We start from the raw sequence: 72,089 nt of genomic DNA on the forward strand, positions 1-72,089 counted from the left end.
TTAAGAAAATGTAGTCATACCTCAATACAATTGTGTAAACAGAAAAATACCTTCTGCTTTCTCTTGGGCTCTAATAGCAAGATATGCACAACAATGCCTCTTTAGTAGCCTGAGTTGCCACAATGAAAGCATCCTTCGACCTTTTCATGCCCTTTCTGCACTTCATGAACTTTGACTTACTTAACAAAATCTTCTACTACTTGGGGCTATTGGAGTAGCTCAGCATTTGTAATATGGTATTTATATGAGTATCATATTCATCTCTAACCCAAGGAGTTCCAATTCCTAAATGTAGCCAATCATCTTGACCACTTGTTTAGTGACAAAAGTGCCTCTGACAACTTTGTGTTTATCAACATCCTAAGGGTCTCAAGGACTGCAAAACTTTGCAATCCACCAAACATGTCCTAAACATTGAATATTATGTCAAAAGCAATCTTGATCTTCTAATTTTGTGACATGAGAATGTCTAACAAGCTTGCTGGAGTAATAGCCCTTGCCATTTTATTGGCATTATCCTAGCTCTTAAGTGCTTTGCTTTGTTAGCTTGTTAGGTCAGCACCATTAGGATATATTGGTATACCCTCTATCAATACTCAATTCAGGTTCTCCGCAACTAACACTAAATCCAACTTACTTCTCTAGGTGATATAGTTAAAACTAATCAAATTGTCTTCTCTTAGGATTTTCATCCAAAAATTAAAACTATTTGATCTCATTTCTATACCAAGAAATAGCATTAATAGGCCAGATGCATGTAAAACAATCACAATTATAGATAAAATTCTACATATTTGGAATTTTCAGCTATACACTATCTGTTGCTGGTGGTCCAAACCGAGAACGATTGGCACAGCGGTGTGAACGGGATTCCGTCTGAGCTGCCTTGGTTGATGTTGATTGTGCTCCACCTTCCACCGGAAAACCTGCAAGCAAGCCTCGCACCACCACTGGGGTAGTGGGAGCCCTCCGACGATCAAGTCAGAGGAGATTGGAGGAGGAGGAGAGATGATAATAGCAAGCAAGAGAGTGCTCTGGAAAATATTGCTTACCCCCCCTTCTCCCCCCAGCCGCATATATACCTGGCTGGGGGGTCTCTCAGGGGGGTTTGTCATCGTGGGGCGCGATGGAGTGGCCACTGACATGGCCGTTACAGGGCGTCGTGGAGCAGCGCTGGGTACGGCCATGACAGGGCGTAGTGGAGTTCCGCTTTGTACGGCTGATACAGGAGATCGTGGAACAGCATCGGATACAGCCGTTGCAGGGAGTAGTGGAGCAGGAGGCCTCGGCGTGCCTCTGGGAAGCAGCCTGTCGTTATCAAGAGATCTCCGACTCGGGGTCGGAGTGCTGGATCAGGGGGCAGCCGACTCGGGGTCGGGCTGTGGTGCTGAGGATATCCGACTTGGGGTCGGATTGCTAGATTAAGGGGCAGCCGACTCGGGGTCGGGCTGCGAAGCCGAAGATGTCCGACTCGGGGCCGGACTGCTGGATCGAAGGGCAGCCGACTCGAGGTCGGGCTGTGGAGCCGAAGATGTCCGACTCGGGGTCGGATTGCTGGATCAAAGGACAGCCGTAGTCTTCATGGGCGCGCGTGCCGGTCACGTGGAGCATGGCGGCTTAGTTCCCCCGTAACAGTAGCCCCCCACTTCCGAGCCTGGAACCAGAAGGGGAACGGGTGAAGGGAGTGATGCTTCGAGATTGCCGCCATCCCTCGGAGAGGCGCGCGCGCTTCGAGCTCCCCGCCTTCTTTATGGCGTATGGCAGTTGTTGCTGACCTGGCAGTCTGAGGATTTCGGCGGACATCCTTCCTTAATGGTGTCGATTCGCCTTTGGGGCGCGAGCGACCCTTCTCGACTCCTCTCCGGCGCCATCGCCTGCTGATTCTCCTACCGCCTCCCTACCCCCTGCGGACGAGCCCGACGCTCCCGACCCGGGGGTTCCTCCAAGCTAACCTCTTGTACCTTTCGTTGTCCTCTTTTTTTTTGTATGTCGGCGTTTTGCCAAATTGTATGGGCCTTGGACCTGAAACAATGAAAATTAATACAAGTCGAATGTTTCTTCATCTCGCTTTCGTCCTCCTCTTTTTTTTTCTTTTTAACTCTTGGCAGCGTCTTGCCGACTCCTGACTCTCGAAGTTCTTCCGGCCCTAAGCCAGGCATCCGAGGGTTAGGCCTCAGGAAATTCTTCCGGCGCTAAGCCAGGCATCCGAGGGTTAGGCCTCAGGAAATTCTTCCGGCGCTAAGCCAGGCATCCGAGGGTTAGGCCTCAGGAAATTCTTCCGGCGCTAAGCCAGGCATCCGAGGGTTAGGCCTCAGGAAATTCTTCCGGCACTAAGCCAGGCATCCGAGGGTTAGGCCTCAGGAAATTCTTCCGGCGCTAAGCCAGGCATCCGAGGGTTAGGCCTCAGGAAATTCTTCCGGCGCTAAGCCAGGCATCCGAGGGTTAGGCCTCAGGAAATTCTTCCGGCGCTAAGCCAGGCATCCGAGGGTTAGGCCTCAAAAAATTCTTCCGGCACTAAGCCAGGCATCCGAGGGTTAGGCCTCAGAAAATTCTTCCGGCACTAAGCCAGGCATCCGAGGGTTAGGCCTCAGAAAATTCTTCCGGCACTAAGCCAGGCATCCGAGGGTTAGGCCTCAGGAAATTCTTCCGGCACTAAGCCAGGCATCCGAGGGTTAGGCCTCAGAAAATTCCGCTCGTTGGTCGGCCAAGGCTGGCGCAAGCCGAGGCGACCGGTCGGGGCTTCAGGCTAGTCTGGTCCCGGGATGGTCATCGGGTTAGCCTGGCATCCGAGGGCCGAGCCTCGGGAGATTCCGCTCGTTGGTCGGCCAAGGCTGGCGCAAGCCAAGGCGACCGGTCGGGGCTTCAGGCTAGTCTGCTCCCGGGATGATCATCGGGTTAGCCTGGCATCCGAGGGCCGAGCCTCGGGAGATTCCGCTCGTTGGTCGGCCAAGGCTGGCGCAAGCCAAGGCGACCGGTCGGGGCTTCAGGCTAGTCTGCTCCCGGGATGACCATCGGGTTAGCCTGGCATCCGAGGGCCGAGCCTCGGGAGATTCCGCTCGTTGGTCGGCCAAGGCTGGCGCAAGCCAAGGCGACCGGTCGGGGCTTCAGGCTAGTCTGCTCCCGGGATGACCATCGGGTTAGCCTGGCATCCGAGGGCCGAGCCTCGGGAGATTCCGCTCGTTGGTCGGCCAAGGCTGGCGCAAGCCAAGGCGACCGGTCGGGGCTTCAGGCTAGTCTGCTCCCGGAATGACCATCGGGTTAGCCTGGCATCCGAGGGCCGGACCTCGGGAGATTCCGCTCGTTGGTCGGCCAAGGCTGGCGCAAGCCAAGGCGACCGGTCGGGGCTTCAGGCTAGCCTGCTCCCGGGATGACCATCGGGTTAGCCTGGCATCCGAGGGCCGGGCCTCGGGAGATTCCGCTCGTTGGTCGGCCAAGGCTGGCGCAAGCCGAGGCGACCGGTCGGGGCTTCAGGCTAGTCTGCTCCCGGGATGATCATCGGGTTAGCCTGGCATCCGAGGGCCGTGCCTCGGAAAATTCCGCTCGTTGGCCATGCGCCTGTCGCTTGCAGCCCGACGGGGTTTCTCCGTTGCCAGCTGCGATCGTGTTTCTCCTCTTCTCCAAGTGTTGCCTGGGGAACACCAGAAGGGCATTAAACGCTAATTGATGCGTTACCTGGGAAATCGGATCGCCAGTTGCTGCCTCCGAGGAGTGTCAGTTAAGCGACCGCGATGCGCGCGTTCTTCGAGGCGGATGCGGCCTGGGCGCGAGCGGAGATATGTGGACCTAGGGGTACGTGCCACCCGGAGTGTCCTTGTAACAGTACAGCCCCCGGTCTGTTATAAAGGCAGTTTTCTCCTCGTCCTGTGGAGCCATCATTATCTGGTTGTAGCCGGAGAAGGCGTCCATGAAAGACAGCAGCTGATATCCGGAAGTCGCGTCGACCAGTTGGTCTATCCGCGGAAGCGGAAAGCTATCCTTGGGGCATGCCTTGTTCAGGTCGGTGTAGTCGACGCACATCCTCCACTTTCCGCTCGCCTTCCGGACAAGTACGACATTTGCCAGCCATTCGGGGTAGCTGACCTCCCTTATGAATCCTGCCTCCAAGAGCTTGTCTACCTCCTGGTTGACCACTCGGATCCGATCCGGGGCACAGTGTCTCTTCTTCTGCTTTACTGGTCGGTGGGTTGGGTCGACGTTGAGGGCATGAGAAATGACCTCCGGGTCGATCCCAGGTACATCGGCCGCCGACCAGGCAAATACATCAGCGTTGGCTCGGAGGAATTCCACCAACCGAGCCCGAGCTCCCGGGTCGAGATTGGTGCCGACCCGGACCGTCCGGTCCGGGCGACCTTCCTCGAGGGGAACTTCGATCACACCTTCGGCCGGCTCCCCGTGCCGCAAGGCCACCTCGTCTCTGGCGTCGAGGGACTCGACGCTTAAGGCTTCTACGGGCTTCTTCCCTTTGAGAGTTGCTAAGAAACATTGCCTTGCGGTCGGTTGGTCACCTCGGACCTCTCCAATCCCGGCCGCCGTGGGGAACCGCATGAGCAAGTGGTACGTTGAGACTACCGCGCGAAGGGCGTTCAGTCCGGGTCGTCCGAGGATAGCGTTGTAGGCCGAGGGAACACGGACGACCAAGAACCCGAGCCGCACCGTGGCCTCTGCGGGTGCAACGCCCGCAGTCACAGGCAGCTCAACGACACCTTCGGCCGAGACAGCGTCTCCAGTGAATCATCATAGTTTGCCATAGTGAGGGAGATCACCATGGCGTCGTCGTGGGGGGTCTGAACCTCCTTTACATCTTCATCACAAAAAGTGATTACATTACCGACCCTCTGCCTCTTTGCGACGGCTGCCCTTGATGCTTCAGTCGAGCCCCCCGCGTTCCTCTCGGGCCGGGGGCAGCCCCCAGTGATAGTATGGATCACGCCCGCGATGGGTCGATTCTGCTCCCGAGGCTCCGGAGGGGCCGGGTCGGCCGGACGCGAGTCTGCGGGGGGACGTCGGTCGTTCACGTATCGACCGAGACGCTCTCGGCGGATGAGAGCCTCGATCTCGTCCCGAAGCTGGAAGCAGTCTTTGGTGTCGTGGCCGTGGTCCCGGTGGTACTCACAGTACGCCCGAGAGGGCCTCCTCCCAGGGATCTTCTTCATCTGTCTCGGGACCGGGAGGTCCTCTCGCCCCTTGATTTCCATGAGGATCTAGGCCCGGGGAGTCAGGAGAGGAGTGTACCGGTTGAAACGTCGGGGCGGAGAACGAGGGCGTAGGGCGCCGTGGTTCCTCGCCGGCGACGGGCTTCTGCACCGACGCTGAGGCGTCGGGCTCCTCCCCTGGCGTGCCTCTTTTCGCCTTTTCTTCCCGAGCTTTGGAGGGATCCCGGCGGCCTCCTTGCTCCGGTGGGCGGCCGCCTCCTCGGCGTCCGCATACTGGTTCGCCCGGGACAACAGCTCCGGGAAACTCCGCGGCAGGCGTTTGTCCAGGGAGAAGGTGAGTCTGCCCTTTCGGAAGCCACGCTTCAGGGCTGAAAGAGCCACCTCCTGGCTCAGGTTCCGGACTTCCAACGTAGCCTTGTTGAAGCGGGTAAGATAATCCCGCAAGCTTTCTCCCTCGTTTTGCCGGACATCAAAGAGGGAGTCGGAGACCAGTCGCCGCCGGCTACTGACGGCGAAATGGGTAATGAAGAGGCGAGTAAACTGATCGAAGGACTGGATCGAGTTAGCCTCCAAGCCGGCGAACCACGCCCTTGCCGGGCCACGGAGGGTCGCCGGGAAAGCCTTGCAGAGGAGAGGACCTGATGCTCCGTGGAGGAGCATAAGGGTCCTGAAACTCTCGACGTGATCCCGCGGGTCCGCCGCCCCGTCATAGGGCTCGATCGCCGGCATTTTAAACCCCGGCGGATTCGGGGTCCGCAGGATCCTCGAGGCAAGCGCCGGTTGGGAGGAGATCTCCAAGTCGGCGAAGGGATCTTTAGAGTGGCCCTTCAGGACCTGGAGTTGTCGGTGGAGATCGTCCACCCGCCGGTCCAGGGAGCGCGACCGATGGGTGGGAGACAAGGAGCACCGAGAGGGGGACCGACTGGAGCGCGGGTTCCTCGAGGACTGGGGGGTCTGGGAACGCGCCCGGGCCCGCTTCTCGTACCCCGCGCAGCTCCGATGGGACGGTCCCGGCAGAATGGACCATGCTCGAGAATCTTCCTCGCGCCGACGCTCCTCCCCATGGGAGAGGAAGGAGCGCGGGTTAAGGAGGACAGGTGAGCGCTCAGGGAGCAGCGGCTCCTGGGCCCGCTGCGGCGCCCGAGACATCACACCCTGCAGGTTCTGCACCGCCTCCGCGAGGGTGCGAACCTGCTGGGGTAACTGGTCGAACTGAGCGGCTTCGACCATCTGAATGGGGGGTGGAACGGTGGAGTGTTGCTGAGAATGTGTTGGAGACGCAGCGGCCTCCCGGCCGGAGGCGCGAGAGGCCCCGCGACCGGAGGCATTGGAAGCTCCACGACCACCTCGCCGTGCCATTACGATCGCTCTAAGATTCGGCCCTTCCTCTAGCGCCAACTGTTGCTGGTGGTCCAAACCGAGAACGATTGGCACAGCGGTGTGTACGGGATTCCGTCTGAGCTGCCTTGGTTGATGTTGATTGTGCTCCACCTTCCACCGGGAAACCTGCAAGCAAGCCTCGCACCACCACTGGGGTAGTGGGGGCCCTCCGACGATCAAGTCAGAGGAGATTGGAGGAGGAGGAGAGATGATAATAGCAAGCAAGAGAGTGCTCTGGAAGATATTGCTTACCCCCCCTTCTCCCCCCAGCCGCATATATACCTGGCTGGGGGGTCTCTCAGGGGGGTTTGTCATCGTGGGGCGCGATGGAGTGGCCACTGACATGGCCGTTACAGGGCGTCGTGGAGCAGCGCTGGGTACGGCCATGACAGGGCGTAATGGAGTTCTGCTTTGTACGGCTGATACAGGAGATCGTGGAACAGCATCGGATACAGCCGTTGCAGGGAGTAGTGGAGCAGGAGGCCTCGGCGTGCCTCTGGGAAGCAGCCTGTCGTTATCAAGAGATCTCCGACTCGGGGTCGGAGTGCTGGATCAGGGGGCAGCCGACTCGGGGTCGGGCTGCGGTGCTGAGGATATCCGACTTGGGGTCGGATTGCTAGATTAAGGGGCAGCCGACTCGGGGTCGGGCTGCGAAGCCGAAGATGTCCGACTCGGGGCCGGACTGCTGGATCGAAGGGCAGCCGACTCGAGGTCGGGCTGTGGAGCCGAAGATGTCCGACTCGGGGTCGGATTGCTGGATCAAAGGACAGCCGTAGTCTTCATGGGCGCGCGTGCCGGTCACGTGGAGCATGGCGGCTTAGTTCCCCCGTAACACTATCATTTTACTAGAATCTAGTACAGACCTTTAATATAGTAACTCAATGATAGAACAACCTATAGTTCTCCACACATGGCATTACCCACTCTTATGTGCACACTACGAACTAGGCAATTTGATGGAGTGATAGCAACTATCCCTCCATCCTTTGGTGAAAATTGATATCATGAATAGCATCATCAATACCAACATTGCCTAGGTAGGATACTCAACTTCTTATCTCGATCTCTATCAAATGCAAGAATGATGCTATGGGGTCAGTTTTGTATCCATTAGAAGTCAAAATCTCATAGTGAGCTCTGCATGGGCCTGTACTCCCGAGCAGTAGCTCCTTCATGATTTATGCACTACTACAACCACTACTAGTTTTTGTACTAGTGCTTATATTTAAGTGACCATAATTGTATTAGTGTTTCGGAAAACTTGTTATTGTAATGGCCGTTGGAGTTAAATGAATATGATGTTATTTCAGTTAAATGACTATCATGTTTTCATGTTGTATAGCACTATTTCAGATAAATGACTATTATGTTTTCAGTTAAACTTGTTATTTGTACTCCTTCAACTAAAAATAGAGAAAAATGATAATCATTGTTTAGTTGCTTTAACTATGAGTTGCTCAACACCTATGAGTTGCACCAATCTTCTCCTATGATGTTAACATATAAGGCTTGATGATATCCATGTGTAGAATATATCCTATCTATGGGGCAGGAGTCAGACAGACATGGAAAGCATCTAGCTTAATAAAGTATAGGACTCCTTACATCTAAATCCACTTCTATGGCACCTTTAAATTGAAACTTGATTGTTGGAATGTTCACTTCTGTACAGCCAGCCAAGTTAAAGCAAGTGTCTAAGATAGAAAACTCAGGTGCCAGTGGATAGCCAGAAAATTATTTCAGAAACTTGGTCTTTAGTGCCTTATAGATTAAAGGCACAAGCATGGTAATCACTGTCCCTGAGTTGATAAGAACACTAGCATTAATAAATCTTGAAGCTCAAATAACCACCCTGTCAATGCTTATTCTAGTAAGGTTGAGAAAATAGAAGGGGCCTCATTGAGGATTAGAAACCTATTACATTTTCCTATGCAAACCATTGATTCCATGAAAATACACCTACTAATAGGACAGCATGAAAATACACCATTGTCTGAGATGGTGCTTAGGAAAATGATGCACTCTATCTTAGCTCCTAGTATGGAAAATACCCAGCATAAAAATACACATACTGTTTCAAGCATGTGACTGAAAAACGACAATGGTATACTTAAGAATGAGAAACACCAATGATATGTAAAAGCAGAGCACTTTAAACAGATTAACGAAGTAACAAAGACATGGCTCGTCCATTGGTCAAAAAGCAAGCCTTAATTAATAAAGTAACAGATTAACAAAGTAACATATTCTAAAAAAGACAGAAAACTATAGTACCTAAAGTGAGGCAGCAACCATCCTTTACATCCACAAATATAGAAAATAAACCACAGACATAAAATACAAACCACATGGCATCAAAAGAAGTAATCATCCTTTACATCCAAAAAGACAAAAAAAAAAATCCAAATAGCCCAAATAGCTCAATTTAACCAGAGCCACTACTCCCTCTTTTGTTCTAAATGCTACTCCCCTTGAACCAGAGCCACCACTCCCTCTACCACCTCCTCAAGGCCTCCCTCTTGTAGCAGATCCACCCTTTGTAGCAGATCCACCCCTTCCCCTTAAGGCAAATCCAGTTTTAGGTGTTCCATCACATACTTGGGGCTGCTGGGATATATTAGCTTGGCTTGAGGAGTGTTCTTGTACTTTTTTCTGTAAAAATTACAAGAAAATGATGTAAGTAATGTGATCTAATGAAATTAAAAATCTTAACAATATGTACCTAGTTTGCCATAGGAGTATGCTGGCAAGTCCTCCTATTATGGCCAAATTTCTTGCAATTATTATTCTTCACAGTGGTTGACCTTTTTCTCCTCACAGGTTCACCTTCCTCTTTTTTCCTTTTTGTTCTTGGCCTTCCAAGAAATCTTTTGAGAGGTGGAGGCTGTAAATTCTCATTATCATTTGTTGGATCAAAGTTTGCATTAGGTAATGGATGAATCACATAATTGTATGATTTCAAGTATTTTTCTATTGTGTAACATTGATCACAAAATTCCTCTAAATTTTCTCTTGTATAACCAACACATACCATAGCATGTTTACAAGATAATCCAGTGATCTCCCATCAACACAGGTACAACTTCTTTTACTCAAATCAACAACAAATTTTCTACTTCCTTCCAACACTTGGAATTCTTGCTTGCTTGCTGGTATCAACTTACAGACCCTTGAGACTTGTATAGTTTTATCCAATCTTAACCTAGCAAAAGGAGTAAGTTTGCCATCCCAAGTACATCCCTTTGTATACCTCTTCTGTAGTCTACTCATCAGCTTTATCCTCATATTCTCAAGCAAGCCAAGAATGGGCTTGCTCCTAAACTTTCTCATCTATTGATTAACAGACTCACGCATATTATTAATGATGTGGTCACTCCGAGCTTCTAGACAAAAAGCATGCCTTGCCCACATTGATAGAGATATTTTCATCATGTGTTAATAAGCCTCGGCATCATGCTCCTTCATTCTTTTCATAGCATCTTCAAACAAAACCTGATCATATGCTTTCACAACATTCCAAAAGTCAAACCTCACCAATAAACCAAGAAACTTTGATCTAAAATTTCTATACAAATGCCTAGCATAGAATCTATGATTGGCATCGAGGAATATCTTAGAAACTACCTCAACCAAACCCTACACATTGATTAGGCAGTATGAGTAAACTATTCACATAATGAAAATTAAATAACTTATAAGCAAATTAAAGCATGAAATGTGAAAGAACTGCATACCTTTTGCTTAACAAACATTATAATTAATGGCCTCTCTATTGTATCTCTACCAAAGTAAATATATAGATCCTCCAAAAAGAACCTCCAATTATCCCTTTCACTCACTCCAGTACACCATAAGCCATAGAAAATAGTTTCCTATTTCCATCAATAAAAAGTGCACAAAGTAGTACACCACCAAAGGTCTCTTTCAAATGACAGCCATCCAATCTTAAAAAGAGTCTGCAACCCTCTAAATAGCCCTTCTTCATTGCCTCGAAGCATACAAAGATCCTTTTAAACATTGAAGACTTTTTAGATTACGCATGCCTCTCATGTAACTTGAGTTTTACCAATGTATTAGGATTCTTTGCCCTAAGTAGTTTAGCATATCTAGGCAACTTGGAATAGGACTCACTATGCTTTCACTCCACCCCTTCTAAAGCTTTTCTTTTTGCTCTATATAGTTACATCATGTGAGCCTCAATGCCATACTTTTCAGCTAAAATTTGGTACATTAGCTCATAACTCATATGTGGATCTGCCTTTAAGTGATGCTCTAATCCCTGGCTATCCATTTGGAGTTTGCATTATTATTCTTTATAGGCCTTACACATGTATGCTACCCCCGTAAGGTTTTTAGCATGAATGTTTTATTATCAGGAGTAATGGATGCATGAATTCTCCAATTACATCCATAACCTAAGCTGTGGGCAGTCACTCTCTTAGGTTCATTCTTATCTCTCTAAAGTTCACAGCCACCCTGGAAGTATAATCTCTCAATGCACTCCTGAACTCGTCACATCCACAAATAGTTTTTCTTCCTCAAACACAATTTGTCCCACCTCTACAACCTTAAATAGTTTGCCCAGTATAATCAGGTAGGAGAAGTTCTTTCTCCTCACCCTAGAATTGGACTCCTCCTCACTGTTCGCTAGATCAATTGACTCATCATAGTTCACATTACTCAATTGATCATCATTGCCATCATCCTCAGATCTCTCATCATCGCCTCATCAGTTGAGTTATTCTTATCCACATCATTTGGATCTTCCTCCATCATCCAGTCACCATCATTTGAGTCAGAAAAATGATAAACTTCAACAACAATTCAGGCACATCATCTTCCATACCAATTTGTACTAATGCACTCTTTCTACCATCTGTCTCACATCTACCTCCAACTTACCCTCCAACTTCACCTCCAACATCCTCTCCAACTTGACATTTAACTTCAACTTCACCTACATCCCATCCACAAGGACTAACTATAGAAGAAACTAGATTATCAACATTATCTTTAACAAACAAGTGAATCTTATTAACTCCTTCATGTATGCTAAACCTACAGATCACATCATTATCATTCTCAATCAAAATACCCACTAGTATTGGCATATGAGATAATAAGATTTATATCCCTCTTACCAATTAGTATCCACAAATCAACCACCATTTTCAAGTACGAATAATAATCTTCGTCTACATTATCAATCCAATATTGTCTATCCCCATAGTGCACAACCAAATTATGATAAGCCATTGCACCCCTACATAAATCAATCATTGTATATTAGTTCATATAAAGTTAATAGCTCACCATGTAAAAGATGGTGTTCTAACCAAAATGATATGGTTACAAACAGTGATGAAAAAATCCTCATAAAACTGATAAATCCATTTCATGAATGAGTTGTACGGTCATTATATGATTAATATGTAAAAGCTAAATATGCATGCCTTTTCTTTAATTTGAAAGAAGAAAAGACCACAGTGTTGCACGTATAACATAAACAGAATAAAAAAAATGCTATTGCGAGCCACCATTGTTTTAATTTCAGTCGATAAAAACTTACGGTGGGACATAGAAAGCGACGTTTGAGAAAAGCCACCATTACTACTGCAAACCTTGACCAGCATAAGAGGAAGGGGACCACCAACGAAGTTCATTTACAAAAAATTCAATTGACCTACATTTTAAAAAGTTGAAGTTGACATTTCTTTTCCAAACATGTCTAGAATTACAATTAGAGTTGATTGTCAACTTGAGTTCATTTTCTACAGATAATTAGAGTTCGTTTACAACACCATAGGGAGAAAGGAACCACCTACGATTATTTTTCCAATATTTCAAGTGAAAATATTTCATTTCGAACACTGATACAACACAAAAAAATAAGACACGAGGGCAAATAAAATAGCCTATTTTTCTAGCAAAAAACATCAAAATCCTCTCCTTCTTTTTTCTAAAAAGGTACAAATTTATTAAAAAGACAAAAAAATGAAGTGAACTTACCTAGTGCTAGGCTTTTTGTCACTTGGATACGTTTAGTCGATCGGAGTAATATCCAGCGAATAAAAAATATAAATATTATAATTCTTGCGAGATTAATCAAAGAAGCTAAGAAGCCCTAATCTTCATAGAAATGGGGAGACAAGTTGGGGAAAAGGGGCCGAGATTGTTTGGTTAGGCATCAATAATATCTAGAAGTACTTTTGTCTTTTCATATTACATAAACCTGACATCGTTAAATTTCAAAAATTTAAGTATAGATTTTCCAAATTAATGGATTCAAGTATAATAAATACAAATCTCATAAAAAATTTTGTAATTTACTCAAAAAACATGACTTCATCCCCTTGCACTAGCATAGCATGTCTCTCCAAATGGCTTGAGAATCTCCAAAGGCTAAATATTGGTTACATATATATAGGCTTCCTATAGGACACGCAGTTGATAACCCAGGGGAGGTTTTCGGATTGTTCTTCAGTAAATAAATGATATTCCGCATCCAACCCGTGAAAGATTACACGCCATGACAAGATGAAAGGTTCCAATCTGAAATCAATTGCAACTGTGGGCCAACCATGGTTTAAATTTTTTCCAGCCATCTTTACACCGTATGTCCAGCTTTGTGACCGTGAGATGATCTGGTCCAGTACGCCTGGGCTGGAGACTTCAGTTCAGGACAGCTTTTGTCTACATCTATGATGTAAACAACTGAAGAGACTCGGGTGACAGCCCTTTCCAATTCTTTCATTTTTTCTTCCTTCTTTCTCAAGGTGCTGTGGCACTCTGAAATTTAGGTTTGCCTTTGCAGAGTTGTATGCCGTTGTAGTTAAATGAATGTAGGGTAGCAGATTAGGAATCCATCTGTTAGCGGGCCTGCAGTAAAACATCAGGGTACTCTCAGCCATCGTCACCTCCGGGGACCGCAATCCCACAACTGCTGGAGAAGATCGTTGGGTGCGACATCAGTTCTCTTCGCTGAATGCTATAGGTTACTGCTTTTTTTATTGGATTGTGAAAGAACGTAGGAAGCCCATAAGAAAAAACAATGGTTTATCCCCCCAGTTCAGGAATCACCAAGGGCCATAGTTCCTGATAAAACATGAGATGATTGCTAATGGCTAACATGCATTCTGCTTACAGCTCCCCCAGTCATCTGCGAAGCCTGTGAAAAACATGTCAAAGGTTGCATCAATCTAGCCCTTCTTTTAGCTATTCAGATGCATGTCGCATTCACAAGCTTCCTTGGTACTTGGTCCATAAAGGATTCATCTTCGCAGACAGCTCATTAGGCTGGTGGTTTTGCCAAAGCTGCAACACCAAATGCTCTGCTGTGATGGCCAACTGAAGAAATGTTTTTAAGGTCTGTTAAATTGTAAGTTCAAAGAAAAGAAAGACGTTGAGAGCCTCGACATGCAGCGAGGTTTGTGTTAGAGCCTGATAGCATGTGGTCGTCGTTGATGAGGGCCAAATATGGAGCTCTGATATCTGGAGTGCATGGAGGGCGCTCCCATTCTCCGGTGTGAAGGGAGATGTGTGCTAGGGTTGCGCTGGTGCTACCAGAGATGAGATGGGTCATTGGAGATGGGCGGTCTATAGATGTTTTGGAGGACAGGTGGGTGACTGAGCAGCCGATCAGCGGACTTCCGACCTTGGTGGACTCGACGAGGATTGCTGGATTTAGGGTTAGTGATTTGATGGACCCAGAGAGGGGCTGCTGGAGGGAGGGTCTGATTCGGGAGGTGTTTGGGGAACAGTTGGCAGTGATGATCATGGATCTTTCGATTCCTATGCAGGAGGTGCCAGATAGGTTAGCCTGGTGGCCGACGGGCCGAGTGCAGGTGCGAGCCAGGAATCTCCACACTTTGATCAGTAGGGTGCCAGATCGGCAGATTGAGGGCAGATGGATATGGCGGTTGCGGTGTCATCCGCGGGTGGCGCTCTTCTTCTGTAAGGTGGCATGAGGATGTCTACCGACCAGGAGTATGCTAGCCGGACGGGGCATGCGGATTTCTCAGTGCTGTGAGTTGTGTTCAAGTATCGAGGAGACCATTGACCATGTTCTATTGCAATATCCCAGGGCTAGAGAGATATGGAGCAGGTCTCCTGTTCTGCTACCCCATTCGGTGGAGTCGGCTCAGGATCAGATGCACGTATTGAGAGCCTCTATGCGGAGCCCTTGTTCTGTTGAGGCGGGCATCATGATGGCACACTTGACTTATCATATTTGGCTGGATAGGAATGCTGGTCTATTTGAGGATAGGAGGTGGTCCTCGAGGATGATGGTGGATCGAGCTGTGCTACATGCAGGGGAGATCATCGCGGCTACTGCTTGGTTCACTTCTGGAATGGCTAGGAACATCTGGGGTACTCTTTCCGCTGCTATAGCGCCTAGGTTCGCTCTTGTTTCTTGGGTACCCTACCCCTTGGTCATCTCAAGGTGAATTTTGATGGTAGTCGGTCGGTGGATGGTGTCTCTGGAGGTGTGGAATTTGTGATCAGAGACGGAGGGGCAGATTGATAGCCGCTGGTGGCCGTTGCATACCAGGGCTTACCGTTGTTGGAGCAGAGCTGCGGGCTGCTTGAGAGGGCTTATCCTACGCAAGAAGAGTCATCGGCGCCGTCCGGATGCATCTCGAGGGAGACTCTTCGATGGTGATCGATTGGATCCAGAGGGTGGACAGGTTCGGTGACGGTCATCCGTTCATCCGTGAGACTAGGAGACTGGTTCAGGAGATGGGTGATTCTCATGCTACACATGTGTACCGAAAGGCGAACAGAGCTGCTGACTGGGTCGCCTCATACGTCGCCCGGCATTCCGAAGAGTTTCTTTGGACATCAGCAGCTGATAGTCCCACTCCATTATTCTCTTTACTTTCTTTTGATATGGCTGGATGTACTCAAGTTAAAGTTATATGAACGGCTGTTTTCATCAAAAAAAAAAAAAAAAGAGAAAAGAAAGACGTGAAAATCATTAGAAAAATCATTTTATACTACTATTCTATTTGTTAAACAATTCAAGTCGAAAACTAAAATGGAAGAAAGAACAAAGAGAAGTTTCCACTTGTAAAGGTTCAGAATTCTGGAATGGCATCGTATTATGTTGAAAATTAAAATGCAAATTCATAAGCAGACATTCGAGGCCACAAGGTGTCAGATTATATATTTGAAGAGCTCGAACAGAAGCAGCATCACAGATTAGAGAATTGAAATTCTTTTGCTTATTCTACGAGAACCCTAACAACTTGCAAGTATTCTGAAAGTATTCTGAAAACGACCATGGGTCATCTGGTGCAACTGTCTTCTGAAAGTATTCTGTTTGTTGAGCATGCACTAACAAAGAGCAAATACTTCTAATACACGAACGGTAGTATCCTCCATGGAACCAACTTGCAATATTCTGCCCAGACTTCCTTGTACTTCTGTGAACACCTTGCTTCGTCTCTCCTCTCCCTCCATATAAGTAGAATAAGAAGGTAGATAGGATAGAAGTACGGAATCACAGAACTGCAAGAGCCGTTAACTGTTACTTGAACTGCAACTATCAAGAACAATATGCAGATAGGGAGGGAGAAAATCACCTTGCCCCACAAGGCAAACTGAAAGAAAGTGCCAGCAGTAAATCTCCAAGGTAATTGCAATGTCTGGCAATACCCCTGCAAAAATGAATTAACACATTGAGAGTGACGTGTGAGACCATGTCTCCAGTTTTTAAAATCATATCTGGGTCCCAAGTGTCTAACAATATTAATATTTCTCATAGTTGCATCCACAATACTATAAACAATGTGGAAACATGGTTGAGTGCTGAATGCCTAATAGTTAGCCTCAATGAAGATGTCAAAAAAGTCATTGACTTATATTCAGTCAAGCTATTTTAAAAACCACACATTTTGCTTTCAAATGCTCAACTGCAAGGTTGACAAGTACTAGTCTGTTCATGGAAAAGCTATTTTTATAATCATTAACATACCATGTTAACTAAACCAACCCCAAATGCTTAAGCTAATATGGGAAGGATCAACAATGCATATTAGGCTTAACATCTATACTCACATATGGCCTGAACTACAAACCTGGAGAGATAACTGAGTCAAGACATACCGAAAACATGATAACAGAACCCAAATAATGAAATGAATAACTAAACTGGAAGGAATCAAACTCTTGACCTCCAGCAAACCTGAGTCCGACAATAGGTTAAGAAACAATAGAAGCAAGCAACGTGTGGCGGACTTATGTACTTCTCATTCGAATTTTAGAATATTTATAGTAAGTGTATATGAGCTTGTGAAGTTGGAGTTGGGATTTTATAACAATAAGATGGGGAGAAACTACCATGATCACAAAAATTCTGGTTATTGAGGTGTTCCAACTAAACTTGGTTAAAACAAATAAAATAATGCTTCAAATACCAAACTGTTTTATCTCTAATATGTTTTCTAATTTTCAAATATTAATTTATTGACAGGATCTAGAAAAAGAAAATTCAATGGGGTTCAGCACATTCAAACCTGTGATTATAAAATTTTGTACCGGCTAGTATGGGCCAGTACGAACCGGTCCGAGCTGCTTCCGGTACCTGATCCGGTACCAGAAGCTTTTCTTTGAAAAATCGGCTGGTACGACTGCCGTACCGCTCGGTACCGGTGACGTACCGGTGCGAATCGGCTGGTTCGCACTGGTACGTCAATTTTTTTTTCAAACTATAGCGCCGCTCGGTACGGGACCGGTACGGACCAGACCGGTCCGAGCTGCCACCGGTACGCCGACCGGTACTGGTACGACGGACCTTGATCCATATTATTTTCCTTTTTGTGGGATTTTATATTATTTATTTAAGATGGCGAATAACTATTACATGATTTTAACTATTAAAACATTTTGTTGGTAATGAACACTAAAAACAGTTGAGATAGCATTTATATCTTTAAAAATCTATTGCAATAATGTTTCGAGAATTTACCAGTAACCGGAAGCAAGCAACTTTCCTCCAATAACTACTGGTTGTTTACCCCATATGTGAGCTTTAGGGTTCTTCTTAAAAACATGTTTCTGCTTGTTGGCTCCCCTGAATACTCGATAACTGCATGATTCATAGGAAAGCTGATCAAAACATGAGCATACTTATAAAAGGAACTAGCACTCGAGACATAAGTGTTAACCCAAAAAGGGCATCAGATTTTTTAATTATAATGAAACAATATAATTTTACCCAATAATAAAAGTCAAGCAATTGGCTACCGCTGCAACCTTTGGTAGCTCCACTTTGTTTTTCAAAAGCCACCAACCCTGGACCAAAATATAGACAGAATAAATAAAATGAGAAATTTCAGTTAAAATTAAGCAAATTTTCAAACAGACTCAAGTTTAAGATGTTCCAAAAGGTTGGAAGTTCATAGACAGAAGTTGTCGCCTAGCTACACAGCAAGAGATGCTAACGGTCCTCAATGATGGGCATTATGGGCTTCATGCACAGAAGTTTGTTATGGATCTTTCAGTTTATCTTCAATGCATGGGCAGTGACGTTAAAAGACACATGATATGAAAGAAGTATCAAAGGAGCACATGTTTCTGAAAATCAATGCATTGGGAATGATGTGATATGAGGAAATTCTATAATCAGAGAAAAAATTAACTTTTCAAGATGAGAGAAAAATGAGTAGAAGTCCCGAAGGGTTTTGGGTCTGTTGAAGTTTCCAACATTCAAAGAACATCATAGGTATTATACATGGCTACATGATTTAATATAAAGAGGGGAGTGTGGAGGGGTTCCTTAGAGGATGAAAGTCTAGCTATCAGGGTCGATGGAAAACCTAAATCCAAAGCATTGTTTTTAAAAACCACTGAAAACTAGGACAGTATGACTGGTATCATACCATTCTACTGTCAAGCCGGCAACATTATCGGCACCCAGATACCAACACAGCTGTACCCGTACGTACCAATCTCACCGGTCTGTACCAATGTACACTGACATACCATAATGGTTGTACCAATCAGTACCGATGGTTTTTCAATTTTTCAGAATATGTTAGTTTTAGTACATACAAACAGTACCAGTACAGTACCCATACTGCACCTTTCTGATGGAAAAACGGCATGGGGTTCGATACTAGTATTTAAGAACTTGATTCAAAGATTATCGTCAAGTGAACTTTCTGCAAAAAATGTTATAAGGGCATGGAGATGTCATGGACAAGTTAAAATTAACTTGCCTGAATACTAAATGTGAAAGGGATGAAAACTAGATCTCCAAAGACCAGCATAAAGCCCAACCTTTCTGCAATAATGTCCCACCTATTAATTATAACCAAATTTATGCCGATTAGTTTCATAAATCAGATTACATTACAGATAAATCATAAGGAAAGGCAACAGCAAAGCAGCATTTATGCTATAATGAATGAAAGTACGAAATCATAGCCACACAGGATTAACTTTTAAAGATTATGATAGTGTGGTATTGCACATCAGCAAGTGATTGCATAACAGGCCCAAGGAAATGGCACAGAAGCACATTACCTCCGCAATTTTACATAAACGAGATAGTTTGACCTAAAGCTTGCAACTAGATACGGAAAATACATCAAGCTGAGTATGTTAAATTACACATTCCTTTAAATTCCCTAAATGCAGATCATTAAAAAAATAATGGAAAGAATATTAACATTGTTTTTATACTAGAAAACATCTCTTTCTAAGCTAAACCTCTAAACTTTCAGCGTAGAGTCAATTATGGAAGAATTGTTTTCTAAAGCCTTGAACAAATCAAAACTAGGTCAACATAATAAAATATAACATATATTTTTAAGAGAAAAAATAAAACTATATGCATGCACTCATAAATTATGAAAACAGGGAAATAATCAATCTCTTTGTTGTTCAAAGTGGCACAGGAACAGGTGTCGGAAGGTATCTCTGAAATGGTTTTGATGGCCTAATCTAGCAATCTTGCTTGTGATACTCACATGAGAAATTACAAAAGAGATATAATGTGTTCCTGCTATGTTCCTTCTCACAAACAATTTAACAAAATTCTAGCATAGCCACCAAAAGACTTCATCCATTAATTTGCTGCCAGACTCATCTTCTTTATTTTGGAGTCATAAACCTTTTCAAAATTATTGTTTACAAATGTTCCTCCTATTTGTATAATTATACTAAAACGGTGTCGTCTATATGCAGCATATTACCCGAATCCCCGGTTCTAGTACGAGAGTGGAATTGGTATAGATGATAAGCTTCTCAATGCTCTGTGTAATGTTATTTACAAGATGGAGCCTGATCCAGAAATCGCTGCGTCATGTATAGAAGAGGTAACTATGATTTAGCAGCATGTGTAAGTATATCAGATTTTCTATTATTAACATAGTACAACACGCTTCTTTTTCACCAACCAAATTATTTAGAGAGGGTAGCTATAGCTTTGGACGGCGACCAGCTGTCATGAGCAAGACAACTATAAATCCAGGTACAATACAAATCAGCAAGATATTTTTGCAGCTGAATTATCTTCAACTATGAGGTTGTCATATATGTAATTATCTTCAATATTTTTGCAGCTGAATGGCAGATTCATTTTGGCGGATCCACGAAAAATCTTAAGCAAATAGCTATTCGGATCCTCTTAAAAACGGTCTCCTTGAGTGACTGTAAGCACAACTGGTCTACTTTTGCCCTCATCCACAGCAAACAAAGGAATCGTTTGATACAAAAGCGCCTCAACGACTTAGTTTATGTGCACTACAATCTGCAGTTGAGGCTAAAATGCATTCAAAAGAAAGTGGAGCTCAAGTATGCAGATTCCATCTATAGAATTTTCACAGATGATGACGATGATCCTATGCTCGGCTGGCTTGTGAGCCAGCAACAGAAGCCCGAGCTTGACGAGCTCGGATCGCCTTGACGACCAGCCAGCTTGACGCAAAACGGGGGTGGGTGCTGCTGGATTTTTGGTGAATGATGGTTGAAATTGGTTGGACCAAAAGCTAATTTGGGTTAGGACGTGGAAGGAAAGAATTAGGCCTGCAATTTAGATCTGAAACCTAAAAAAATTTGATAATTAGGGCGTCAAAGGATTAGGGCTATTGCGTCAAGAAAGTGGGCGGATGGAAGGATCAATGGAAGGTGCTGCGGTTTGGGTAATATATGATAACTACGGGCTGAATAAAAGAGTCTCACCTCTATCCTAAACCCAATGATTTTCCGGCGTCTCACCGAGGAAAAAAAACTTTTGGAGTCTCACCAAAGGAGGAAGAAGCCTCACGCCTCTCAATCTCAAGAGCAATTGAAAACCAAAATTAATTATGAATTTTATTCTTCAACCTCCCCTTCATATAGAGTAAGAGGTTGAAAAGATAAGGACTCTTACAACCAGAATTTTAGGACTCCAACTAAATATGGACTATATTAAATCAAATTAATCATTTGACGAAATCAGCTAACGAAACCAGCTGACGAAATCAACTAACAAAATTTACTAAACCAACTAAGAAATCCAAATAACTAGGACTCTTTAAAGACACATGCACTAAGAGTCCAAATCAGCTAGAACTCTTTCAAACGACACATGGACTCAATGAACAAAACTCCAAATAATCTAGAACTCCTTATGGCGCATGGAAGAGAGTCCAAATCAACTAGGACTCTTCCCCAAATGCAACATGGACCAAATAGACAACTCCTAATCACTTTGACATTAGAGAGAATCTAGGACAACTCGACTTTGACCAAGTCAAAGACTCCACATCATGCTTTGATCTTCATGTCATCTAATTGCCACTTGGCACTCAATTACATGGACTCAATAATCAAACACAAATCAGCAAATTACAAACCCAAATTAAGGACCCAATGTAACTAGGTGTTGAAAATATTGGACCCATTATGTTTCGGGCACACCCAAGCGACGATCCAAACACGACGTGATGACTCGGGCTCCTGCTCCTGCATCAATTCTTTCCGATTGAGAAAAACTCGACTCCGTCGAGTTATGGCTGAAGAGCTCATGCAAATCTGAATTCTGGTGCGGAATCTCCTCTATCTTCAGCCATGTATAATCTGAAAGGGGTCGGTTCTTCCACTTCACTAAGAATTTCTGTTATCCTTCCTGGTGTGCCATAATATAAAACTCCTCCGATCGAAGAACCTGAAGATCTTGTTAAAAGTGTTGCTTGTACTCCTCTCAGCTTTGACTAAAAATCGGATTATTTACCTCGAAATCTAATGGCATCTCTTCTGAAATTTCAGAACCAACCGATGCTAATACGGTTCCATCTTCATGGCTGATCTCCGCTGAATTTTTTGAACTGTCTTTCTTAGGCAATTCTCTTGGAGTTACCTCAGAAAAATTATCTAAAAAAGATTCAAATTCAGATGAGATCACCCCCAAAATTTTATCTTCCATGCTGGCTTCCTCCTTGTCCTCAATCTTAGCGAGTCTAGGGAGAACTTCAGAGGAAGGAGAAGAAATCTCAGCGGTAGGGACATCATCAGATGGTGCTGCTGAATTTTCAGAATCAATGTCAAGATCTTCAAATATTTGCTGATCTTTAGTCGGACAAATATCAGCAAAGTGCTCTCGGCCACCGCACTTGGAGCAATCGAGTTTGCCTCTTCTTTGCGGCATGGGACTCACTATTTTTTTGCTGAATTTTGTTGTTCCTCTCTCCAAATATGTACCCCTATTTGCAGAAATTTCAGATCTTATGAATGAAGAAATAGCTCAAGTGCCTTTGTTGCTGTGTTGCTGTGGTTTGACATGACTACGACGTCGTAATTCTGTCTCCACAACATCCATCTTTCATGCTAAGGCAGCCATTTGATTTTGAACTTCATACATCAGATCTTGTAATCGTTTAATATTGTAGGGATAGTATTGATCGACATAGTAGGGACCATAATAGTAGGGACGACTTCGTCTCACTCATGTGGATCGATTTGCTCTGATACCAATTGACGCGGAACGAGGATGGGTGCTAAAGTTCGCCGTACCGGTACCGAACCCCGTACCGGTGTCGCACTAGTATGGGCGTACCGAATGTCGGTACGGTATGATATGCAGTATGCCAGGCGTACCGACATTGGCGTACCGATACCGGTACCCATCGGTACGGGTACGATATGCCCGGTACCGGGCAGTACCGACCGGTACAGCATACCATGGGTGCTACTGAACTTTTGGTGGATGATGGCTGAAATTGGTTAGACCCAAAGCTAATTTAGGTTAGGACGTGAGAGGAAGAGATTAGGCCTGCGATTTAGATCTGAAACCTAAAGAACTTTGTGGTGATTAGGGCGTCAAAAGATTAGGGCTATTGCGTGAAGAAGGTGGGCGGATAGACGAAGGATCAATAGAAGGTGCTGCGGTTTGGGTAGTATATGATAATTATAGGCTGAATAGAAGAGTCTCACTTCTATCCTAAACCCAATCTCACCTAGAAAGAAAACCTTTGGAGTCTCACCAAAGAAGGAAAAAGAAGCCTCATGTCTCTCAATCTTAAGAGCAAGTAAAAACCAAAATTAATTCTGAATTTTATTCTTCAACCTTCCCTTTATATAGAGTAAGAGGTTGGAAAGATAAGGACTCTTACAACCAGAATTTTAGGACTCCAACTAAACATGGACTCTTTTAAATCAAATCAATGATTTGACGAAATCAACTAACGAAATCAACTAACAAAATCTACTAAACCGACTAAGACTCCCAAATAACTAGGACTCTTTAAAGACACATGCACTAAGAGTCCAAATCAGCTAGGACTCTTGGTCCACTCTATAAAGGATGGAAGTAGTTCACTTTCGGGCTATAACTTCCAGCATGCTCATAAAAGCTAACCAAGTGGTCAATTGGTTATCCAGAATTATGGTGACGGTGGATGACTTGTACGTTTGGTATCCTACAATGAATAGGGCGTTTGAGTCATAGACAGAGACACTCAGGAGAGCAGACTTTGTACAAGCATTTTATTTAGGATAATCTAACGCCATTTGAGCTATTTAACAAGAGAATTACTATCGGGTCCTTATTGTTGTAAGTAAATAGAATGTAGCAAAAGAAATATATAGGTTAACCATTAGCTTGGGAAACTAATGCCACATATTTTGTATTAAAGAGAAAGTATCATACTTATGTAATAATTGGATGAAAAGGAAGAGAATTTTGTGTTACTATAAACCACCAATCCTAATATGGTTGCTAATTGCCGTGAGAAAACGATGTAGGGTGTGAAGAGTAAAAAGTTAAAATAGATGAAAAAAAACCAACAACCTCTTGATAAGTTGTGGTGATAGTAGCACTGAGAAACTAAATCAGATTCTTTTGCTTGTGGAGAAGTAAAAGATGTACTTACGTGGAGGTCATGAATTCCTCATAGAAGAAGTAGTCTGTAATATACAACTGCAGGAAAAAAGTAAGAAATAAATATCAGTAACTTCTAATTTTAGAAGCACCAATAGATTTAAAAATTAGATAGCACAATACCGCACAAAAAAGGTGGTAAAGGATGACTGAAAGGTTTGCAGTGCCAGTTTGATAGCTCTTCGCCAATAAAGAGAGATTGATTAATAACCATCCCATCATTCCAGCTCTGACAAAAAAGAATCTAGAAAAGGAGTAGGGTTCAAAATCCATTCGAAGAATATATAACATAACTGATAGTTACCTGTTACTATAAGTAGGCAGCATAACCTATATTTTCTCCATAATTTGCTAGCATGGAGAAAGAGAGGAGGGGTAAGCCAGAACACAATTTAGCTAACAATCTTCAATAGAGACTTTGGTATAATCAAGAATGGTAATATCCAAAATTCTGACAATTGTCACAATATCATAAAGGCATGTAACCACATTAATGGACAACAGAAGTTTCTCATCAGCAGTAAGTTCCATGTTAAGTTTTTCTACATTTAGGAAGTTGTGTTGATTTAAATAAGCAGCATACAGTTAATGCTCGAATGAAATAACAGGCTTGACCAGGATTCAATGCACTGGGACTCAAAGCCTGTCTCAAGCCTATGGTGGTGCAACAGCACAGTGAAAAAGTGCTTTCGTTGTTGTGGAATAAGAAACCTTCGTATCTTAATGCATGTATTTAATTTATTCGGAGCTATTAGAGCGGGATCCACTTTTTGGGGAATATGAGTCGAAGCAATAACAAGAATATTTCTAGTGGAACATCTTTCACAGGTCAAGCTAGCTGAACTAAACCCACCTGGTTAACAATTATCCCATTCCCAACTCATTCACATAATTGATTGGTAGATTGAGCACAAAGGTTGATGTTGTATCTGAATTCTATGGGCCAGACCCATTTTTTACTTACTCCTGACATATGCTCCATTTGGTAGAGCTTTTTGGCCCTCGAAAAAGTGCTTCTTCCAGGCCGAAAGCCCTTTTAGGTGATTTTGATGTGTTTGATAAAAAGTTTGAAATAATTTTCTATCCATGGTCTACCGTACTATCTCATACAACCTGGTATAGGGCATACTATACAATTCCAGATAGGAACCAGAACGAAACTCAAGTTTGGGTTAGTACAGATATTGCCCCATACCAAGGTGTTACGCCCCGTACCGAGGCGTGTATCGATCCATACCGAGGTGTGTATCGACCCATATCGAGATATACAAAGATAAAAACCAAAAAAAATGGTTAGAGAGTTGTTACGACACGAAGTGTGTACCGTACAATACCGAACCAGTAAGGTACTAGTATAATACCCAGTACCAAGATTGCGGATCTTATTTCTACCTCTATAAAACATGAAAAAAGTTTGTTGAGGCAAAGCTACACTTTGGAGCTTTTGGGCAAAACTCTACTTGAGATGCACCGAGAAGATATGTTCCTTTTAAAGAAAATTCCATGAAGATGAAAATAACCATGCTAACGGTTTTTGATAGTACAATATAATAACTATATAGTATACTATAATATGATATCATTTACTATAATACAATATAATAACAATATAATACAATATAATAATATGATATATAAAAGTATAGTATTATTCTAATAGTATAATAATATATTATAAGATTGTTATAAAAAGGTACAGTATTGTTAGAATAATATAATATATTATAAGATATAATAAAATAAAGAGAAAATTACTTAAACACCCCTCAAGCATAGGCCAGTTTCACTCTATGCCTCACGATTTTAAAAAGTTTCAAAATGGTCCCTAAAGTTTAATAAATGGTTTAAAGTGGTCCCAAGCCCCATCTGGTGCCCAACATCATAAGTCCATCAAGTTGGACAATTTTGCCCTTACCTTTGTTAACTATTTTCTTTTTGAGGATTTTTCAAAAAAAAGCCCCAATCCTTCCACTCTAACCCCTCCACTCCACTTTACCCCCTCCATTCTACTCTTCCCACTCCAAAACACTCCCCAATGCTTCCGTTCAACGCATTCCCCATCAAATGTTGTGCCTCTCCATCAACTATTGTGCCTTCCCATCAACCATTGTGCTTCCCCATCTACTGGCCCCCTCTTTTTTCCTCTATGCCTCCCCATCCACCATGCCTCACTGTCTGTTGTTCCTCCCCTCCACTTTGCCTCCCCTTCACCGTGCCTCTCCTTCGCTCTGCCCTTCCTCTGTGAACCGTCTGGCTCCTTCTCAAGCCTCCACAAAAGATTGAATTCAAAAGTTAGGAAGCTAAGCTTTTGTCCTTAATTTCTCTATTTTGGAATACAATGTATCTTCTATTTAAGGTTGTTGTTCTAGGCAGTGCAGAAAGGCTCTTAGTACTGCTCTCTATGATCAGATTATTGAGAAAATGTATTCCTTTAATTGATTCAAAGAATAGGATATAACTAGGATCCCTATCTGATTAAATAAATGTTTGAAAGAGCTGCCACAGGGGCTGCTGCTGCAGAGGCTAAAGATTATCTTAGATTATTAGATTCTCTCATTAAGAGCATAAACAAACATGGTTAGATTGTCCCTATGCTGCAGTGCTCTTAGGATGTGCTGCAATTGGCACTTTGAAACTTGGATGTACTGAACCTTTTAACCATGTTAATACTCGAAACTATTGTGTTCCACAGTGGTGAAACTGGAACTATTTTGCTAGCTCAAATTAGTATTGCGATGTTGCACCATAACAGGTGAATTTGATTGTATTTGACAATGTTGTGCTGGCCGAAATTAGTTGTAATTGAGATTGGAGTGGTATAATATTTTTAACCTTGTTGTAATTGACATCGGAATGTTTTGATGTGTGATTTCACTCTTTATCAGGTTTCAGTCCATAGTTGTACAGGCTGCAAAGAAAATATGCAGTGGTACACAGGGAACTCATTGACACTTTTCTGAACTTGAGGGGGGGAGTAAGTGGAACCATTGGAAAACTTTAAGGAGGTGATGTGCATCAACATTATAAACTCCAGGGAGTGCAAGTGTAACCAATGAAAACTTGAGGTGGTGTAAGTGACACACTTACAAACTTTAATTTAGCCAAACTGCATTGCATTACACAATTACCGCATGAAGTCCATTGGCCTCCTTGTAATAGTGATGAATTTGGTAAATTGGTGTGGAGACTAGACACATTTTACTTGATAGGAGCTTTGTAAAATATGCTTCCATTTTCTTTGTAAATGTATAATTTAATTGCTTCAATATGTTATTCCAATATTTATCAGGTTTCAGTCCATAGTTGTGCGGAGTGCAAAGAAAATAAGTAATCATATACGAGCTACTTATTGACATTTACTAAACTTGAGAGGGTGTAAATGGAACTAATGTCAACTTGAGAGGGTGTAAGTAACACAAGTAAAAAGTTTAATTTACCCAAAATACATTGCATGTAACGATTACCAGTACATGACTTCCATTGACGGACTTCTCTTGAAAAACAAGACAACGTCAACCCTTTACAGAGAACTTTCTAACCCTCTTCACCCATTATAGAGAACTTCCTATCCCTCTAACCCATTAAAGTGAACTTCCTAACCCTCTAATCCATTACAAGGAACTTCTGAAACTACCTTCTCCTATAGCATGATGCTAGCCGAGAGCCAACAAACACCCAGCCATCAACCATGAGCCAAGCACACAACAGTTGAGACATTTCTTGTTAGCTTTGTGAATCTGGAGCTCAATCTCAAGCTTCTTGTTGCATTGGAAAAGCCTATTGATGATCCCCTTCTCATGTGCAGAAGTGGGAGGATCATGCCATAAGAAATACCCACCTCCTATTCAATTATAATGGCAAGGATTGAATGAGCTTCAAGCTTGACTTCGAGCTCAGAAGTGGGGGCATCCATGGAAGCTCAAAGGGGAGATAAGCTTACCTCATACAATGAACATCCATAGAAGCACCGACTGGATTTGTCAACATCCATGATGTCCTATAAGCCCTTCTTCCGAAATAGCAAAACCAAACCAAAAAGAAAGAGGTACCTGATACATGGCTTGAAGAGGAATCATGCATTGGGCTTGATTGGCTTGGTTGCATGAAGAAGAGGTACATCAGCCTAAGCCAAACCTAACTCCCCCTCTTGGTGCCAAATAAATAACACCCATTGGGAGTCCACCAACATAAGGGTAATTCAGCCCTAAAAGGCTCATATGACCATTACATGATGAAATCCCGTGAGCCCAGATAAACGGAGATGGGCGACGACAGCACTTTGAACCACTTACTAAACTTCAAGGACCAGTTTGCAAGTTTTTAAAATCAAGAACAGAGTGGAACTGACCCAAACTTTGGTGTTTAAGTAATTTTTCCTATAATAAATTATAATAACATATTATCATACAATAATATTATTGTAATAGAATATATTATAATAATTTATTATATTATATAATTTTATTATAATATTATATTAAAATAATAATATTGTAATAAAATAATATTGTATTTTTATATAAATTTATTGTTTGTTAGTATTTAGATTAAAATATCAAAATAAATAATTTATAAATTAAGAACACTTTAAGATAATAGTTTTTGATAGTACATATAATTAGACAATTGAAAGCACTATTCAATTTCCTTTATTGCCATTTTCTGACACTAAAAGTATTTTCTCAATTTGGCTACCAAAAAGATGTTAAACTTCTTGAGGAAATAAGGACTTTAGATATGTAGTTATTAAATAGCAAATAGCTTTTTATCAAAAGCTCTACTAGTAAAAGATCTAGTACCTAAAGCAATGCTAAATGAGGCCATAATCTAGCATATAGGATTATTCTAGTCAATTCTAATTTTGTCCTAACCAGAGGCAACCCAATTTGGACAACTCGTTCTAGGTCTATGCTCTCATAACCTATCATCAAATCCAGATATTAAGCATGCATCAACTTATATTAGATAAGGGCCATTGCAATGGTGAAAGGCTTGGGCTGATTAGGCAATGCCATGGGTACAAGTCCTGGGGCAGCCACTTTGTACCAAAAAAAAAAAGCTCAAAAGTTAAGTCTGTCCCTAATCCACTCTCCCAAAATCCCAGATTGCTGAGATCATAACTAAGTAATGGACCTTCTTGTCAGCTTATTTTCAGATAGTCTAAAGCAAGATTCGTCGTCTCGGTACCGGACCCCGTTCCGGTGTCACATTAGCACAGTATTGGTACAGTACAATATGAAATATTTTTTTTGGTACGCCACCTGTATCGGGTACCGGTACCGAACTAGTACGGTACACCCTGAATCGTCCGGTTCAGTCCAGTACGGCATACCATAGTTTAAAGTTTATGGGCCAACTCTAACTTTTTTAGCTAATTTTGTGGAGTTATAGTTGAGCTAGTTCTGACAATTTGGTCAAGTTCAAATCAGATTAAACTTATGATAGGCCAGGTTGGCATGCAAGGAAGTTTCAAAATACATATTGAATAGGATAGGAAAAAACATTTTCAATCTGTTGCTGGCATACATTTCCTGGAAAAGATTGTGTTCATGGTGCTCCAAATAAAGTCAGATTTAAGTCAAACCTAAGGTGCCAGCTTATCAACCTGGTAGTCCTTGGTAGTTGGACCAAATGACTTGGGATCGAATTTTATCTTCGCCGGGTCTTGGGGGGTTAAGGGTGGTTGGTGAAGGGCCACACATAGGCAAATAAAATTCTTGGCTACAAAGTCACATGAATATTTAAGAGAAAAACCATAACATATTTATAATTATCATCATGGTAGAGAAGTTCCAATATTCCAATTGAAAATTAGGAAATAGGACTAGGTATAGCAAAGAATCACCCATAAGTACTAAAAATGCCATAATATATTTATGATCATAATGCATGATAAGGAGTTTCCATTTTCCAGTAGACAATAAGAAATAAGATTAGGCAAAGAAAAGAATGATTGACATACTTGAGGTCAATTCCCATAAAATGGGGATTGAGTTGTACGCCAAACCACCTACATCCCACAATTTTTAGATATCCAAGTTAATGACATCTTATATATCATAGAATAAGAGTAAACAACAAACATGCAATAACAATTATTGGGATTTTTGGGCTTGACAAGTAGCAAGAAACCAATAAAAATCAGGATGAAGAAAAGGAGACATAAAAACTCATATGATAATCCACTATTTTTATACAATGCTCATCATCTCAGAAAGCTTTCGAGGTATTATAACGAATAGGTTCATCATCGCAGAAAGCAATTGAGGTATTATAAAGAACAGCATTCTTATTTAAGGCACGGTTAATAAATCATCATTAATTCATTATTTATGTCTTTTAAGTCCACTAAACGCTATTGTTGTTAAGAATCCCCATGATCCAGAAATAATGCAGTTAAAAATTGAAGTTCTACGCTCTTTAATCCTCCTTTCATTTTGGGGACAGAAAATAGAGCATGATCACCTTAGCCCTTAATGCATCAAAGCCATCCTAGTCATTGCCCATGTGACAATTTTCTCTGTCATGGTAACTCCTTCCCCTTACCTTTTCACTCTCAACCATCTACAGGAATCTTAGACATTTCTGTCAGCTTGTCTACATAACATTGTTGCAAAAGGCAGACATTTTGTGATGCAATAACAAATCATCTGTTCCCTAAAATCACAATGTTACTGGATAGTGTTGCAGTTTCATCATGTGTTTATTCCACAAAATTGACAGCATGATTGAAATTGTCAAACTAAATTAGGCAAGATTCACTAGGGGGGTATGCCAAAAAGATGATGGTAAAGGATGGCAAGAATGGAAGTGAACAAGAAACAATATTAATGAAGATGACGGGCAGAGGGAACATGTAGCAAGCATAGAAGTAGCATATTTAGGAGCTTACACCACTAGGCCTATCAATGATTCAAGTCTAACACAACTCATCCTGACCTGACCCATTACCCAATTTTACCTGAATTCAACCCAATCAGGAATTTGCTTCCTCTCCTCTTCTGTCATTTTGAGACCCTAAACGTCATTGCTTCCTCCTCCCCGATATCATAAACCACTCCCCCACTCCCAATGGATCCCATGGCTCTATTGCAGCGACCATAAAGAGAATAGCCATGGCGATGGCTGGCAGCAACAACACCATTGGCCCCCTTCCAAACTGGCCGCAGCCGGCACTCCCATCTCTGCCACCAAGATCCACAATGAGTTCAGCTACCATGACTTCGATGTTACCCGCACCAACAATAACTTTGCCAAGCCTGTTCCGCCATCAACAAAATCGATGAGGTCTCCATCATCAACAACACCGCCATCGTCCTTTAGTTGCTTTGGCCTTAGGGCAGCAAAGAAGAGGGAGGCAGTCATGGGGAGAAGAGAGCATCGGAATAGGTGATTGATTGAGGGTTTTGCTCAAGAATGCACAAAAACAACTTTAGGTCAGGTTATTGGTTTAGGTCGGGCAGGACCATGTTCTGGGTTGGGTTGGTTCTTGACCTAACCCATTGGCAGGCCTAAGTAGAACGGATGATGCAATAAGAATTGTCAATGCTGGAAAAATGGGCTTGGGATTGAACTGCTACACAACAAAGGAAAGCATATATACCCTGATTGTTGTATTTTAAGAAAACTATCAGTTGGAAATTTGAGGGAATTTGGTTTCAAACAGCCTCAATAGTAGCTACCTTAATCGGCTGAACACAAGCAGGTAGACTGGTTCCTACACTAAAAGTACCTAATAATTTATATAATTTGTATATAGATATTGTAACTCATATTTGCACATCTACATCAATATATTAGATCATGAACACACACACACACACACACACGTCTGCATATGTATATGCATGTACATATAGGAAGCTAAGCAAAAACCATTAAGATATTGACACATGATTATCTATTTGCATGATAATTATGGAAACTTTTCTAAATTACTCAAGTCTCCATTTTCTTTAATTCTCCATGAAATAACTCAGTCCAAACAGCAGTGTATTAAGCAAAGCAAGGATTAGCATGTGTATACTCTTCCATCTGATAGATACATTTCCACTGACAACACCATGTAGGTTCGTTTCAATTAAAGAAGGAAACAGTAGATACTTTTCATTAGTTATTAAATAAATATAGCAAATATAGCAAAAAGATATGAATCTGGTTATAATAACAAAGAAATAGTACATAATTATGAAGAACATTTTTTTCAAGCTCATTAAAAGAACACTGCAAAAAGGACTGGCTTAAAAACATCATAGCTTGGGATGCATGTAGAAAGTAGGAACCTTAATGGGGTTGCCCAAGCACCTAGGTTAGCTGCCTTTGACAACATTACCACCTTTGACAATATTATTTCGCTGTCCCTTTATTAGTAATAAAGAAGAATACCTGCACTGACTATTTTTTGGCCCTTAATAGCATTCTGATGTAGTCTTCTTTTCCTCCCCATGTGGCCTTTTCTGATGTGGTCTTATTTTCATGTTTATTAATGTTAGGTTGAGAAGCTGGATTTAACAAATATAAGATGCAACTAGCATATAGGCATTGCAGACTATCAATATCCACCATAACATAATCCAACAAAAAGCGGCATAAAATGGGCTAAAAATTATTGGTTTTACCTTTCTACTCAGCACACTTTTTGAGATCAGCTGTGGCTTATTATAATTTTTATAGTAAAACCAATTACAAAATTCATTCAAACTTCAACACACCAGGGAATCAAAAGAAAATCTATATGCTCATAGCAAGGTTTGCCGCACCGGACATACCGTACTGGTACCGAACCAGTACACAGTATCGTACCATACCGACACTAGATATGCCTTGTTGTCTCGTACAGTACCCCACACCAACATTGTAATAGGATGGTACTGGCACGGGGTCCAATACCGAGATAGCAAACCTTGCTCAATAGCAATAAGAATATTTTTCACTGCAGAAACATATCATTGGAAGGAACTAATATCAGCTTTTCTTATTTAAAGAACAAGACACATCTGTAAGAAAGTTCTCCCATGAATTTGTAACTATAAGAATTTTAGATAACGAAGATAAACAATATCTCAGAAGTACCAGTCATGAATAAAGTTTCCTGTGACATGTGGTTTCAAAGAGGAACACTGACTACAGGACTTTAAGCCAGCAGCATACAGTACCAAACAAACCTGAAATGAATGAAGAACATTAAGAGATTAAGTACTAGCAATTATTTTTTCATCACTGACCTTCTACAAATCTCTTCCAAAGCATTAATTATTTTATAGGAAATATAGATAGAGCTCCAAACATTGAATAAATGCTTTTGAAATCAACATGTTTTGCATATCAGGATGGAATCATACAAGATACCAGCTTATGTGCTACTAGGAATATATGTAAACCAGTGAACAGCATAGAAGCTATGCTACTTTGACTCTTCATTTTTGATGATACATCACTGCTGGACATGAAAACAGCAATATTGCCAATAAAATCTTTGTTTTATCTCATCAAGATATTAGCATGTTAATGTTTTCTGAAATGTAACTATTAGGCTAGTCAGACACTTGAACATTACTAACTTCCACCAGACAGCCTTTTCCCTAGTGACATATAAATCTACAATTATAATAAGATCTAAAGCACCCAAGAATATGTATCTCTCTTGTATGAACAATGTTAACGAATTTACAGCTACTGACATCATAATGTACCACACTGCTTCGCATCTAGATGGGGACCTCTTATAAGCATCAAGCTTATCCCAGATGATTTAGCATCTGAGATTTGTTCCAAGAGTGCAACGTTCTATTGTTTTTACTTTAGAGTTATGGGGGATATTCTTGAAATATCCAAGGTGTATCTCTGGGTATCTTTAAATGACCTGTATGTGTCTGTACAAGCATGCCTACATGCAAAAAACAATGCAAACATGAATCATGAAGCTTAAAACCTTGGAATTTTTTCCAAATGTGAGAGCATCAAAAAAAGGAATTTTATTAATTGATACGAGCACAAACTTTTATTAGCATTCGTACCACAATGACATTGTTGTCCTCTCTGAAATTTAGGAAAATAAACACTCTCAGAATGCTGAAAAAATTGAAGCGCATGCAAGGAAACTGGTTATTCACTTGAAGCACACCAAGGAAACTGAAAATACATCACATTTACATTCTTTTGGCGAACCAGAAAAGATGCAAAACATTTGTTTTGTGTAAGAATATAAATGAAATAGTATGATGTGTAACAATATAAATTTAGATAACGACATGAGAATATTAATATGCTGTTTGTGTGGTGCTTGTACAATTGAGATTATGAAAAGCCAACAACCAACTCATAGGGCCAAATGGTATCTAGTGGTAGCAGCATGATTTTCCGCTTGCAATATATTTTAAGCTTTCATATTTAGTATACAATTGTGAAACTATAAGCACATAAATACTCCAATCCAGTAGAAAGAACCAGATATAAAACTTTTTCACAGCTTCCATGAAGATGAGCAGATGTCAGAGAGAAGCAAAATATGCCAGATCGTCGCATTGTATAGACATTACTACCAGATATCCAGATTAACAAATTTTCAAGCATAGTCATAAAATGATACTACATAAATAAACTTACAAAGAGGCTGAATATAAAGGTTGTTGACAGTAGCTCAACTCCTTTGTCTGCTATGACCTGTACTCAAGATCAAATAAAATTCAAATATTATCAGCGTGCATAAGTCACTTGTTGAAGTAGTCCAAGTTAAAGATCAGATATTCATAATGATGCACAGGCAATTTGGGCAAAAGAAAGTCTAAAATGAAGTTTTTGTATGTTTTGATTTCTAGTTACTAAGAGTCTTGTAATTAAGTCATTAGAAGAAGTCTAGATTTTCTATTTTCTAGAAATTTTTGTACTTAATTTTGGGCCTATTTTGATATGTCTTTGAGTCCTATTTTGAGTACGATTATCTATGGTGTGCCATATCATACTGAACCAAGCAATATAGAACGTACTGTATCCATACCAATTCGATACCGGTATACGATACGGGAGGCATATCGATACTCGGTACACTAAACTGGCCCTCATACTAGGTGTACCAACATAGCGACAAGGTGGCTCAAGTACAGGGCCCGGTAACAAGACGCCATACCTTCAGATTATCGTTTAAAGGTCCTACTTTGGGTCCTAGTATGATTATGAAAATTTTAAACTATTCAGAATTGTGTTTTGAAGATTTCACATGGTCCTAGTATTACAAACTTTATTATTTCAGGAAAGCTTTTATTAGCAAATTGTAAAGAAAAGTCCTTGTTCTTCTAGGAATTCTATTTTAGGAGTATAAAGGCAGTATACAGTTATAAATGGAAAGTTTCCTGTAACCGATTTCCATACTGCAGAGCTATATAAAAAGAAATTGCAGAACTTTTCTTCTCCTTCCAGTGTGTTTCTTTTTTTTGGTTTGTTTGGTTCTGTCTACTGCTTGTTCTTGCCTCTGGAACCTTACCACATTCCCTTCATGCAGGTTTTCTGCATTTATCTTCATGTTTCACATGTCATCTGAAATATCCAGAAAGCATGCTAATATCGTAGACCCATCGACAAAAACTTGTATATGCCAAAAGATCTGTAGTGGAGTGCTTCAGTGGCACTACAACATCGATAGGAATGCAGATCGGGATAAAAGACTGTAACAACATGAGGATTGGTGGGGATCTATTGAATAAAATACAGAAGAGATGAACACCGACTTTCTAGTTTAGAGAAGCGGGTGGACGAGTGCATCATTATCAGCCAAGTTTGAAGACTTTCTAAAGGTGAGTCTGGCATACCTTCTTAAGAAGAAGCTACTAATTTACAGCATCAAAAGAAGCAACCAGCTGTTCTTCCAATTTATAAACAGGATACAGAACAAGTTGATCATGGGACGCAAAGGAAGGGTTCTGAGTTCTGACACTCATGGAAGCGAACAATGGGTTCCAAGCACATGGGCAGCCGAAGACTTTTAGCCATAGATGGAACAGCAAACTTCTGTTAGGCGCAACCATAATTTTTGAGACATGTATAAGTCATTGAGCTCCGTGAGAAGCAATTGAATCTTTTGGCATGATGGAAAAAGGGGTTAAGTTGGACGTTCCAGAGTTTCATAGGAGGATGAATCCTAAGGTACTTTTAGATTAGCTATCAAGAATGGATAATTTCTTTTCTTGGCATTAATTAACTGAAGAGTAGAAGGTGCAGTATGCAAGAGAAAAATTAAAAGGGGCTGCTGATATGTGGTGGAACAGGGTCCAAGAAGCGAATAGAAGAAGCGGCAGAGGAGATAAGTCACAAAGGATACTATTGAAAGCATGGTTGGAGAAACTCTCCCAAACCGCCTGATTTGGGGCATCCCAAGCCATACTGGCGGCGGACCGGGATGGTTCTGGCGGCGAACTGGGACGGTTCCAGCAACGAAACCAAGACCAGCGACAGAGGGGGAGAAGGAAGACGAGGAAAAGAGAGAGAGGGGGGAGAAAGGGAGAGGAAAAGGAAGGAAGAGAGAGGCCGGCCGAGGAGCCACTACGCGGAGGAGGCAGAGGTCAGAGAGTCGTAGAGAAGGGGCTCCACATCCGGTCCCCTGTTTCGTTCAAAACAGGGGCCCGGAGGGGGCCCCTTTTATTTTTGCAAATTTTAGGTGAAAGTCAAGAAACCCATTATTTTTTTAAAAAAAACGGTGAAGTCGACAATGGGTTTGTCGACTTTCACTTAAAATTCGCAAAAATAAAAGAAGCCCCCTCTGGGACCCTATTTCGAAGAAAACAACGGGCCTGAGGCGAAGCCCCTCCTCTGCGGCTCCTCGGCCTCCGCCTCCTCCGCCCGGCAACTCTCCGGCCCTCCGCTGGCTCTCTGTCGGCCTCTTTCGTCCTCCCCCTTCTCTTTTTTTCTCTCTCCTGTTCTCCCTCTCTCCTATCTCTTATACTGTGTTGGATAGGGCCGGCATGACACGGCATGGCACGGCACAGGGTCGTATCGACTCGTTCTGCCGGGCAACTGGTCCAGGGCCCAGTACTAGCATAGCAAACGTTGATTGAAAAGATGATTTATCTAGATGGATTGCCATCCAAGCTTGTTCATCAAGTGTCACTAGCTTCAACAAGGACAAGACACGGTAAATGAGTGTATGGAAAATACTTTTGAACTCTGTATGAGTGGACTTATATGAAATTGGAGATGTCTTAGCTAAATAGCAAGACTTTGATTGGCAACATAACATGATATAGCTGGATTCAGGCTAGCTGTATTATTTTTGGATCTTTTATTTGGTACTATTTAGTGGTTGCCTAAAGCCCTAGTTTAAGTGGCTGGCATGTAGAAGTTCTAATTTATAGTAGAAAGCATAGAAATTTCAAACTGCATGCCATGTTTGTGTGCAATATGTATCTGGCGCAGCCGGATGTGGCAAAAGATCTTCAACCTTAGATGATGGTGTTTCTCTCTTTTTTTTTTTCTTTTCTCAAATGATGGCAGCTAGGGTTCTGATGAAAAGGATGGTAACTTGTGGGATTGAAGTAAGGGGATTTGAGGTTGGATTGAATAGATTCAATTGGGTGGCAGCGGCTAGAAAGGAAAAGGCTGAATTGATTGTGCGGCTGAATTGTTTGGATTTTGGGGTGGAAACTAAAGTCTAAATTATGTAGATGGTATCGTGAATGGAATAGGATCTAGTGTTGATGAAAACTACAGAGAACAAGAAAATTAAAGTAGAAATAAAAAGAATAACTATTGGACTAATGAAAGAGTCTCACCTCCAAAAGATCCAACCCGCTGAGAGGAAGGAGTCTCACCTTCTTCTCCAATTTTACTTGGAGTCTCACCAAGCACGTAGAGGATTCTCTCCCCACTGAAGAACACTTGAATACTCAGGAATTTCTCAAAAATTTCGTGCTTTATTGATTCATCATACCTCTCCTTTTATATGAAAAGGTTGGCAAAAGATAAACAGAATTTTAGGAACTCCTAACCTAATAAGGACTTGACTAAATCTTTAAATCTGAAGATAAACATCCTAAACCACGTGCCAACTAAGGGTTGGACAAGTGTCACCACTATATTGTGTGCGGGTTAGAGTTTAAAAGGATAACTCCAACCGCATAGCAATTCCTAGTCCAACTAGGATTAGTCCCCCTTGCCACATGGTTCTTCTCCTACTACCACTAGGACTTCTTTCGTGGGACACATGAAGCAATCCCACACAATCTAAAACCCTTTCAACGCTTGGGAATCAGCCTAATTAAGCGTTGAAGACCCTAATCAATTGTGAACTAATTTCACTTATTACAAGGACTCAATCTCACCACACTTGGACTCAATTTCACTCTCATGACTCAACCAAATCCCTCACGCCCAAAGGGCTAGGATCAAGACTCCACGCCTAACTGAGGAAGAAAACTTGCGGTTCAACAAAGAAGCACTTTTTCAAGTTGACAAAGCTTTTCTGATCTGAGGGTATGAAGCACTTGGCGAAGATGTTGCTGGTGTTCCACACGGCTGCGACTGAAAATCAATAATATCATCAAAATAAACAACTACAAAGCACCCAATGTACAATTACCGCACTTGATTCATGACTCGCATGAAGGTGCTTGGCGCATTAGAGAGACCAAAGGGCATAACCATCCATTCGAAGAGTCCATCCTTGGTCTTGAACGCTGTTTTTCACTCATCCCCATATCTGATTCTGATCAGGTGGTAGCCGCTTAGAAGGTCCAACTTCGAAAAGATGATGGCTCCATGCAACAAATCCAGCATGTCGTCAAGCTGCGGGATCGAAAAAGGTACTTCACTATAATCTTGTTGATTACCCTGCTGTCCACGCACATCCTCCATGAACCATCCTTCTTGGGAGTAAGTAGAGCCGAGACAGCACATGGGCTGAGGCTCTCTCAGATGAATCCCATGTCTAGCGGCTCCTGGACTTGGCACTGAAGTTCAACATGCTCTCTTGCATTCAGCCGGTATGCAGGGAGATTTGGCAAGCTTGATCCGGGCACCAAGTCGATGGCGTGCTGGATATCCCTCATTGGAGGAAGCTCCTTGGGGAGTTCCTCAGGGGTCACATCAGAAAACTCATCTAGGATGGTCTTGAAATCAACAGGCACAACTTTTTAAAATTTGGACTCAACATCCCTAGACACTAATGCATACATGATGCCCGATTCTTGGCTACACGCTTCAAACTTCCTCATGTTTAAAAGTTAAAACCCTTTGGATTATCAGATTTCCAGAGGTGAAACCATCAATCCTCAGAGGTTTTAATACAATTTTCTTATGGCCAACAAACAATGAATAACAATGGGTCCGTCCATCATACATAACACTACGATCGTACAGCCACGGCCTTCTAAGAAGAAGATGGCACGCCTTCATTGGAAGAACGTCGCACCATACTTCATCTCGAAAATCTTCTCCAAGGAAGAAGCTGATCAGACATCTATGTTTTACTGGAATAGAGGAATCTTCAATCCAACTTACCCGGTATGGTTTCAGATGTGATACTGGTTTCAATTTCAGCTTCTTCAGCACATCGTTGGAGACGATGTTCATGCAACTTCCACTATCAATGATCAGATTGAGGGACTTGTTGGCATGCTCCACGCGAGTGTGGAAGATGTTGGTGCACCTCCAATCTTCCTCCACGTTCTTCTCTTGCTTACAGCCCGTAAGGATGCATCGTACAATGCACATGGAAAGTTCGGATGCTTCTAACTCCACCGCAGGGTTTTCTTTCTCATGTTCGTTGTCTCCCTCATTTCCTTGTTCATCAGCAGGCTAAGAAGGAGGTTGGGCTTCAGAGGACTCCATAATTTCGTCCTCCTCACAAACCAACGCGAAACATTGGTCTCTGGTAGGGCAAACAACGGCGAAGTGGCCTCTACCGCCACACTTGTAACATTTTGCAGGGTTTGCCCTTTGCTACACATAGGGGTTCCCAAAATTAATCTCCATGCGAAAAGAGGGGCTCGATGTCCTCTAGGGTGTCGTTGGGGTGGAAGACCCCTAGGGGAGAAGGCCTCAACGTCGGGCTCTCCATCAAACAGCGCGTCTGAATTTTCTGCAGGTTCAGCAACGTCCGGGCCGTCTCCTTCATGATTTTGCTCGGAGAACAGGCGATCCCAAACGGTGTCCACCTTCTGATTCAAGGTAGCCACTTGCTGGGTGAGTTCATACACGGCCTCAGTAAGTTCTCTTCATATTATAGGGGTGTCCATTGCAAGTGCTCATGGTGATCTTCGCTCTGATATCAAACTGGCGCAGCCCGAATGTGGCAAAGGATCTTGAACCTTAGATGATGGTGTTTCTCTCTCTTTTTTTTTTCTTTTCTCAAAGGATGGCAGCTAGGGTTCTGATGAAAAGGATGGTAACTTATGGGATTGAAGTAAGGGGATTTGAGGTTGGATTGGATGGATTCAATTGGGTGGCAGCGACTAGAAAGAAAAAGGCTGAATTGATCATGCGGCTGAATTGTTTGGATTTTGGGGTGGAAATTAAAGTCTAAAAATTATATAGATGGTATAGATGAATGGAATAGGATCTGATGTTGATGAAAGCTACAGAGAACAAGAAAATTAAAGTAGAAATAAAAAGGATAACTATTGGACTAATGGAAGAGTCTCACCTCCAAAAGATCCAACCCATTGAGAAGAAAGAGTCTCACCTTCTTCTCCAATTTTACTTGGAGTCTCACCAAGCACGTAGAGGATTCTCTCCCCCCTGAAGAACACTTGAATACTCAGAGATTTCTCAAAAATTTCGTGCTTTATTGATTCATCATACCTCTCCTTTTATAGGAAAAGGTTGGCAAAAGATGAACTCTAGCAAACAGAATTTTAGAGACTCCTAACCTAATAAGGACTTGACTAAATCTTTAAATCTAAACATAAACATCCTAAACTATGTGCCAACTAAGGGTTGGACAAGTGTCACTTCTAGATTGTGTGCGGGTTGGAGTTTAAAAGGGTAACTCCAACCGCATACCAATTCCTAGCCCAACTAGGATTAGTCCCCCTTGCCGCATGGTTCTTCTCCTAATACCACTAGAACTTCTTCCGTGGGACACATGGAGCAATCCCACACAATCTAAGACCCTTTCAACGCTTGGGAATCAGCCTAATTAAGCGTTGAAGACTCTAATCAATTGTGAACTAATTTCACTTATTACAAGGACTCAATCTCACCACACTTGGACTCAATTTCACTCTCATGACTCAACCAAATCCCTCATGCCCAAAGGGCTAGGATCAAGACTCCACGCCTAATGGAATTAAGGGGGATGCTCCTGCATCAGTATCATATGCTGATAATTGTCAGATACAACTAGGATATATTTTTGGATAGTCCTTAAGAAAAGAAAAACAAAAGGACTTTGGATATAAGCCAGGGATACTTAATGCCTTTGGCATGAAGGGCAGAGCTCTATATTTTTGGATGAATGTTGATCTTTTAATGATGGAAAATTATTTGAATGTTTGCCATGTCGATATTATTATATGGAGTATGATTACGGGCTATGAACTTGCATGATGACTAAAATGAGTTTGTAGATGTAGAATGTTGTTATACAAAGACTGGACTACATAAATGTGATAACCCATTATGCTTTATGGATGCTTTTTCACATACACAAGTAAAAAAAAAAAATTATTTTCATATCCTAGCAAAATCATATCCTATTTTTTTCATGATTTGCCATATCAAAGTATACAATATTGTGTCATGTTCATATCCCATAACCAAACCTATGCTTTATAGGGTATACATTGGATTTACAAGTCCTAAAATATTTTGTTATATGGGGTCCCATGGGAATCCAGATTTTATATTTAGAAAAAGATTTGGGATTCTTATCTTGGAGATTTATTACTTAGTTATTAAGAGTCCTAGATTACTGATAAAACGTGTCCAAAAATTGCTATATCGAGTTTTTATGGCCTTCCACTAACAAAGCAATGAATGTGAATTGTTTGACTGAATGGAAAGATTTTTCCTAGGCCAGGTTCGGCCACTTCCTGTCCCTACTTAGTGCTCTGTTTTTCTTCATTCTTCTTCCATTAGAATTTCTTTTCTCTCCTAATTGATGTTATGCCTTTATTTTTCTTTTTGTCTCTCTATTAAACTGCAGTAGATTTATGCACTCCTTTGCTTTCTCTCTTTCTTTCTTTCTTTCCTTCCTTCCATTTTTATTGCATTTGCACCATTTCTGCAGTCTGACTATTTACATCTTTCATTGACAAAAAACTCCAAGTGACCTGAAAATCCAGAGACCTTTACCTGGTAGCACTGCCTCTATAAGTTTTAAAATAGAAATTTTCTGAACTACTTTAATGGGCAGATCCCTCTCTCTTGCCAACCTATTTTCTGTGACAAGGGAGCAACGTGAATTAATGATAATGTTTCTCTTCTACTCTAGCACTTTTAAGGTCCACCATTGCTTTGCAGGCTATCTCTGAGTGGCCCTGTGTCAATTTTGCTACTGAAATAGGCAAGTAATGTGATAATTTGTTATGCACAGACTAAGATGCATACCTTTTCAAATATAATTAACTAGAAAAATTGAGGGTTAAGGAGTAACTGCTGGTGTAGATACGATAATCTGATGATGAGGTGCCATGTCCAATAAATAAGCTTATTGACTTGCCTCAAGTAGAACTAACAGACAAAAATGAGATATGATGAAAACATAAAATTTAGATTTCTATATCCAAAGAACAGACCCAAATTTTACTTGATCAATTCTTGTAGGAAGCAATAGCGTTGGACCTAAGGAAAGAACTCATGAGCCGATTGTGAGGCTCAACCTCGTTGGGCCTGCTTGTTGCCCCGACCCAACACCAAATGAGGGCCCAAAGGCCCATCTGGAATTGAAAATAGGGCAAAGCCCTGGTAGAATGCGGCGGAGGAGGAAGAGTCCTCCACCACAAACTTCATCGGAGGCTAGGATAAGCCTAGCCTCCACTCCTATATAAGCCATCTCCCTACCCCCCCCCCCCCCAATCTTCTTCACCAATAAATCTCATAGCCGTCGCAATTTTTCTTCGCTTTCTTCCCCTTTCTTCTACTTCGCCGATTCCTAGCATTGTGCTCGTCGGAAATCCGACGAGCACGAGGTAAGCCTTGATCTTTCTTCCCCTCTCTTCCTCTAGACAGGAACCTTTTCCGGCCAGATTCCACCGGTAGATCAATCGAAAATCAACCGAGTCCATTTCCCCTATTTTCCGGGCTTTTTTCCTTCGATTCTTGCCGGTCGGGCTCTGTCGCTGATTGTCCACCACTAGCCATAGGTTGTCCCTTGTTGCCGGTTATTCAGCTGATGGCCACCTGGTCGTGGCTCTCTCTCTTCTCCTCCTTCTCGTCTCTCTCTAGTCTCCCTGTTTCTCTCTCTACGCACACCCAGGGATCCTGATTTAAGATTCTGTCTTCCTTTGCTCGGAAGTCGGAACCAAGTAGACCCCCGGGTGGAGGCCTTAAACCACTCCAGTACAAGAGCGGTAGGCTGGACTATTATCTCAGCCCTTGTCTTATCTGTTTAGAATTCGATCACTGCTAATCTTCGTTAAGTTACTTAAATCAAGTCTGATCTTGACCGGTTGAGTTCACCTTGTTTAGATCGATCAATGCAGTCCGCTACCGCCATCTGGCCGACCTTGCCTTTTTTTCACCCTGATTTGGGCATAAGGTCGTATCTGCAATAGTATCTTAATTTTTAACTTTGCTTGGCTTCTAGAATAATGATAAAATTAATTATATTTTAATGATATTAAAATAAGTGAACCTGACCCGTCTAATTGAAGGAGGATTTTGAAGCATGATGAAGTAACCTAATGCTTCAAACTTCAAAGTGTGTTTTCCGAATTTGGTAAAGTGATAATTAGTTTATTAAATTCGATTATAATATCTATTTTATACCTGGTTAAATAGGTCAGGCATATTATTGTTACAATAGTAATTATTTTAAAATATATTGTGTTATGTTATGAAATTTGAAAATATGACTGAACAAATTATGAAATTTATTTTATATGCATATATTCTCAACACAGCTATGATCTGGCCCCACCAATGAAGATTATTCATTGACTCTGTTGACTTGTAATTTGAGAAACTAATTTTGACATCGAGCCACCAATAATTAAAATAGTGGTATCTAGCACTTTGTGCATTCTGCATCTGACCCATGTCACTAGGTAACATGGTCACAGTGTGATATAGGTCTCTAGTATCAGTTTAAAAATAATAATAATAATAAATTTTAAAAGAGATATATGTATTATTCAAAAATTGATGTATTCCTAGTCAATATCATGCTCTTTAATTATTTATTTATTTAGCATGCTTAGACCTCACTTTTTGGTGTTATGTTGCTTATCGGACTAGTGTAGCTCATTATTCTTTCTTTCTCTATTTTTCATATCCTAAATCATAATTGCTTGAGACTCTGGGGAGTGTGCTAGATCTTCTAAAGATACTCGCAGTTATTGGAGTTCTAATTTAGACTAGTTTAGTTAGAACATCTTATATGATTTGAATACTTTTGACTTATGTCATTTTGAAGTAATTGATTATGAGAGTGATTTATTTTAGATCATGATTAAATTAATTTTCAAAGAATCGAAGAATTATTATTGCTTTGAGATTATGATATGATCTGTAGCCTTACATGCTTGTATGGTCCGCCATGCAGGTATGTAGCGTCTGTTACGCTTTGGGTTCAAGACGTGACACTGATTAAAAGACTAGTGTTGTGCAAGTAAAACATTATCAGTAATGTGGTTGAAGCAGACCGCTTGACAATCTATCCTAGTGTATCGATTTCAATCGTCAAATGAAATTGGTGGTGCATAAACACTGGTTGCCATGTTGAAGTTTGGGAAAACCCAAAATGAACCCCATCCAAAGAAAAGGTGATGATGATAATAACCCAACTGTCATGTGTGCCACTAATAGCCACTAGAGTCAGAGAATGTCTTCTCTCTTGCTTTTTGTAGAAGATAGAGAGCTACTACAAAAGATACATGAATGATGATCTACTGTAGTCCAACATAATGATCTACCTGTCACTAGATAACTATATGGCCATTATTCTCTCAAACAATGTGAGCATTAAAGGTATTTATGAAACTAAGAGCATCTAGAGATAAAAAGCAATGATAGATAACATGTCTCTAAAAGAGCCAAGCACCATGCAATTTGAGGTGTCTAACTTAAAATTGAGAGAAACAGGATCATCTAAGGAGTAATAGGAAGAGCAGAGGCATACCGTAGAAGATATCCATTTCATGTAAACTCCAGTCCCCAGGAGTGCCAGCAGCATCAATAATGATACCAGACCTGAAAATGAGCCAACAATTCATGAGCCCAAGTTTAGAACCAACAATACATTGACTTACAAGATTAACAGAGTAACACATGCATGTATGAAAGACGTTTGTTAAAGTAGTTGACTTTGATGGCCTCCAAACTATGTCTTTCAGAATTTATAATTTTTATAATTATGGCAAAATATTTATTATACTACTTAAACCAACATAAACACCAGAAAAAACCTTCTTTCATTCTCATCATGGTTGGAGAGTTTCTCCCAGTAGAAACTGGTACAAAAATGAAACCAAAATAGGATTCAAAACCAGGTTTTATCCTGTTTCAGAACTCTTTTGTTTATTTCATGCAAAACATATGGTCGATTATGTGAGAAGTGAAGCAAGTAGAATGTCAAAAGCTATGAGTCTTGCATCTGTTGAACGATCGACATCACTTGAGGATTCTCAAGGTGCAAAACGAGGGAACTCTAGCAACAAACAAGGCTGTCCTAAGGAAAATGATGCAGAGAAAGAAAAGCTAAAAGCTAATGCAGTCATTATAGAAAGAGAATGCACACCATGGAGATGTGTTGGGATTTAAATCCTCACTTGAGACTCAAGAATCTAAAGCATCCAAGCGCAAATGTTGCTCTATTGAGGGGGAGCAAGTAGGTACAGATTCATCAAATCAGAGTGCTTTTGTTGATTCTCGGGATCAGATTATCAAATATATGTCACAGCAATTAGCAGTTTAGACTCTTAAAGCCTCAATTTGAGATTAGATGGTGACGCGGCAGGAAAAGAAAGAAGGGGTGATTTGATCAACAAAGTTATGCTTTGAAGATCAACACGCAAATAGAAGAAAACTAGATTGAAGAATCTTTCACTTCTCTCAAGAACAATTGTATTAATATCTCAAAGGTTGCCTCTTACAATATATTATATGTATATTTATAAAACATGATACCCTAATCCTAATTCGGACATTAAACCCAATATAGAATCATAATCGAAATAGGACTCGATAACAAGAAAACATATTAGAATTATTCTATTACAAATGTGGAAACCTGGCTAAAATTTTACATTGTCCACAATGAAACATTTATAAGAAAATCTGTCAAAAACCTCTGAATCTTGTTTGTCTGCACGCTCGCTCATAGGATAGAAATAAATCAAATATTTGCTTACTACAGTCTTCGCTTGCAAATATGTTGGCTTCTTCAATACTTGGCATAGTTTAGTTGGTTATAGTACCTGTTGACTGCACCCTATGCTGCATCATCCTCTCCGACTTGGAGAGAATTCGCCCACGACTTCAATTCTTCATTAGATGTATCACCATGGCATGGCACGAGGTGCTTAACATTGAAGACATCATAAGTGCAAATATGACACAGTAGCTTCATGCGGTAGGCCTTATCACTGATCTTCACCATAATCTCACAAGGTCCAATCTTACAAATAGCATGTTTTCCCTATTCTCCAACTGGTAGGTGGTTCCTAGTGATGATAGCACATAGTCACCAATCTCGAATATCACCCTATGCCTCTGCTCGTCCACATGCTCCTCATAATGCCGATTTAATTCTTCAATCTTCTCACGCATCTACACATATATATATCTTGAAGCTTTTGCACCATATTTTTAGCCTACATGCTAGTTCGACCGGGTTGTGGGATTGGTGCCAAGTCCAATGCACATCATGGGTCCCAACCATATATAATTTGAAAAGGGTTGAAACATGTCGATTTAGTTGGATCTATTCAATGCAAACTCTACTAAGCATCCAATCCCACTATCTCGGATTCTTACCAATCAAACTTCGCAATATGTTGCCCAAATTTCTGTTCATTACCTCAGTCTGCCCATAGCTACTTCATAAGAAGGGCTGGCTTGGCTGAAGTCCAACTCCCTCGTTAAGGTAATTGGAAAAATCAAAACATAATTTATAAATAATCGTCCGCGGAAAACTCCTATTTCATTTCCTCCATCTAAGTGAGTGCCCAGCTTTGATTCCAGAGATGCTTCCGATACAAACAATTCACTATTTTCTTCTGATGCAGTGACTTATTAATTGAAGGAGCGTGTTTCCGACTTATGCAACCAGAAGGGAAAGCAGGAGTTTTTACTAAAAATATGGATTTTGTCTGGTCCTCGTGTTTTTGGTTGTGTTAGCTTTGTTCATGACTTGAGTCCTCTTAGAAACAAACTTGATTATAAGTCTTTCAAATGTGTCTTTGTTGGATATTCTAGCAGGCTTTATCACCCAAAACAAATAAAAGATTTGTGTATATGGATGTCACTTTCTTAGAAAATCTTTCGTATTTCTTTTCTCTGTTAAGAATATACTACATAAGCTCTAGAAGGAATGACTTCACAGGAGCGGACCACAAATACGACCTATGGCTATTTGACGAATTTCATGAACCAACCGATGAAAACTCCTCAATCATAGCCACAACAGAGACAGGAACCGCATTTGCAAATACTCTACTCAAAGCATTAGACAATCAGGAGTGTAGACTCGATTCAAATATAATCCACGTAGAAGTTGTCTTTTCCATTCGAAATTGGGTGGGTGTTCAGTCTACCGCAAATGTGAAAGTATCGAAAAGAATGTGCATTGCATGCCATTCTCCTATCAGACTTTAGTTGGAAAAACTAAGGCCAAGTCTTTATAAGTCTCCTTTTTCTTTTCGGAAGCAGAGCAGTCGCAGAATGGAAATTTAAATAATTGAAATATTTTTAGAATGTCCATCTGTGTGCTTAATGAAAGAGTCATTCCCAATCTCCGCCATAAGCTCCGTGAAAAATATGACACGAACTTTGGGTCCCGATCTAAGGTGATTGAAATTGAAACTCCATGTAGCCATACCATCTCTCGAAAAAAATAGTCCTGCAATAAAATGCATCCATTATCTTCTTACATGTGATGAAATGAGCCATCTTGGAAAAACGACACAGACAGAGTCAAAGCCATACTGAGTCCTCGGGAGCCCCAATACGAAGTCCATACTAATGTGTCCATGGTGCGTCTAGCATTGGCAATAGCATGTACATTCCTGCATTCACTATTGTCCCTTAGACACCTGACACAAATGCCATTGCTCGACATATCGCTCAGCATCCCTCCTTAGCTTGGCCCAATGATATTGCATAGATACAAGATATATTTTGTCTCGCCCAAAGTCACCCTCTCCATGTAGCTCTTGTAGGATTTTATGCCTCAATGAACAATCCAAAATACATACACGAGTCCTATTAAATAAGAAGCCATCTTGCAATTGAAAGTCATCATGCTGTTGAGCTTGTACCTTATTAAGAACACTAGCAAAGTATGGATCAATAGCCAACATATCTCTAAAAATATCAAAACCTCCTATAGTAGCACGCATGGTAATAAGTAAACATGTACGACAGCTCAAAGCTTCAACTACCAGGTTCTATGTACCTGATTTGTGGCAAAGTATGAACATAAATTCATGCAGATAACTGACCACTTAGCATGATGTAAACTAAGCTTGTCCTGGATGCAGAGATATTTCAGAGTTTCATGGTTAGAAAATAGAATGAACTGCTAGCCAATGCCTTAGTGTCTGCACCACAGCATAAAACTTGATATCGTATGTGGAATAGTAAGCTTTGACCCACTCAACTTCTAGTTAAAGTGATTGGTTTCTCCTTGTTCAAGACTACCCCAGTACCAACCTTAGAGGCATCACAATCCATTTCGAAGACTTGCTCAAACCTTGGCAAAACCCATACAAGAGTTACTAATAACCTCACCTTAATCTCTGTGAAACTTCATCTGAACATCAAATGAGAACTCAAACTAACCCGCCTTCTTCAAACAATCTATATATGGAGGCATAATAGTGCTGAAATTGAAAATGAATCTGTGGTAGAACGAAGCCAACCCATGGAAACTCCATGCTTCCTAAAGAGTCTAGGTTCTGGCCAATCAACAATAGCCTGCACCTTGAACTAGTCCATACTAATACCATCTCCAGATATAACATATCCCAAAAATAATACTTAATCAGCCATAATGATGAACTTCTTCATGGTGACATATAACTTCTCCCTGCGATATATATATATAATATCTCACGCAAGTGTTGCCTATACTCCTTCGCACTTCGACTATATATAAGTACACCATCAAAACAAACAACCGCAAATCTTCCAATGCATGGTTTTATTACCTCATTCATAACCCCTCAATTCATATCACCAACAATTCGTATAACCCCTCACATGTTTTGAAGGCTATTTTCCACTCATCCCCTAACCTTATCCTTATTTGATGATACCCGCTCTTTAGACTAGCTGGAAAAGCAGCAATGTCTGTCGAACCAGGTCGAACCGCCCGATACGAGCAATGCCGATACGAGACCGGAACCGATTTCATAAGCCAACTAAATCGATCCCTTACCGACCGAAACTAGCCAGTAAGTATGCGAACTAGCCGAAATCGGTTGATTCGGTGCAGACTCGGTGCGAACTGGGCCAGTTCGCACCGAGTCAATCCAGTTCTGAACCGTGTTGTTACTGTGGATCCACCTGATGCTTGGCTATTAGAAAGGCCCAAGAAGGCCTTCTCAACAGCAAATAATTTGCGGATGCTCCCTTCGCCACTTCTCTTTCCAAAATAATCAAAAAAATTGCCAATTCAGGAACTCAGAAGAAAAATCCAAGCCTAAATCAGGTGTGCTTCCTCTATTCTCTCATTTCCTCAAGTTTTTTTGGGGTTGGAAAAATAGTTCGCAAATTGCAAAATAAGAGAAGATCATGCCAAAATTTCCAATTTGGGCTTAATTTTTTATATATTGTAGATCTATGGACGATCTACACATTGAATCTTCAGTTATCGTACAGCATGGCTGGAATCGATATGGATGACAAACTTTTAGTCGCTCTGTGTAATGTCCTTTATAAGATAGAGCCTGATCTAAAAGTCGTGCCCCTATGTCTAGAAGAGATAAGTTCAATTAAGTAATATATGCAAGTTAACTAGTATCTACTACTATAAACATAGTACAACACAGTTTTTTTTCATAGACCAAAATATTTAGAGAGGGCAACGATAGCTTTGGAGTCTCAGCAGCTCTTGTAAGTAAGAAAAATATGAATTCAGGTATGTTACATATCAGAAGGACATTTACCTGACGTTAGATGTTTACTAATATTGTATTATCTTATATCTAATTTTTTTAATTTTTTTGCAATTGAATAGTGGATCCATTTTAGGTTGTCCGTGAAAAATCTTAAGAGGCTAGCTATCCAAATCCTCTTCGGGATAGTCTCCTCGAGTGGTTGTGAGCGCAACTGATCCATCTTCGCCCTCATCCACAGAAAGCAAAGGAATCGTTTGACAAGAGCGTCTCAACGATCTTGTATATGTTCACTATAATCTGAGGTTGAGGTTAAGGTTGAGCTTGAGGTTGAAGTGCATTCAGAAGAAAGTTGGACTCAAGTAGACAGATCCAATAAGAAGGCAACTGCCCAGCACACCAAAAAAGAAAAACAAAAGTCACCTGCAGCCCCAATGGAGAATGTCGAGAAAAAGTCAGTACACTCAGATTCAAAGACTGGAGCAGCAGCGATGAATGTTTTTGTGGTCATGGATCTGTCGGCCAGAAAGAGTAGAGTACAGAAGATTATTGTATATAAGACAATCGCGGGGTGGTCTTTGCTTCACTAGTGAGTCTCAATTTATGCATACTACACAGGATAAAAACCCTAATGCACGATCTGGAAGAGCTCACGAAGATATGATTGCATATAGAATACGGGCTCCTCGAGGTCATTCAGGACGACACGATGCAATCGTAAATGACCTCGCACATGGAGTAGAATCTATAAACGTATCAGATTTCGAGTCGTATACTGGATCCTATTACCCGCAGCCACATACATGCCTATGACCTATACGGATACGGATATAATGAATCTGAGACATATTCCTGTGGCTACTATCCTACGCAGCCTGAAACATCTTACATATCAAATTTTGCCGCTGGCATATTCAGATAGGCCCCTCCACAACCGTATTTTCAGCCAGAGGGCACCTCTTAAAGCCAGAGCTTCAGCGAAAAATTCGAGAATGCTTATAACCCAGCACGTATTTCTTATGGGATGAACGTACAAGACTACAACGCCGCTTAATTAGAGGAGTGGGCTGATGTGCCTCCTAACTATGCTGATAATCCGAATATCTACTAGGGCATCACCACTCGATCCGATTTTAGATATCAGTATATATGTTGGACTTTAAATATATGTAATTGATTATATTATTTTTTAATTTTTACGTCACTACTTCATTTGAGAATATGTTATGTTGTTCATTGTAGAATGCAACATCTCACTAATCATTCTATGATTTGTATCATTTTAAAGCAATAAGATGCATCATATAGGTTAAATCGGAATGATAGAAACATAAAAAAAAATCAAAAAATATCAAATTAGACTTAAAATCATTGAAAATTTTCAAAAAAAAAGATTACGAATTATATATTCTTGAAAACTCAAAAAATTGGGCATGCCAATTCACGGACTGGCACGCCCTACTCGTACCAGGCACCAACTAGTACAAATTCCGATACTGGTTCAACGGGCATTGGAAAGCACCTTAGCTCTAGACAGTTAGCCTATCATATCATCTAAACTCGAAATTAGAAAGCAATACTTCGCCATTATATTGTTTATGGCTCTACTATCCACAAGCATGCGCCAAGTTCCATTGTTCTTAGGAGTTAGAAGGGGCGGAATTGCATAAGGACTCATGCTCTCCTGAATATATCCTCTTTCTAGAAGCTCGTAGACTTGCCTGGACAACTCTGCATGCTCCATAGGGCTCATCTAATAGTGGGCTTGATTTGGAAAACTAGCTCCTAGAATCAAATCAATGTTGTGCTAGATATCTCGAAGTGGGGGTAACCTAGATGGTGACTCCTCAGGAAAGACGAGCAAACTCCTAAAATAATAGGTTGAGTCATCTTTGGAATCTCACTAGATTCCACAGGTACCTTTCCCACAAAACTATGGTCATGCCAGATTCTCAAGCAACCCCTATCAATCGTGCTTTAGAAAGAAAACTACTACTCTTCCTGGGTTGTGGCTTAGGCATCACTTCCTTCGATGTTGCTAACATAATTTTGATCTCATTCATGACAAATGAGTAAGTATTCTTTCTTCCATCATGCATTACACCTCTGTCATACTCCCAAGGAATGCCAGTACATGATGATAGGTATCCATTGCCACAACATCACACTAAGCTCAATCTTTATACTTGCTGCCCATAGAGAATGATACCAAACACCTCTTCGACACCACAACCCCGCTACCTTTCTTCAACCATGCTAGCTTATACAGATGGGGATGCTTTTCTGTGTTCATTTATAACTTGGTAACAGCCCCTTTCGACACCAAATTATCATAGCTACCACTATTAATAACTGTCTTGCATTCCTTTCCTCCAACTGGGCGGATAGTGTGAAAGATATTATTCTGCAATATTCATCTCCTGACTCATCCAGTGGTGCAAGGTAAGTCTGTCGTACGACCAGATATTCCTCGACATCTTCATGCACAATCTCCTCTAGTTCATCCTTATAGTCATCAAAACAGGCAACGCTTCATGACTTGCAGTTTCCTTTTCCTCATCTTCAACAATCAATAATTGCTTCCCTTCGTGCCCCTTTGGCTTCTTGTTTCTGCAACTCTGTAGCCTAGTTCTCCACATTGGAAGCATCGTGTCCAACCTTGTGCATTTTGAATTGACCGCAGAATTTGATTCTGAGTTGTATTTGAAGCTACAATACTCTTAGGAATAGCAGAATTACCTCCTGTAAAAATTCGACCTGTTGCTTTAGCGCCCTACGGCATCGATACTTACCAGTTTCTTTTCTATCACCAGAGCACATTGATGCATCTCTGATACTGATCAACAATCCCTTAGCAACAATTCATCTTGAATGCTTTTGCGCAAACCCCCAATAAATCTCGAAACCAATTATTCTTAAAATTCAACCAAATCATTCCAAGCAATAAATTCATAGAATTTTTCAGAATTATCATCAACTGAGTCGCTTCCTAGTCTTAAATTTTGTAATCTATGATATAGAGTATGAACATAGTTATAAGGAACTCATGGCGCATCTTCTTCATCTTTTCCCAATCAGTGACTTTTGGCTTTGCTGCTACGCTCCTACATGATTTTCAATTGGCATCACCATGCAATCGCCCTGCTCGCAGTCATGTTGCCACTAGTGGTATTGTCTGGTTCGTTTGGAATCTCCTTAAACTCAAGGATCTCCTTGACCATATAAAGCCAATCCAGAAACTCCTCCATGGTCAAGCTCCCTGAGAACTGAGGTAGGTCAACTTTGAGGCCATGCTCCCATCACCTTGGATTCCCACCAAAGGTTGGCCTCCCCTTCAATGCCCTTGGTACGATCTCATAGAAAGGTTGAGCATGTCCTCATCCTCCTCGACCCCTTCCATGCATGAGGGCATTCAATTGCATGAAGCTATCAAGTAAGGGCTTTAAGTTGACGTCGGATCTTCACAGCATCCAATACCAATCTGCTTCCTTGTGCTCCTCCCGTTGTATCCTCCTGCACTGTCCGCTTCTTCGGAGCCATCCAAATCAAATCAAAAACTCAGGCTCTGATACCAACTGACACAACCGGAAAAGAAAGAAGGGGTGATTTGATCAACAAGGTTATGCTTTGAAGATCAACATGTAAATAGAAAAAAAAAAATGGATTGAAGAATCCTTCACTGGATGAAAGAAATTCTCTGATAAAGAATTTTATTAATATCTCAAATGTTGCCTCTTACAATGTATTATGCACATATTTATAGGATATAATACCCTAACCCTAATTTGGGCATTAAACCCAATGCAGAAACATATTCAAATCGACAATAAAAAAACATACTAGAATTATTCTATTACAAATATCGAAACTTGGCTAAAATTTTATGTTGTCCCTAATGAAAAATTTGTAAGAAAATCTGCCAAAAACTTTTGAATCCCATTCACTTGCACGCTCACTCACGAATCAAATACTTGCTAGCTGCAATCTTCACCCTGAATCTGCTAGCACCTTCGATGCATGGTATAGTCTAGTTGGTAATAATACCTATTGGCTGCACCCTAATGGTCCTTAGCATGGTCTACCGTACCGATCGATACGGGTCGGTACGGGCCGGTACGTACCGGTACCGTACGGAATCGGTACGGTACAGCTATATTTTTCGGTTTTGACTATTCGCAATCCGTACCGGTCGGTACTGGCCCGTACTAACCTATACCGACCCGTACCGAACTGATACCGGCCCGTACCGACCGGCTCGTACCAACCTCAATTTTTTTTGGCTTTTGGCCCGAACCGGTACCGTACCGGTTTGGTACGGTACCGGTACCGTACCGGTGCCCACCGGTATATCGATATGGTCGGTACAGCGGACCTACTCCTTACTTTCTCGATATTGATGGAACTCTACAGCATATCTGGGTCATATCAATAATGTCAAGTCAGGTTCATCTTTGGCATCGTAGCTTTGGATACATTTCCTTCAAGTCTCTTTGTTTACTTTTCCTGTTCAGTTTGAGTTAGTAAAGGAGTTCAGTTGTCTAAACCAAGTCTCTTTGTTTACTTTCTCAGACTCCTTGGGTATATTTGATGAAAAATAGAGATGAAGTTCCCAGCATTATTTATAGTTTGTATAAAATGGTGGAAACCTAGTTTGAAGTTAAAATCAAGATTTTTCATGTTCATCAAGCAAGGGAATATCAAAAGGGGTCCATTGATTTCATTGCCTCTAAAGGGGTCGAAAAACAATTTTCTTATACCGGTACACCACAGTAGAATGGTGTGTTTGAGAGGAAGAATCGCCATCTACTAGAGGTCCTGATGGGGACATCAGAGCCCCTCATTCAGATGATGGAGTTAATTAGTTGCTTTTATTATTGGTCGAGTCAATTTGGTTAGTTGCTTTTGTTATTGATCGAGTCGATTTAGTCATTTACTTCTGTTTTAGTCAAGTCATTGGGTTAGCTATTAAGTCGTATAATTGGGTCGAGTGATTGGATCGATTTTGGTATATAATCAATTGGTTGACTTGGTCAACGAATTGAGGGTCTAATTTTGGTATGTCGTCAAATGTTTGACCTGATGTAAGGCCTATATAAAGACCACCCCTCTCATAAATTAGGAATGGAACTGAATGAATGAATAAAAAACCCTAGCCTCCTCTTCTTCCTCCTCTCTTTCTCTTCTTCCCTTCTTTCTTCCTGCGTCTCCAAAGCCTCTTCTTCCTGCGTCTCTATAACCTCTTCTTCCTCCTTCCCTTCTTCTTCCTCCTCTCTTTCCCCTGCAATGGTCCGCCATCAGCTTGGTATCAGAGCAAGAGTTTTGCCTCCGTCACCAAAGCTCCTCGATCTTGCGGCCCTATGATTCACGCTGTTACGCCAGTCACCGAATCTTCACCGCCTTCTGGGTTGTGCCCACGCCCATCTCCGTCCCCACCATCTTCCTCCCCCTTTTCTCTCTCTCTCGTTTTTGTTTCCCTCTCTTCACGTGAAGGGGGAGAGTCTAAAAAGTTTCTTTTTCTCTCCAAGTTGAAAACGCCTTGTGTTCACATGGGTGTTCTGTTCCTTCTTCACATGGGTGTTTCCCAAGCCGAAGATACCATCTTCTTCCTTCTCGGTGGTTCCTAAGAATAGGAGAGATCCTCCCGGACCTCCCTAACTGGCTCTCGACAAAGGAGGCCCAAACCCCCATTCGCGTCATGATCCAGCGGAGAAGGAAACCCGCTGCAAGTGCTCCGCCGTCCAACCCACCTGCAATGCCTTCCGAGGAACCCAACACCACCCCGCCGTCCCACAGTTCCGCCGCCCTTCAGTCGGATCCGAAGAGAGAAGCACCGCTGCTCCTGCTCCCGTGTTTTCGGCTCGCCACTGAGGATCGCCACAGCCCCATGGAAGCTCGTCACCTCGAGTCTGGCTCGCCTCACGTCCGTGCGTACCTCATCCGGAGAGGACCCCGACTGTGACGCGCCGCCGGAAACCGCCACCCACCGCCGCTGTTACCGATCACTCCTCCCCGTCCCCTGTTCCGCAGCTGCTGCGACCTCCCCTCCCTTCCACAGCGCCGCCACGAGGGTCGACAAACCCTCCCGAAACTGTCGGGAGGTTGGGAGCAGGTTAACGGGTAGGTTCCCAACCCGTTAACCTACTGATTATGCATTCTAACGAATGCTTTCAGATATGTCCCAGTGCTTATTGTGATGCCACACCATTCCTAACCAGAAGTGCTACCATCAATTGTCTTTTCCTTTTCCTTCAAGCTCTTACCCTCTTTTGCCCCGCCATTTACGTTGTTGTCATCCACAACCCTCGCATCCACCCCTTTTGGACAATTTCACAAACATCTGTAAGACAAGTGACAACAAGACCATGCTTTTCCATTCAGGCTGACCATTACAGTTCCAATGCTCCAATCTAACGACAAATTCCCCTCACACCTCCTTGGTAGGTTCCAGATACAGATCCCACCATAAAATCTTCAAATAAGTAGCCCTAATAGTAAAAATTTCAATATCAAGAATAACCTAAAGACTTGCTCCGGTTCAGATGACATCAAATAACAAACAGATAAAAGCACATCCAGAGAAGTAGAAGAAGGATCGGAAAGGCGTAGAGTACAGTAGCAAGAGATCAGAAAGAAGTGAGGGAAAGAGATGGCAGACCATTGCACCGGTAGTGGAGTCTTGTGCCGTCTGACAGAATGGCTCCGGGGACAACCTTGCCGGGAAGAATAAATCCAGCTACCGCCAGGTAGCCCAAGTAGAAGATCAGGAGAATGACCTACGAGTATTTCCATTATTAGGGAACCAAATCATTGGGAGAGAAGAAAAAAAGAAGCACAAACAGAGAGGTTTCAGTGAAGAAGATGAAGCGAAGAAGAGGTTCCCAGCCGCATTTTTTTGTACTCACGGAGCTCCAAGAAGGGATCAGTGCAGCGAGTATAGCCTCTACTTCCATGGTCTCCCCTTGCTCTCTCTCACTCCTCTCTGGTTCTGAGTGTACTCAAGGGTGAGAGCCCAGGACCAAACACTGACAAGTCACAGAACAAAGACGGGAATCCGCTCCTTGAGATCCGAAACACGTCCTACTTTATTTGGATTTTAATGGGAGAAAGATACCGTATCGCCCCACCGGAGATCTGCCCCTTTTGTCCCGCTTTGCGTCTCGGACGGAGCGTCTCGGACCTTTCGCCTCGCGTGGCTAATTTTCTGGCAAGAGGGACCGGGCAGTTAATGTACATTGTTTCATGGACGGGGAAGGAATGAAAAATTAAAATTGAAAGTTTAAGACACGGTTCCGGCGTTGCAGGATAGCAACCGACCACATATGAAAAAAAAAAAATTACTAGATTGATCAGATTCCCATCTCAACAGTAGATCAACCTAGCTGAAGAGCAGTACATATTGCTCTCCTTTTCTCTCTCCGCCATCCAAAATTATTAAAAATCTGAAACAACCCGTTTTTTCTAAAATTTTATCGGCTCTCTCCTCCTCTCCCTTCGCCTCATGCTCTTATGGCAGCTACCTCTCCGCCTCCCCCGCCCGCCCCTCCTCTTTGAAGATCGAGAGCTACTTCAACAACAAACGATCCGATGACATCCATTAGGCCAATATCGTCGCCACCCATGTAGCGGCATAAAGACACCATGTGTTGGAAAAAAAATGGATCACTCAAAGCACGTGGTCAAATCGCCGGCACGTGATAACAAACATGGCGATAGCAAGCATACTCTCCGAGCACTCGATCTCGGAGCATCCGACCTCAAAGAGCCCGACCTCAGAACACTCGGTCTCGGCACCAACGATCCCAAAACTCACAACCTCGATCTCAGCTAAGTTAAGCCCGATCGACCTCAAGTCTAAGAAAGATCCAGTCAAAGGGAGAAGCAGACCTCCCCATCCTACCGAAAATCAAGTCCACCTCCTCATCCAGAATCAAATCCCACGATCTCCGCCTCAACGACTGTCAACATTTAAATGCACACGATCTCAACGGATCGCCAGCCAACCCAAAATCTCGGGCCATTTATAGTAACTCCTTAATTCGCACGATCACGTTCAATCACAGGTAACCTCTACACCCCTTCCTAAGAAGGGAGAAGAACTCGAGGCAAAGGGACTTCTTCCCTTCGACCCCGGCCATTATTTTTCTCAATTACTTCCCCACTACTTCTCTCCAATAAAAATCCTCCTCTGATTTAAGCATCGGAGGGCCGGCGCTGGAACCTCCGACCACTGGCTTCTTGCAGGTCCGCCGGAGACAGCCGTCCGCCCCCGCACCATCAGCCAGAGCTCCTCCCCCTCGTTCCGCGGTCGCCCCTGGGTCCAATTTCCAGCAACAGTTGGTGCTAGAGGAAAGACCGAGTCGTGACCATGAGATTGAGGAGCAGAGAAGCCTCTAATGCTTCTCGGCATCGCGCACCAAGTCCTGGCCATTCAGTCCAGAACTCGCTACCAAGGCCTCCAGCGAATCAAGTTTCTCAGATTCAGCCTGAGTAATTCAACACGCTGGTGCAGCAAGTCCAGGCCCTAGCAACAGCAGTCCAAGGCCTGCAACGCATGGAGGCCCCTCCTATGCCACCTTCGCAGGTTCAGGTCTAATCGGCGCTCCTTCCAGATGGACCGGTGTTCCAAGACCGAGATCCCCATGACTCTTCGAGGATCAACAATGGAGAACGGCGCTGTCATCAGGGTTCAACCCAAGCGTCTCCCCGGAGGGAGCCGCTAGGGAAGAACCAGGATAAAAGGCCACAACTTTCGGAGGCCAAATCAACCCCGGGTCAATCAGTACTGGAACAGACCACTGTGATGATCTCCTAAGGCGGAGAACTTGATAAGAAGGTCGAGAAAGTCGAGCGGCAGATCGAGGCGCTCCAAGACCAGAAAGCAAGTCTCAAAGACCAATATACTATACCAGCCGAGTTCTGAGGAACGCCGAGACCCGGTACTCCAAGCTAGAGAAGACAATCTATGCACTGCTCACCTCAGCTCGGAGACTCCGATCCTACTTCCAGGCCCACACTATGGCCATATTAACCGACCAACCCATAAAACAAGTCCTACAATGGCTGGATCGCACGGGGAGAATCACAAAGTGGGTAGTCGAACTCGAAGAATTTGACCTCAAGTACAGCCCGAGGCCGGCAATCAAGGCACAGGTGCTCGCTGACTTCCTAGTAGAGTTCACCTTACCAGATGACCCTGAGCCCGAGCTCACATCAAGAGAGGAGGCCCCGAGGCAACCATGGGTTCTACATGTAGATGGCTCCTCAACCTCAGGGATAACGGTGCGGGTCTCATCCTCACTAGCCCGGATGGGGTGGTCACGAAACAGGCCCTATGCTTCGAGTTTCCTGCCTCTAACAATGAAGCAGAGTACGAGGCGCTCATTGCTGGGCTCAAACTGGCAAAAGAGATCGAGGTCAAAAGCCTGAAGGTCTTCAGCGACTCCCAATTGGTTGTGAGCAGAGATTTTGAGGCAAGAGAGCCGTCAATGCAAAAATACCTCCAAAAGGTGCAAGATATCACCTCCACATTAAGCGCCTTCGATATCCAGCATATTCCCAGGGCAGAGAATGCAAGGGTGGACCAGCTGTCAAAGCTGGCAACTTTCCGCATGAGCGAGCTCCCGGAAGACCACGATGCTCGAGTATCTCCAAGCGCCAAGCACCGAGGAGCCTAAATCGGTTCTCTGCATCGAAATTGAACCGAGCTGGATAGATGCGTTCGTCAGCTACCTGCAGAGTAAAATCCCCCCGACAACGAGCTCAAAGTCTGCCAAATCAAGCGTCAGGCATCCTGATACCTCTTGTACGAAGGCAAGCTCTATTGCAGGTCCTTCACCTCTCCCCTCCTCAGATGCCTCCGTCCTTCGGAGGCGGATTATGCCATGCGAGAGCTTCATGAAGGAATCTATGGGAACCACCTAGGAGGTCGGACCCTGGCCCACAAGATTTTACGCCAAGGATATTATTGGCCTACACTTCAGAAAGACGCCGCGAACTTCATCCAAAGGTGCGACCGATGCCAACGAAATGCCAACATTCAGCACCGACCCTCAATTCCACTTACTTCGATCAGTGCCTCCTGGCCATTTGCCCAATGGAAGATCGGCATCTTAGGGTCGAGAACCTCCGAATGTACTATTAGTGAAGCCCTTCTAAGAGTCTTCAATGTCTGAAAACGCAACCAATAAGGCATTTCTCAAGATTTCCTCTTAATTATTCAACGCTTCTTCTAATGATAACCTGTTTGTGAACTCCAGGATGTCCCTGAGATGATTCGAGTCCTTTCGGAAAGTCTAGTGATGCCCCGACCAAGCTCGGAATGCCTCGACGAAGCTCGGGATGCCCCGACCAAGTTTGGGATGCTCCGCTGCGCCAACCGCGAGCTCAGTCTCCCTCAACCTCAGGTCCTGTCAAACGATGCTCGACCAAGTTTAGATGCCTCGACCAAGTTCGGGATGACCTGCCGCAACAACCCCGAGCAAAACCTAAAGACGTCCCAACCAAGTTCGAGACGCCCCGTCAAGTCAACTATGAGCTCGAGCTCCCTCGACCTCGGGTACCATTGAACGGAAATCGGAGCTATAATTTGAAACATCTAAGACAGGAACTACGGGTCGGAGAGCACTCAAGCTTCAACGGCCGAATGATAGCCCAACCTTGACTCACACTACAACTGAAGCTGAGCCCAAAGACTTAGCGGAATTCTTCTAAAAGCTGAACCTAAAGACTTAGTGAAATTTTCGAAAAAATGCCAGAATTGCATGCGAAAGCAAACGATGCGCGAAGTTCTACTCAAGTAGTCAAAAATCAAAGCTCGTCTGAAGTGCAAGCGAAAACAAGTCAAAGACACAACAAGGTGGAGAAAAACATATACTTCATTAATAAAAAGTCATAGGGCTAAGTACAAGATGTTGGCTTCAAGGCTGACCCACTTGGCCACACAATGGCTGCAGCGGCCGACCTTGTTTACAAAAAAAAAAAAAAAAAAAACTAAGTCCTAAGGCATTTCTGGAGCGGCGATGGTCTCGGCATCGACCTCAGAGTCGTCCACAAGAACCACCTCGGGATCCCCTACAGGAGCAGCCTCGGGGATCCTCTGCTGGCCCGTCTCCACAAGCATCCATAGTGGCGTCAGTTGAAGCTTCGCAAGCGGCCTCAAGAGCAGCCTCAGAAGCTATTTTGGGAGCACCTTCGGCAGCTCCTCCGAATGGGGCCTCCTGAGCGGCTTGCTCAGCCGCCTCGGTCTCAGCCTCGACAACCCCCCACTCAGCCTGAGGGCCCTTGGGCGCCCTGTCAAGCGCGCCCTCATCCTCGAGACTTCCAAGTTTGCTGTCATCCACAACGACCCCTAGACGAGGCTGAAGACTATAGAGGTCGAGCTTGGGTCAAATCCTCAGCATCTGCCTCCAAAAATCTTTAAAGCCGCGAATGAGCCTGTCAACCACCTCCTCCTCCAGCAGCTCCCAAAATTCGTTTGACTCGCAGAAGATCTGCACTGCGTTCCGAGCCTACCCCAGTGCCTTCCTCTCTCGAGCTTCAAGTTGCTCGATCTTCAGCCGAAGGACCCCCACCTCGTACTTTTGGCCTGCGAGCTCGGACTGAACGTTGGCCAGGCGTGCCTCGGAGGCACAAAGTGTCGATCTGGCTAGGGCATGCGACGGCTCCTCCTCCTCGAGATGCTCAGCCATAGACCAAAGCTCGGCCTCAGCAGCCTCCATCCTCGCGGTGTCCTCCCTCCGCCCAGCCTCGGCCTCACCGAGCTTCCTCTCGGCATCCTCCTGCCCCTTTTGGCTCCTCTGAGTCTTGTTCTGACACTCGGCTGCTATGGCGACCAGCATGTCGATTTCATGAAGGTGCTATAGAGAAGAAAAATGGAAGTGAGCTGAGATCGAAAACTTAAGAGAATATGCAAATCAAAGCAAGAGGATAATTTACTCGGATGGTGAAGCAGTAGGCCTAATCGATAAAACTGCCGACATCACCATCTTTGAGCTCGGCTCGGTCGGCAGGAAGCAATGTGCAGCGAACTACTTCGAGAGTGACGTCACTATTGTGGAGGGCCGAGTCATCCTCGCAGACTGACCACTTCGAGCAGAAGGGCCTCTTTTCGAGGTGGCCCCAGCCCTCGATGAGCTCAGGATGTCGACCCTTGAAAAGCTCGGGAGGCTGGGTCTTGAAGAGCTCAGCACAGAACGATGAGAAGAGCTCGAGACCCCGAGACCGCTGCCCGGCTTGGGACCCGAGCACCGCAAGCGGACGACCTGGCGGGGTCGTTGAGAAATCGGGGTCGGGCACGCTGGCTGCTGGATCTCTTGCAGCCTCGGATGAAGTTGCGCGCTCGACAAGGGGAGCTTCCTCCGGTCTGCGCTCCCCGATCTGTTTCTTGCTGTTCTTCCGAACAAGCTCGGAAGTCTCAGCTTCGAGGTCCTCAACCTCGATAGGGGCAGAAGTCGAGGCCGCCTTAGCCTTCTTCTTGCGCACGGGGTGAGCCCCTCCAGCTTCGGCTGCCCTCTTCTTGTATCTGGCGAGGAGGGCCGCGTTACTAGTCACCATCCCTACAATGTCTGAAAAGAAGAAAGAACTTAAGTGTCAAACCGACGCCAAAAAAAAGGAAGGAAAGGAAAAACAATAAGAGAATAAATAAAACGAAAGAAGGCAACATAAGGGAGAAGCGGTACAACCGCCCTTACCCTCAGGGCGCGCCAAGCTCAGACCGATATTTACCAGTGCCTCCTCGCTCAGAAGGCCGTTCAGAGAGATATCCCCCTTCAGACCGCAAAGAGCCGCGAGGATTTTCTGCTTGCTCACGGTCAGCTCGGGGACCCTATTGTTGGCCTTAACTATAGGTTGGCCCTACGACGGGTTAAACCCCCACGGACGTTCGGAGAAAAAAAAGAAGAATTTCTTCTTCCATCCACGATTGTAGGTAGGAGCACCTCAGAACAACGGCCTACCTTCCCGAAGGACAAAGTATAGCCACCCTCTATCCGCGGGGTTAGACTTTAATATATAACACCCGCGGAAGACATTGACCGAGGTCGGTATGCTGTGAGCAAGGCAGAGAGATAAAAAATCAATTATTATCCTCCACGAGTTCGGAGCGAGCTGCGCTGGGATGAGGCGATACCTCTCCAGGAGCTCGCTCACAAACTCGTGCAGGGGACATCTCAGACCGGCCCGAAGTGTCTCTACATACACTACGACCCGACTTGGAGGGGCCGTAGTAACTCGGTCCCACAGCCCTGCGACTTCGAGCTCGAACTCGTGCAGAAAGAAGAATTGGGTCCGAATCGTGCCCAATTCTTCTCTAGTCAGGCTTGACCCGACTCCGTCTGGATCATGGCTCACCTCTGGCTCGAGCTCTATCCCGCGAGAGCAAGAAACTCCAGCAGAGGAAGAAGCGCCGCTCGACATTGTCTCACTCATAGTGTTCAAAAAGAAGAAAAGAAGAAAAATGGAGGAACAAAAAAAAAGGAGACTGATAGTCCTCCGACGAACGTGAAAAGAAAAACCTACAGTGAACCTCACTGAAAAGGCTAATGGTTAGGGGAACCAAAAGGAATCGCCAAAAAACACCTTGAAGCACCCTCGGAGAAAGCTAAATAACGATCGAGAGAAGAAGAAAGCGAAAAAAGAAGAAGATAAGAGCTACGGCGGCCAAATGAAAGCTCTTAAGGCCAGGCTAGGGTTTATATGAACCCTCTTAATGATTCAGATCGATAAAGGCAAGCTGCGCATGTTGTGAATTGTGTCCTAAAAGTCAATCGTTAGCTTGTTGATGATTGAATTGTATATGAATTAATGAATTAATAAAAGGTTATTTGGCATTATTCATCGCATATATTTTATACATCTTCTTGAACGCTTGTAATGTGATGAAGTCCTTAGGACTCTTTAAAAGATAAAGAAGAATTTGTCTATGAGTTCTTAAATCTATTCACGACCAAACGATGTGCTATTACTAAGACAATAGCATTATCAAGAATAGGTTGTTGTGTGCCATATCATTGGTTATTCTCTTAACCAAGGAGTGTAGAGACACTGATATGCCACGCAGGTGAAGTATAGTAGTTTAAACATTTATGCCTAAAATAAGTTTTCTAATCATAGTAGTCAAGTAATCCGATTGGAATGATCACCAGGCCGTCTGGTCATACGAGAAAGAAGAGGTCATAGCCCTCTTTTTTCATTCAGTAGGATCTCTTGTGGCGTGTAGGGGTACCACCATGATTCGATCCTTGAAGATGAACCACGAAAAGAAGATTAAAAGTAGTTTTAATCTTTGTAATTAAACATAAAATCTTAGATATGTTTAGAGTAGATCAGAAAGAGATTTATGATTGATTTAATTGCTATTTTTACATGATTAATTAGATCTGAAAAAATAGAATGCATGTGATGTATATTCATGTTAGTATATGTGATATAGAGAACATCAATAAATCTGAAATCATAAAATTGATTAGATTAGATCTAAATAAAATTTATGACTTATTTATTTTTTGATTTTAAATAACAAATCAGATCTGAAAATAAATGCATATGATGTATATTGTTTAAGTTTATTCATATTATTTTGTATATGTGATATATGAATATAAATCAAATAAGATTTGAACATGAATTAAATCTGAAATTAAACATGTTAATTTGACAATCTCAGATCTGAAAAATAAGTTTTAAGATCTAAAACTTTGTAATTAGTATGTAATTAAAAGAATATGCAATGATCTGAAATTTTCATAAGCTTACACTTAATTAAGAATTAAGTGATATGAAAACCTAGGTCTAGAATTGTGAACTCAATTAAATGACATTGCATAATTCTTGGAGTTTTGGGCTAAATTAAATCAAGTTCTATAACTGGGTTAGACCTAGGGTTAGAATCAAACAAGGTCTAATTAGAGTTAATTGATCAAATCTAATTAGGTAGTAACTAGATTAGATCAAGAAAACTCTAGGTCAAATACAATAGTTGTAGTTGATCAAATTCAATGTCTTTGATTAGATTAAGATGCAACTTGATTACGGCTCAGAGGTTGAGCCCGGGTTATTTGAGTAATTAAATCGAAATTGATTAACCAGTCGGTGTCTAAGGTAAATTTGGTAGACTTGATCTGTGGTTTTTAATTGGGAGCTACTCGCACTGATTCGTCTTTGTCGAGTTAATAGCATATTCCTTCCACCGATCTTACTTACCTGGCTAACATTGTCAATCACATTTTGATTGGATCACTTAATGATTCGAGTTGACCCATACTTTTAAGAAAAATTAATATGACTGATTTAGGTGCCTCCTTAACCGGATTGAATCTAGTTCTTATTAATCTGACTTGATGAAGTCAGTGGGAGGATCTAAATTAACCGGTTCTTCTCATCTATTCTCACTTAAATCAAACTCTCTAAAATTATTAGATCTATAAAATGAAATAGTTATGGAGATAACTAGATCAAAGCCTCCCATTAAGTTGGGTAACAATGGGTCCAATGGCTAGATAATCATTGGAGGTGCCATACCCTGGTGATTATCTGACCATTGAAATTGTCATTCATAATGTGATGAGTCAAGTGTACCTTCTATAGGTGATTAGGTTGGCCGAGCCACACTCGGGCCTGGTCATCTATTAGTAGATTGCACTGAACCTAATCATGTTAATGGTTGGACTTAACCAGGACTTTCGGTGGAGGCGCCACACGCCTGCCGAAGAAGAGCCTGGGGCAAAATAAATACTATAAATTGTTTAGATAAAATAATTAGTTAAGAACCTACCAATAGATGCATATGGGTTGGCCGAGCCACACTCGGATCCATATGCGATCTATTGGGTTCTAGAGCCCACTAAATAGTTAGGTGTAATTCTTCAAATTTGAGGTAGAGGCTACAAATTTGGATAAAATAGTGAAAAGTATATATAGATTAAAGTCCAAGTCTTTAGGCTTTGTCAATTCATATACTAATAGCCGATTTTCTTTTTATGCAGAAATGGCCACGTATTGGATAATGACAAGTTGACAGGACCTAATTTTATCAACTGACTTAGGAAACTTAAGATTGTGCTAGAGTATAAACGGATCCTTTATGTGATAACGGATCCGACATCTGAGCAGCCTAATGAGAGCACAAAAGTGCAATCGTCAGACCATCTTAATTAGTATTTTAGCTAATCATTAACAATAAAATTAACTAATTAATGTTTTATTTGTGCAAGTAGCCCAATCAGCTCGTTCCCCGCACTTCAAACGATCAGCCCCCATCGTATCACCTAATCAGCGCGGCAGCCCGAGCCCAACTATGTTTCGTCCATTTCAGCCCGTGCCAGCGTGCCATGCATGGCACGTTCCCCCCATTCCCAGCGTATCAGCCTTGCTTTCGTCTGCATCGCAACGCCCGTGATGCATCCAAGATCCAGTGTCCAGCCCAGCCATCTCGGAGCCGTATCGCGCGCGTACCAGCCGGAAACTTTCCATCCACGCCATCAACGCGATCGCTGCCAGCGTCCTAGATTTCCTTTGATCCCAGCATCCGTTTCTTCTCCCAGCTTCTTCCTCCCGTCGATCATGCTCCCGGCTCCTTCGTTGATCCCACGGCTAGACCCTCCTCCCAGCAGCCAAGAATCCGTCGGCATTCATCTTCCGCATCCATCCCAGGCGTCCGTCTGCAGCTCCTTCCCCACCTTCTCCGTGATCCCATGCTGTGATCAAGCCGCCTGATTTCAAGCAGTTGACGCATTCGCAAAAATGCTTTCGCGAAACTAATCTCCCAAGTATAGGAGATCGTACAAGTAGTAAAATCTCGGAAGTCCGAGGTCGAATCCTCAGGGAACGATCTATAGATTATTAGCGTAATTTTTAGATGTAATTTTCAGTTGAATAAATATGTGGATTAAGATGATGTTTTGATTTTCAGAAATTAAAAATAGAGAATAATAGATCAATGAACAAAGTTCAATCAAATAGAAATGGTTAGTGATCCGGAATCCCCCTTGATAATATTGCATTCAAGAATAAATCCTGCGATTCTTGTTTAAGGATGTAAGAGTAGAATAGATCAAAACATGAAATATATTTTATGGACACATGAACTCTATTTCTAAGCATTCATCGTGCCTATTACATCAACAACAAATCAAATACTAAAGCAGTCCATGTACCAATAAACATAAACCATTAAAAATCTATCTACAAAATAGTTATGCAAGAACCCATAACACATCAAAAATATAAATCAATAAGAGCAAAGGTTCCGAATTTACTTCAAAGAAAGTAATACATCAAAGGTTCCTCCATCACCCTTCACCTAAAAAATCAGCTCTCCATTAAAAACATTAACCTCCCCATATTTTTCCTTTTCCCTTTTTTTTCTTTTCGAAAACAGGGCCTCCCCTATTTCCTCTTTTCTTTTTCTTCTGCTTTTTCGAATGGGGACTGAGGCTCTGTTTTCCCAATGAACTCCCCCTTCCCAGTCGAGAGAGCCCTCTTATTGCTGTGATAGGTCTCTGATGCCAGCTGCAAGATACCTGGATGCAGAATCATGGGAGCTTGGATGTGGACGGCTGGATGTGGGATCAACGCTCGGATGAGGCTATGATTGCAGGAGAATCGGACGCAGAATCCTGATATCTGGGACTCGGATGATCACGAATCCTGGAGGCTGCTGGGATGTGCTGTGATCGTAGATGCTAGGGATTGGTTATGATGCGTGGGAGCTGAACCATGGATGGCCGGTGTGTTAGATGTATGCCCTAGAAGCCAATTTGGCTGACACATTGTTGATTCTAGGGACATAATTTTGTACTTGACTGTTTATTATTGAATAAATAAAAGGCATCTTTTCATTCATATTATTTATGTGTCTATGAATCGTCCAAGGAATTAATAAGATGATGATACATATTCTCAAGAGTTGAGAATTTGAGCCATGTATCATTGGTGATTAATTTCTAAATGCTCCTGATCAAAGGATCATCACGAGGACGGTGATCGATCCGATCAGTGCACAGATCACTTTCCTTCTGGATGGACGAGACTTGAGTCCACAGTGTAGGGACACTGAAGTGATAGTGCAGGTGCTTGTTAGAGAACAAGGGTACTGAGCGTGACCAAGACAAGAAGTCACTTGGATGTCTATCCACTCGTCAGTGACTTGCTTGATGTTGCAGTAGTGTGACTGGTCCTTTGACCTGCGGTGCTTCGGCTACTCACAGTGAGGTTATTGTAGTTTGACTGCACACATACATGGTCTCTAGCCATATGGGTCCATGCAGTGTAGATTGGCTGCAGTAGGTTCACTGTAGGAGTAGGGTATGCACCTATAAGGAATCTATCGACCTTGATAGAAGAGGAGTGATCCTATGTGATTTGTTAGACTGAGTTCTAAGACCTTGGCCAGGGCAGTAATATAAAGTGGAAAAAGAGTTTTCCACTATCGAACTCAAGTCGAATAAATCTTGACATATGACAGACGATGGGGTTTGACGAGTTGTCCATGACCTCCGTCCTGTAGGGATCCACGATAGTAGGACTGTATCACATGTTAACTGCACCTAGAGGTTCATCATTCCATTCTGCTGGGTAGCCACTACATGCTGCTAGGTGTCACTGGTGGATGGTGGGACTCATAGGGATTATCTTGATGATCGATAAATCCTAACGAGTTGAGTTGGAATCGTTCCAACCCATTGAAAGGAGTTTTCAATGATATTGTGATAGAGATCATAATATATCTCACTACCAGTCAGAATAGAACCTATGGGGTCACACACACTAGAAGTATTGACCGATCCGATGGTTGAAATCGTGATTAGGAATCACAAGTAATCAATTTGATTGATAAGAAGTTGAAGAAGGAACAAAGGAAATTAATTAATTGGACTTAAACACAAATCCTACTTCAGGTAGGATTCCTAGAGTCCTAATTGAATTAGGACTGGGAATCCTACTTGGAGTAGGACTGGGATTCCTACTTGGAATAGGATTCCTACAATCCTAATGAGATTAGAAATTTTGAATTAAAATAGGATTCCTACTTGGAGTAGGATTCCTAGAAATCCTAATTAGATTAGGACTTCGGATTCAAATAGAGTCCTAATTGGATTAGGACTAAAATTAAATATGTCCTAATTTGGATTAGGATTTCTTAAGTCACAATTAATTATTAATCTAATGAATCAATAAGACTCCTAATTGGATTAGGATTGAAGAGTTCAATTGAGTCAAAATTGATTTAAGTTCTAATTGGATTAGGACTTACCTAGATTGGATCCTAATTGGTTCACCCTTGGACTAAGCCTAATTGGATTAAGGCTTGACCACATTAGGGCATTTCAAACCCTACTTAATGTGGATTAGGGTTTACCATGAGGAGGGGGATATGCCCCTCCCTTTTCCATGTGGAGAAGGGAGAAGAGAGCCCCTCTTAGGAAATAACTCTAGGGCTCCTATATTGTAGGAGCCCTAGATGGTTATAAAAAGGGGCAAAGGGGGCCGGCGCCCTAGAAGAGCTCTCCCTCTCCTCTTCCATCACGTGGCCACCCCTCTCCCTTCCTTGGTTCAGCCGCCATCAGCAAAGGGAAAAGAAGAGGAGGCGTCTCCCTCCTCTTGGTCTTCTTCCTTGGCTCCAACGCATGAAAAGAGAAGAAGGCTGCAGGGGCTTTTGATCTTCTTCCCATCTTCATCCTTCTTCTTCCTCCTCTCAAGCACAATCAAGGGTTGATTGAAAGAGAGGAGATCAGCCATCAAAGCTATCTTTGCAAAGGAGCTAGCACCCCGGTGAGATAGAGAGCTTGGATCGGATCCTGCTTCGTGTGGATACCCGTAGAGGCCGGACGTTTGAACGGCTTCAAGCGAACCCTCTTCCAAAACCACGAATTCAGATTTGCGGTGATCATCTACCCGCGCAAGGTGAAGATTTGATCTTCCTAATAGTTTTAAAAGTTTTAATTCTTACCTAATTACGAAAGGTCTCGAAACAACGTTCATGCGATGAGCGTCGAACCCGTGCATGCCGATTCCGCTGCCATCTGAAAATTTTTGAAATATCAGCGGCATGGGCGGGTTCCCAACAGTGGTATCAGAGCCTAGGCTTCGTAGATTAAGGTAAGAATTAAATATCTAAAGGCTTATTAGATCTGAAAATTGAATGATCATGCATGCTGAAAAATTCTGCATGCAGATTTTTCAGGGGTGCTGATTTTTGCATGCTGATTTTTATGTGATAAAAAGATGATTCTAATTGCATTGTTAATGGGATTAGAAAGTTTAGAATCATGATTAGCATGATCAGCGACCTATGTCATGATATAATTAGTTAGTTTTCAGATCTGAAAATTATAATTGTTGCATACGGTGATGATCATAGGATTCAAACCCTTTTGGTATCAAATGTAATGACCTGCGATGTGATCTGCGATGTCATGTAATTTTTCAGATGCTTGCATGCATCCTATTTGATGTTTTGAGAGGCCTGCGTGCCTCCTAAAAGGAGATGTAATTTATTTTTATTTTTATTTTACATCTGGTTGTATTTCTGTGATGTGATGTACATCAACGATCAAGTTGAAGCAAAGGCATGAGATGAAAGGTGATCTAAGCGGTTGATGGCGATGGGATCAAGAGTTGATCAAGGATCGAATCAAGGAGGCTTAGAACCAATTCAAGAGTTGAAGACCACTTGATCGATTGATGTGCATGTGCTTGTAATACGACCTAATTAGAATCCATGATCATCACCTATTTAAAGTTTAACTTTATTTGATGCTGCGATTATAACTGCCTGTGATGTACCGTTTGCATGAGATGTGAATGCGAGTCGGGTAGATAGGTTTACATGTGATGTAGCAAACCCAATTGAGACCTAAATCAAAACCTCCTCAATCAAGTCGAGAGTGAACCGACATGAGCAAGTCATATTAGATTAATTGATCTAATTGGTGTCTAGGAAAGCATGAAAGGTGGTTACTTAATTAGGACCTTACTCTCTGAGTAAGGGGAGCCTCCCACCTGCTTACCTGGCCAATTGTTCGATTACCTCTTATGAAGGGCTCAAGTTGCAAACACTAAGACCTGATTAACCAATATTAAGTCAATAGGTCTTCCACTGTAGTAGAGCTGCTAAGGCCTTTCTGATGTTGATTTGTCTCGGCTGGACACAGTGGTCAAGTTGCATCGGGGGGCTGGACCTCTCTATAGACATGAGATGTTGTAGGGTAAAGGTGGGGTTGGGCACCAATAACTGTTAGGTGAGGACCCAATGACGACTTTATTCCTACGGTTATACGGTGGGTCTGACTTAACTAAGAAATGGGACCAATAACTGTTAGGTGAGGTCTTCATGGCTTAGAGACCAAGTTACACTGCAACATGCTTGAGAAGCATTGTACAAGAGTTGTACACTCATCCATCTATGTATCACCAATAACTGTTAGGTGAGGTGGCATGTAAATTGGTGGGACCGCAGTACCCACTAGAAACCCTAGTCGTGTGGGATTTCCGTTTCCCTACCAGGGGAGTGTGAGGGATTCGAGAAAATAGTGGGAGTTACATTTGTTCTAAAAGACCTTAGAACAGATTAGGATCAAGTACAAAAGTCTAACTAGAATCTTTACTCTCTGCAGATACAATGTCAGCTTCAAACCCTTTGACCCGTATTCTTGAGACCAACCGACTGACCGGAACCAATTACAAAGACTGGCTTAGAAATCTCAAAATAGTTTTGGACTGTGAGAAGATAGGCTACATACTCGATTCAGATATCTCCACACTACCAGC

At 42.5% G+C, this 72,089-nt stretch overlaps 1 protein-coding gene across 2 annotated transcripts; it reads right to left on the reverse strand.

The window, feature by feature from the left end:
• Positions 1 to 15,571: 15,571 nt before the first annotated feature.
• LOC103696660 (delta(14)-sterol reductase) lies at positions 15,572 to 57,573 on the reverse strand. 2 transcript variants are annotated; one of them, XM_008778344.4, is made up of 14 exons: positions 57,436 to 57,573; positions 57,227 to 57,346; positions 56,980 to 57,097; positions 45,167 to 45,237; positions 34,504 to 34,560; positions 32,971 to 33,062; positions 29,861 to 29,908; positions 24,022 to 24,142; positions 23,891 to 23,937; positions 18,755 to 18,836; positions 17,752 to 17,828; positions 17,503 to 17,622; positions 16,118 to 16,192; positions 15,572 to 16,043 (listed from the first exon to the last, which is right to left on the reverse strand). In XM_008778344.4, the coding sequence occupies exons 2-14, from the start codon at positions 57,272 to 57,274 to the stop codon at positions 15,890 to 15,892; spliced, it is 1,110 nt and encodes a 369-aa protein (XP_008776566.2). In that variant the 5' UTR covers positions 57,275 to 57,346; positions 57,436 to 57,573; the 3' UTR covers positions 15,572 to 15,889. The 2 variants fall into 2 exon arrangements, with proteins under 2 accessions (XP_008776566.2, XP_008776567.2); XM_008778345.4 differs by having other exon boundaries at positions 57,449 to 57,515.
• Positions 57,574 to 72,089: the final 14,516 nt, after the last annotated feature.

The sequence above is a fragment of the Phoenix dactylifera genome, chromosome 9 (assembly GCF_009389715.1).
Source record: "Phoenix dactylifera cultivar Barhee BC4 chromosome 9, palm_55x_up_171113_PBpolish2nd_filt_p, whole genome shotgun sequence".
Lineage (NCBI taxonomy): Eukaryota > Viridiplantae > Streptophyta > Magnoliopsida > Arecales > Arecaceae > Phoenix > Phoenix dactylifera.

Bases quoted from the DNA above. Each gene is read 5' to 3' on its own strand.
- LOC103696660 (XM_008778344.4), bottom strand. From the start codon at position 57,274: ATGGAAGTAGAGGCTATACTCGCTGCACTGATCCCTTCTTGGAGCTCC. The intron at 34,561-45,166 runs GTATGCCTCTGC...TCTTGAGTACAG, and splicing joins TGAAATGGATATCTTCTACG to GTCATAGCAGACAAAGGAGT. The intron at 17,829-18,754 runs GCAAGTTAATTT...ATTTTGGTCCAG, and splicing joins CTTTCACATTTAGTATTCAG to GGTTGGTGGCTTTTGAAAAA.